This window comes from Cupressus sempervirens, chromosome 7 (assembly GCF_028749045.1).
Source record: "Cupressus sempervirens isolate cs-2001-9-10 chromosome 7, ASM2874904v1, whole genome shotgun sequence".
Classification (NCBI taxonomy): Eukaryota; Viridiplantae; Streptophyta; class Pinopsida; order Cupressales; family Cupressaceae; genus Cupressus; species Cupressus sempervirens.
Genome location: NC_143124.1, coordinates 344,430,926 through 344,496,754, shown reverse-complemented (window position 1 = coordinate 344,496,754; position 65,829 = coordinate 344,430,926). Strand labels below are relative to the sequence as shown.

The window sequence follows — 65,829 nt, the reverse complement described above, 5'->3', positions numbered from 1 at the left end:
TAAGGGGATGGTGGTTTATTTCGATAGCTTCCATTAACTTCCTCTTGAAATAGTTATCTTCCTTGACAAGGATTTGGGTGATCTCCAAACAAATATGGTGTTTGGTGGCAGATGAGTGCTCTATTAGAGCAGATTTTTGGACTCTTTTATATTTGATGTCTGCACTATGCTCCCTGATTCTAGTCTGGAATGAGCGACCTATTTCTCCTATGTAGGCCACACCACAGGAGCAAACAATCTTGTAGACTCCTGAGTCTAGAAGAGCGTCCTTGGGGTCTTTAAGAGGGGGAACATAGTTATGAACCCTGGATAGGGGCTTGAAGGCAACCCTAAGGCCCTTTTTGGACAGGATTTTGGCAATCTTTTGGGATATACCATCAACAAAAGGAATGGTGACACTCAGGGGAGGTGGAGACAAAAGAGGTTTAGGGTTGGTAGAGGTGAGAAAGAAAGACTTGGCTTGGTTAAGCGCCTTATAAATTTGCTTATGCGAGTATCCATTAAGCTTGAAGACTTGGCGAAGATGGGTCAACTCATGGTTTAAGTTGTCATCATTGCAAATTCTAAGGGCTCTAAGGGTGAGGGTCTTGAGGATGCAAACCTTTTGGCTAGGGTGATGGTGAGAAGAAGAGTGGAGGTATAACTCAGTGTGGGTGGTCTTGCGATACACACCTCGGCCGAGGGTTCCATCTGCCTTCTTGATGAGAAGAACATCGAGGAAAGGTAAATGGTTGTTAGACTCAAGTTCCATCGTGAAGAAGATGTTGGCAGATAAGTTGTTGATGTGCTGGTGGAACTCCACAAGTTTGTCCTGACCATGTGGCTAGCACACACTTGTGTCATCCACATATCGCTTCCACCATCTAGGTTTAAGAGGAAAAGAGTGGAGGGCCAATTCCTCAAAGCGCTCCATATAAAGGTTGGCAATGACCAGAGAGAGGGGAGAACCCATAGCCACCCCGTCTACCTATTCATAGAAGACACCTTGGAAGGAAAAGAAAGTGGACCTCAAACATAAATCCACTAAGGAGGCAATTTCTTCACCCATCTTCCTCTTAATGATGTCAATGGAGTCAGGAATAGGCACATTGGTGAAGAGAGAAACCACATCGAAACTCACCAAGATGTCATTTTTCTCCAACCTAACATCTTTGGTGAATTGGACAAAGTGGCCAGAATCTTTGATAAAAGTGTCAGAATTTCCCACCAATGGGGAGATAAGCTTGGCAAGATGAGAAGCCAACCAATAGGTTGGTGACCCAATGGTGTCAACAATAGGTCGAAGCGGGATGCCATCTTTATGAATTTTTGGAACCCCATAGATGTGAGGCATTACTTCTTTAGATGGCAGCAATTTTTTCTTAGTGGCCTCATCAAAGGAGGAATTGGTTATAGCAGTCTTGAGAAGCTTGAGAATCTTTGAACAAGGGTTACGAGGAAGGGTCCTGTAGCTATTTGAATCAGTGAGCAAAACCCGCATTTTGGCGACATAATCATGTCCGTTCAAGAAAACAGTGGCATTACCTTTGCTAGCCTTGGTGATGATAATATAATTGTTGGCAACTAAATTTTTTAAGGCATGCAACTCAGCTATGGGGAAGTTGAGTTTGGGTGGCTTGGCACATCTGAGGGCAACTGCACAGTCCTGTCTAACCTCTTCCACCAAATCAGAGGAGAGGGAGCGGATAGCTTGCTCGATCTCAACAAGAAATTTAATGTTAAGAATAGATCGGGGAGCACAAGCAAAGTTAAGACCAAATTTCAAAAAATTAAAAGGACGGTCAATAATGGCATGAGATAAGTTGACCACAAGTTTATCCTCCCAATCGTGCACATTGTGGTAAGAAAGAGAAGGGTGAGGCAGGAGACTAGCACGATCACTAATAGAGTTGGCAATAAGGTTCATGGGATGAACCATACGGTTGATGGCAGGAGGGAATGCATCAGAACTGATAGGAAGATGGAGAGGCTCCAACTTAGACACCACCAAAGTGGGGGATGAAGAAGCAGGAACCACATTATCCAAGTGAGGGGCCTGCACATTGGATGACAATTCACTAGCTTGCAGGGTGACAAGACTCACATTAAAAGAGAGAGGGGCACGATGGGATGCATCCATAGGAGATTTAAAATGCAAAAAACCATCTAGCTGACAAGAACCACTGGATGAAGGAGCAAAAATAAAGTTTTTCGAGTTAGGGGCCTGCACGCTAGACAAGGGCTCACACTTATTCAAGGTGACAAGACTGGTATTAAAAGAGTTGGGGTCTCGGTGAGATGCACCAGCAGAAGAGTAATAATGAGAAAAGCCATCAAATTTACAATGAACGCCATGAGATTCAAAGTGGTTGGTGGACGTACCTGAACCATCCATGAAGAAGCCACTGGGTGAAGATGACTGTTGGGCAAAGTCACTAATGACGTAGGATGCAGATCGAACCTGGAGCTCCAGCGCAGGCAACACATCATGGGCTCAAGACACTGATGAACAGCATGCCCGCGGACTGTGACTACTTGCTCCTTCCACTATGAGTTGGTCCACAGGAGGTGAAAATGGAGTGACTACCGAGGCCTGGTGCGAGTTGGATAGCGTAGGAATAGGAGAAGAAGGCACGACTGCAGGAGCCAGGTTCGAGTTGGATAGCAGTGGAATAGGTAGAGTTTCCACTACAGGGATACTACCTGATAAGACTCTGCTGGCATAGGGTGCTAATCTTGGATGAGATATGGATAGCTGCTAACGCACGTTGAAAGATTGAGAAGAAGAACTCCAACGCTCACCATGGGATTGCCTAAGAAGAGAATAGAACTTTAACTTCTGTCTTTGGATGCAAACCGCTTGACGCCCCATGGCACGATTGTAAGAGGAGGTGTCCAAACGTACCCATAGGATAGGGTGTAGTAGGGAGGCCAACTCTAGATGGAGTGGCATCAACCTTGCATTGAGATAGTCGATGGCTCTCCTAGTGGACTGGATGACCGATCTGAGGAGGGAGAAGCTAGCTCGCAGGAATATCTATTTAGTATGCATGCTGCACAAGTGGTGGCTGATTTTTACAAAACAAGGAATCAACTAAGAGTCTCTACAATGTTTAAGGAAGGCCAGATCTGCAATTTTCTTCATAAGTTTGATTCTTAGCATCTCCAGTTGCTTGGATTTATAGCATAGTTCCCTCCCATGAAGGGTATCAATCAATCTTATTAGATTTCCACAATCCATTACAATATAATTTTTGCTTCTAGATTTGATTGTGTCAGTTTTTTTAGCATCAACGTTTCGGACCACACTCTGTGATCCATCATCAGGATGAGAGAATGCAACAATGAAAAAGTGAGCAAATCAAGCCAGTTCAGGGGTTATTAAAGAGAAAAAGAAGAGGAGTGCAAAAAGCGAGGTGGATTGAGGAGAAAAAGAATTTTGAAAAAAATTAAAAATAAAAATAAATAAATAAATAAAAATGTGTGGGGCGGGGGGGTGGGTTGGACCCAAGAAAGAGAAAAGATTGACAATACCCCTAGGAATTAAAGAACCCAAAAGAATAATTAATCAAAGTAAAAAATAATAATAATAAATAAAAACATTAAAAAAAATTAAAAAATATTTAAAAATTAAAAAATTAAAAAATTAATAATATAAAAGAACTAAGCAAGAAGAAATAGGTGGGGGTTGAGACACCCAACCATTAGGAAAAAGGTGAATAAAAAGAAAGAATGAAAAAAAATCAAGGAGAAGCTAATAAAAATAACAATAAAATAAAAAGGAATAAGAACACACAAGAAAATATAAATGTAAAATTTTATATATATATATATATGTGTGTGTGTGTAAGAATACTAATAATAGTACTCTATAAACAATACGCATATATATATATATATATACATATATATATATATGTATATATATATATAATATATATACATATATATATATACATATATATATATACATATATATATATACATATATATATATGTATATATATATAGATATATACATATATATATATAGATATATACATATATATATATATATATATACATATATATATATATGTACATATATATATACATATACATACATATATATACATATGTATATATATACATATATACATATATATATGTATGTATATGTATATATATACATATACATACATATATATGTATGTATATGTATATATATGTATATATATGTATGTATATGTATATATGTATATGTATATATGTATGTATGTATATATTTTTGTGTGTATAAATAATATGCATATATATATACCCCCATATATGTGTGTGTGTGTGTGTGTGTATTAGTACTAAGCTATAAAAATACAACATAAAAACATAATAAAACAAAACAAAAAACGAAGACAACCCAGGGAAGAATCGCAGGGAAACAAGAAAAATAATAATAAATAAATATAAATATAAATAATAAATAATAAATAGTAAAAATTAAAAACTAAAAATGAAAGAACAAGAGCACACAAGAATAAAAACTAAAATAACACACACACACACAAAAATGGAGTAGAGCTAAGCTATAAATTTTTTAATCAAAATAATAGCTAACAAAGAAGAAACAAAAAAAAAAAAGAGCGAGAAAGGAAGAAAAAAAGTCGAGGAAACAAGGAAAGAAAGGACGAGAAGGGCGAGGAAGAGGGGGAGAACAAGAGCTGGGGGAGTCATGACAAAAAAGGAAAGGAGACAAAAGAGGTAGAGGAGTGTGCAAGACCAAGGAAGAAGAGGAGAGAGAGGAAGAAAGGATGGGGAGGGGGATGCTCAAGGATGGTGACGACTCTCCAGAGAACATAATAATGGTTGCCAAGAATGGCTCAAAGACCACCCATCATCTCGATTGAGATTAAGGGGATGGTGGTTTATTTCGATGGCTTCCATTAACTTCCTCTTGAAATAGTTATCTTCCTTGACAAGGATTTGGGTGCTCTCCAAACAGATATGGTGTTTGGTGGCAAATGAGTGCTCTGCTAGAGCAGATTTTTGGACTCTTTCATATTTGATGTCTGCACTATGCTCCCTGATTCTAGTCTGGAATGAGCGACCTGTTTCTCCTATGTAGGCCACACCACAGAAGCAAACAATCTTGTAGACTCCTGAGTCTAGAAGAGCATCCTTGGGGTCTTTAAGAGGGGGAACATAGTCACAAACCTTGGATAGGGGCTTGAAGGCAACCCTAAGGCCCTTTTTGGAAAGGATTTTGGCAATATTTTGGGATATACCATCAACAAAAGGAATGGCGATACTCAAGGGAGGTGGAGACAAAAGAGGTTTAGTGTTGGCAGAAGTGAGAAAGAAAGACTTGGCTTGGTCTAGCACCTTACAAATTTTCTTGTGCGAGTATCCATTAAGATTGAAGACTTGGCAGAGATGGGTCAACTCATGGTTTAAGTTGTCATCATCGCAAATTCTAAGGGTTCTAAGGGCGAGGGTCCTGAACAGACATGATTATGTTGCCAAACTGCGGGTTTTTCTCACTGATTCAAATAGCTACAGGACCCTTCCTCGTAACCCTTGTTCAAAGATTCTCAAGCTTGTTAAGACTACTATAACCAATTCCTCCTTTGATGAGGCCACTAAGAAAAAATTGCTGCCATCTAAAGAAGTAACGCCTCGCATCTATGGGGTTCCAAAAATTCATAAAGATGGCATCTCGCTTCGACCTATTGTTGACACCATTGGGTCACCAACCTGTTGGTTGGCTTCTCATCTTGCAAAGCTTATGTCCCCATTGGTGGGAAATTCTGACACTTTTATCAAAGATTCTAGCCACTTTGTCCAATTCACCAAAGATGTTAGGTTGGAGCAAAATGACATCTTGGTGAGTTTCGATGTGGTTTCTCTCTTCACCAATGTGCTTATTCCTGACTCCATTAACATCATTAAGAGGAAGATGGGTGAAGAAATCACCTCCTTAGTGGATTTATGTTTGAGGTCCACTTTCTTTTCCTTCCAAGGTGTCTTCTATGAACAGGTAGACGGGGTGGCTATGGGTTCTACCCTTTCTCCGATCATTGCCAACCTTTATATGGAGCGCTTTGAGGAATTGGCCCTCCACTCTTTTCCTCTTAAACCCAGATGGTGGAAGCGATATGTGGATGACACAAATGTGTGCCGGCCACATGGTCAGGACAAACTTGTGGAGTTCCACCAGCACATCAACAACTTATCTGCCAACATCTCCTTCACGATGGAACTTGAGTCTAACAACCATTTACCTTTCCTCGATGTTCTTCTCATCAAGAAGGCAGATGGAACCCTCGGCTAAGGTGTGTATTGCAAGACCACCCACACTGAGTTATACCTCCAGTCTTCTTCTCACCATCACCCTAGCCAAAAGGTTGGCATCCTCAAGACCCTCGCCCTTAGAGCCCTTAGAATTTGCGATGATGACAACTTAAACCATGAATTGACCCATCTCTGCCAAGTCTTCAAGCTTAATGGATACTTGCATAAGCAAATTTCTAAGGCGCTTAACCAAGCCAAGTCTTTCTTTCTCACCTCTGCCAACCCTAAACCTCTTTTGTCTCCACCTAACCTGAGTGTCGCCATTCCTTTTGTTGATGGTATATCCCAAAATATTGCCAAAATCCTTTCCAAAAAGGGCCTTAGGGTTGCCTTCAAGCCCCTATCTAGGGTTTGTAACTATGTTCCCCCTCTTAAAGACCCCAAGGACGCTCTTCTAGACTCAGGAGCCTACAAGATTGTTTGCTCCTGTGGTGTGGCCTACATAGGAGAAACGGATCGCTCATTCCAGACTAGAATCAGGGAGCATAGTGCAGACATCTAATATGAAAGTCCAAAAATCTGCTCTAGCAGAGCACTCATCTACCACCAAACACCATATCTGTTTGGAGAGCACCCAAATCCTTGTCAAGGAAGATAACTATTTCAAGAGGAAGTTAATGGAAGCCATCAAAATAAACCACCATCCCCTTAATCTCAATCGAGATGATGGGTGGTCCTTGAGCTAGTCTTGGCAACCATTATTATGTTCTTTGGAGAGTCATCACCGTCCTTGAGCATCCCTCTCCTTGTCCTTTCTTCCTCTCTCTCCTCTTCTTCCTTGGTCTTGCACGCTCCTCTGCCTCTTTTGTCTCCTTTCCCTTTTTTTCATGACTCCCCCAGCTCTTGTTCTCCCCCTCTTCCTTGCCCTTCTCGTCCTTTCTTTTCTTGGTTCCTCGGCTTTTTTTCTTCCTTTCTTGCTCTTTTTTTTTTTTTTTTCTTCTTTGTTAGCTATTATTTTGATTAAAAAATTTATAGCTTAGCTCTACTCCGTTTGTGTGTGTGTGTGTGTGTTATTTTAGTTTTTATTCTTGTGTGCTCTTGTTCTTTCATTTTTAGTTTTTAATTTTTACTATTTATTATTTATTATTTTTATTTTTATTTATTTATTATTATTTTTCTTGTTTTCCTGCAATTCTTCCCTAGGTTGTCTTCGTTTTTTGTTTTGTTTTATTATGTTTTTATGTTGTATTTTTATAGCTTAGTATATATATATATATATATATTTGTTTATTTATTTATTTATTTATTTATTTATGTATGTACACACATAGATATATACATATATATATGGGGGTATATATATATATATATATGCATATTGTTTATAGAGTACTATTATTAGTATTCTTACACACACAGATATATATATATATATATATATATATATATATAATTTTACATTTATTTTTTCTTTTGTGTTCTTATTCTTTTTTATTTTTATTTTTATTTTTATTAGCTTCTCCTTGATGTTTTTTCATTCTTTCTTTTTATTCACCTTTTTCCTAATGGTTGGGGTGTCTCGATCCCCACCTATTTCTTCTTGCTTAGTTCTTTTATATTATTAATTTTTTAATATTTTTAAATATTTTTTTATGTTTTTATTTTCTATTATTATTTTTTACTTTGATTTCTTTTGGGTTCTTTAATTCCTAGGGGTATTGTCAATCTTTTCTCTTTCTTGGGTCCAACCCACCCCACCCCCCCCCCCCCCCCCCCCCCCCCACATTTTTATTTATTTATTTATTTATTATTTTTAAATTTTTATTTTTTGTAATTCTTCTTCTCCTCAATCCACCTCGCTTTTTGCACCCCTCCTCTTTTTCCCTTTAATAACCCCTAAACTGGCTTGATCTGCTCACTTTTTCATTCTTGCATTCTCTCGTCCTGATGATGGATCACAAAGTGTGATCCGAAACATTGATGCTAAAAAAACTAACACAATCAAATCCAGAAGCAAAAATTATATTGTAATGGATTGTGGAAATCTAATAAGATTGAATTATTTTGTAAACAAAATAATTCCTTTCCTTTAATTATGTTATCCTTTTTCACTAATAAAACACAAATATCTCTTTTTTGTATAGTTTGTACTAAATTTTGAGGTTATACACATCATCATCAACATGTATACTATCTTCATCTTACTTCATGATTCATAATATGATGTCAATAACATGTTACAGACAAAACAATATACTGTTGTATACCAAATTCCATACTTAGACAATTTATGAGTACCAAAAGCTAAGTATCTTTATTTCAGAGGTTTCCTATGAGCATGTACATCATGTGTTTCCATAAATAAAATAAAATTACATATCTTCATTAGCCAATTATCAACAATCTCCTCCTTTGGCATTGATGGCAACAAAATAGGGAAAATTGGCTAGGTATCAAAAACTTAAAATAAACAACACATTACATCTATTACAATTTGTCCATCTTACATATGCTCCCCCTTACAATATGCTTTATGATATTATTTTCTCCTCTTTACCTGATTTACAATTTTCTTATGTACTTCTCCCCCTTTGACATCAATGAGAAAGGTTAAGATGTCAAAAAATGTCCAAAAACTGTCCATCTGTTGTCAAAATCTCTGTAAACATCTGCCATAAATGGATAGTATCTTCATGCAATCATCAAAATTTTCTTTTAGACTATCCATACCTTTCATCCACATATCTTTGGTTGATTTAGTAGAGGTGAGAATTACACATAAGGCATATGATGAAATCTCAACTACATTTAGGTTGGAGTACAAAAAGTTAGAATAATTGTCCTTGGCCTTGACAAATTCCTCCAACAATTTCTCAACAAAAGATATATTTAGAGAAATAGACTCTCTGAAATCCAATACTCTCTTCAAAATATATTCCTTCCAAAGTTCTAGTTTCCTAATATTATTATGAATACTAGCCACTTGTCCTCCAATATCATCAATCTTACTAATTGGATGTTGTATCTGGCTAGATAGAGCCTCTAGCTCACTCATCTTTCCTCCAATATGGCTATCAATATCCTTAGTCATATTGTGAGATAGGGTACACTTAATGTACAATATCTTTCCATCTTGTTGACACTTCTAAAGTTTCTTGATACAAATATCAAGACTTATCAAAACATTCTTAATATTTTGACAAATGGTGCTAATCAAGTTAGTGTCATGTGAGATTTGTGCCTTGGTTTCTGCAACATTCAAAAAAATTATGAATTCTTCATCAAAATACTTTAGTACTACCTATGCCCTCTATTCTAGACCTACTTTTGTGTGGTGCACTGCCAGAGTGCTATGTAATCTATCAGTAACCTCCATCAAGGTTCTCTATAGGCTCTTTACTTTCTTGTTCTTCTAAATAAGCTTTGATAAAGATGAGATCAAGTTAGTTTAATCATCATCATTAGTTTCTAGGCTACCAAAAAAAATTAGAGTAGATGAAATAGAAGGTTTAGTGTCATCCTCCCTTTGCTTCTTTACAATTTCCTCTTTGATTCTTCTTTTTTCTTCCTCTTTCTTTTCTTTTTCCTTTCTTTCTTTTTCTTTCTTCTCTTCCTCTTCTAATATCTTCTTTTTGTCTTCCTCTATTTTCTTTTTCATTTCTTCTTTGGATACTCTTTTCTTTTCTTCCTCTACTTTCATTTTCATCTCATCCTCAGACAATTTCTATGTTGCCTCTTCTATTTACCTTTTCTCTTCTTCTAGTAGCCTTTTCTTCTCTTCAATTTGTCTTAATTTATCTTCAATATCCTCGATATGAGGTTCATTCAGTTTGGTACCTTCAAATGGATTTGTATCATCAATGCTAATGGTAATATTGGTCTAATCTATATACATTTTATCACCGCTTACTGACACTTCTGAGGTTTTGGGTGCTAGTGAAGATGTTACCTTAGACTTTGTCATCATCTGACTTATAGCTATTGCAATTTCACTTCTTATCTTATCTTTCTCACCCACCATAAATAGAAATGGTCTTACCTTGTTTCTTAAGTAAGGTGCTAGATTGTTCAATAATCTCTTAATTTATTCTTCATCATTAGTCTTGCATATTGTTCTTAACATAGACTTCTAAAGTTCTATATCCTCTTCTCTAGCTAGTGCCTTCTTTTCAATAAGTCTAGATCATAGACTTTTTGGTTTATTGTGACTTCAATATCCTTCAATTTTAGATTGTTGGCTATAATGTATCTCGCAATAGAGATATCAATCTAATATTTCTCAAAGTTGTTATACAAATCATATAATTTTTTCATCTAAACAAAGTTTCCTTCATTAGCAATAATTGAGTTTATCTTTTCCATCTTCAAGTTCCAGGGTTGTCGAGCCTTTCCTATTGATTTCTTTGACTTTGTCTATTTGACTTCTTCTTCTTCTTCTTCACTAGTCTCAACAATTCTCAACAATGTCTTTGGTCTCTTTCCTAGTCCAGTGGCTTGTTGTTTGACCCTTTTAGTCTTTGTGGCCATAGCTTCCACTAATCTTTGATATTTTATTTTTGGCTCACTTATCTGAACATCTGACATGGTTGCATAAGTAATGCTCTATTCCAAAGATGTCTCTACAAGAAATACTAACAAAGGTTGCATATTTAATACACCTTGCTTCATAGTTTTCCTGACTACCTATGACTCACTCTCATTCATATCGGCCTCTTATAAAGCTTTCTCCATTATATTTTCTATCTTCTTGTGAGATTCCTTCTCCAAGGATGCCTAATGAGCTGACTAGGTAATCTCATTATAAGTTCCAAATCTATATTTAACTTGGTCCTTCTCTAATTTCAACAATAAGTCAATATATCCAACTGCTATATCATCATTCAATTTATAACATAAGGGATCAAGAAATGATTTTTGTGGTTCTACTACTTGAATAAAAGTAAAAATTGTATCAACCATAACTTAAATATTTTCATAATTATAGGTGCAATTCTAAACATCTGTCTCATTTCATTCCAAAATTTCTTCATTATCAGGTTTCCACTATCGAGTATCTTATCAACTAGATGTCTTCTACATACTTGTTTGATCTTCTCCATTGTACACCTTTCATTTTGCATAATCTCTGTGACTGCTAAATATGGAAATCTTTTAAGCACATGAAGGAATATGTGATTAATCAATGACTGAAATCTAAACACACCATTCTTAGTCCTCTTAATCTTCTCTAGGTTCTCAAGAAGTTGCATTCTTATAATTTCACTAATATTAACCTATTCCTTCTGAACACATATCTTGTATGTTGCATAGATGAATCTAACTAATGATTCATCAATCTTTGGACTTGCACATATAGAGTAAGAAATTATTCTACTCAGTAATCTTACATCATCTTGTTTAATGGTGTTGATCACCATGGCCTTTCCATTATATATTTCCTTGGTGTAGCTCTCAACTTTATTCTTAACCATTTTCTCACCAATAGGTACACTGCCTTGTTTACTAAGACCAATTACCTCATGAATAACGTCGACTGAAATATCAACTACACTATCTTCCATCCATAGTTTTCCATCATCTATTCTATTTAGTATGATTTTTGTCCACTCATTTATGTCCAATTCTTGGTAAAAATGATATTTGAATAGGTCTAGTTCCTTCAAATGTTCAAATCTAGGTTTTATAGTCATATCATGATTAAAGACTAATTCCATATCCTTGTTCATATATTCACTCCCAATAGATTCAAACTTACTGGTAAGATAACTTCCTACATCTTCCAAATACACTACATTATTCAGAGTAATGGATAATGTTGAGTTAGGGTTTCCTTCTATGGGTTTCACAAAAACAACCTGCATTCGTGAATATGTAGCCTCTACTAACACGCACACTTCAACATGGTCTTTATTTGCATATTCATCCCGAAATGAACATTGGATTGTTCATCCAAAAATCAGTCGGCAAGGCAACCTGTTGCCTTCTATCTAAAGGGAATCACTTATTAGATATCCTCAGATTTGAGGTCTTAAGCAACCAGACCCTCTAAGAATGAAGGATTTAAGAAATGAAATTAATCTATATGATTATGTAGATTAATCTAGAATGAGAAATGCATTCTACTCTAAGAACAAGTAAAGGAAACTAGATTAATCATATGCATATTATACTAAATGAAACTAAGCTAAGGATGTAAATGTATGTAAAATATGAGCAAATGTGAGTATGAATTCCAGTAGTAATTTGATGCAAATTCCAAATTCATCCTCTCCCAAAATGAAGAGATGAGGGTCTCTTAAATAGACTTTCCTAGAATCCATCAACGGTTGAGATCGATTTCAATCAACGGTCAGGATTAAAGGTGAAGTTCAGTCATAAAGGAAGATTCCTAAATTAAAGGGAGTTAACTAATTTAATTTGAGTAAAATAAGGAGTTAACTGATTTAATTTGAGTAGAATAAGGAGTTAACTGATTTAATTCCTTTTTGATCAATAATGAACTAGAAATTTCCCTTTTTGAACTAAAGAGAGATTTTGGTGAGATATTTAATTTAATAAAATGAGATATACTCTCATAATTACCTTTTCTATTTAATTAAATAATCCTTTGATTAATTAGAGACACTTTTCTTATTTAATTAAATAACTTCATTTAATTAATTAGGAATGGCTTCCCATTTAATTAAATAACTTTGTTTAATTAATTAGAAGTAAGTACTTGATTTAATTAAATAATTTCATTTAATTAATTAAAATAGGAACATTTATTAAATTAAATAAATTTAATTCCATAGTACATTAGCCTTAAGATATAATTTAATTTAATAAGTATAAATACTTAGTAATTAAATTAAATATTAATCAATAGGTTTAATGTGACTAATATGAGTAAACACTATAGGAATTAAATAATAAGCATGATGAATGCAGATTAGGGTTTTTTTGCATCTGACAATTAAGTCAAGTAGCGAGTAGCCAAATAAGAATTTGCCTAATGGAATAGGACTTTAGGATTGACCAGAAATAGACCAAAATTGGTTGAGATGGCAATGAGCCAATTTTGGGGTATTACACAACCTTTAATTTTGGTCTGTCCTCATTCTCAACATTGTGAAGTACTGACATATCCATGATTCTAACAAATAATATGAACTTTTATCGAATAAATTATGTAGAAAAATGATAAAATACTTCTTTCTAAAAATAGGGTTTTCTTCTAAATCGCCTTGACAAGTTGCTTCTGAGTGCTCTTTGCTTCTAGTGTGATCACAATGAAGTGAAAATCAAGTTTGTACTCCATTTATTCCATTGACTAAAATTTGCATTAATTGCATACTTTACAAACACTAAAAAGTTATCAATTACATTTCAAATCAAATATCTAGTCAAGATCTTCTATCTGATATTTAGATGCTATCAGAGGTTTTCTATAGCTTCCTTTCATCATGAAAAAGCTCCACAAAATTCTCAGCAAACACATAGTTTTCATCTTTTGTTACAAAATTAACCTTTCTCTGTAATAACAATAACTCTTAATTCCTTCATAACTGGTTTAGATAAGCTCCAAATTACAAGTGAGCTTGGGTACCATCTAAACTTATCTCGATACACCTTTTTCCAACTTTACTACCTCTAATTTGATTGTTGGATGAAGTTTTCAAATTCTAGTGCTATGAACAAGCTTAATTCAACTTAATTGGATCAAACTCAATAACTAACTTCGATCTTCCTATCTCATCATCTTCTATCATTTCTTTTGAGATGTCTAATCCTTTTACAAATGTCTCATTGAGTTCTTCTCAAAGTTTTCTAACTACATTTCTTTGTTCCTCGTTTTCTTTCTTAGTTTTGGAGTTCCTTCTTTCATTTTTGATGTTTCTTCCATAATTCCTTATGTTTCCAAAGATTCTTCCATTGTTCCTTCTATCTCTGAAGTTTTTGTCCATTCTACAATACTTTGTTGTATGTCCAAATTTTTTTCATAACTAACATACTGGTGTTCTACTTCTAGGATACTACTAATCATCAGGTGCATGACAATTCCAAGCAATATGTCCAAAGTTGTTACACTTATAACACACGATCTATCTTTTGTCTTCATAAGGTCTTCCTTCTCCCGATGTCCTTTCATTATATCTTCTTCTATCGATAGGGTTAGTATTTCTAGACATTCTACTATTCCTTCTATCATTATCATATTTAGGTTTACTACAATCAATTTCTTTATGACCCATACCATGACAATTATGACAATAAAAGTCCTTAACATGATTAAATGACTTATTTGTACAATCTCTTTTCATATGACCTATTTCATTAAATGAAAAACACTTACCTGTTAAAGGATTTAATCACCTCTTCAAAGGATCTACAAAATAGTTGTTAAGCTAACCTATCAACATAGGGTTTCTTTTCTAATACAATGGCTAGAGAGTATTAGGTAAAATAAACCTGATAGCTTACAATCCTTTGATTGTTGAATTCAGGCACTTGATCTACTTTCTCTGATTTTGATTCTATGAAATCTAATAAATGTTGGTAATCCTTGCTTAGTTCTGATCAACTGAATATCTATTTGTTGCTCTTTTCCTCTAAGTCTTTTATTCTTTGCTCAGAACTCCACTAGAGTTTTCATTCACTCTTTCATCCATCTCCCATTCAATGAGATTTTGTCTTCCTTATAAAGACATTTGAATACTTAGGGTTAGATGTGGATCTACGATCCATATTGAATCTCATTTCCCGTTCATTCCTTGCACTTTTATTATGGGTTGCATGCCTTCTCCATTTTTCTTATTGGCTGCATGTAGATTGCATAGGAAACACAAAAGATTCGATCTTATCTGTTTAATCCTTCAAGATTGATCATATGTTGGCCATAAAAATGGATTACATATGAATTTGTGTCTTTTCAAACTTATATACGCATTCTTTGTTACTCAGCACTTACTAATTTCTAATGCTCGGCACATGTAGCAAAACTATCTCACTCAGGTCCTGTTTTTGTTTTGCTCGGCATTGTTTGTGACTCAGCACTCAAATATTACTCGGCACTTGTATCATGCTCAGCACCTAAAGTCACTCGGCACTTGATCTTCACTCGGCACCTGAAGGCTGCTCGGCATCTAAAGATCACTCGGCACCTGTTGGATTTTCTGACTCAGCTCATGCTGTGGCTCCAAAGTGGTTAAGTGTGTTGGCACTCAAATGTCAAAACTACTAACAGTACAAGTAAATATTATAGCATAACATCAAAAAAGGAACCACTTAAAATCACTCCAAAACCATATCTTATTTCTTACTTCTCATTTGAAGTTGGTTAGCATAACTCTATTTTAGGTTTGACCCTAACATTGTGAACCTTATTAGTTGTACATCTAAATTATTTCATACATTTTATATCACTATTCTCTTTATCATCATTTATAATGTGTGCAAGAGTATTTTTCATCAAATTCAATGTCAAACTTGTAGAGGAAATCAATATATTAAAAAAAGGAAAATAACTTAAAAAATCAGAAAGAGGTATTGGAAGAGATAAGATGCATTTTCTCAAAGTTATGAAAACATGGAGTTAGATAATAATAATAAATATTGTCTTGAGGATTTTCTTGTTTATCATAAAGAAAATATAGATTCATCTACATGGAGGATACAATGATATTGTTTTTGGCCATGTAACACATAGAGTAAATTAGAATAAGAACAACATAATAGTTAGAAAAAATGAAAAAATAGAGAAGGGATTAAGTTAAATAAAGGGAAAGAATGAAGAAATTTAAATTTAAATTTAAAGAAGAAGAAAATATCTAGAGTAACAACCTAAAATCAATTAGGTCAAGATAAAAGACCAAAATTTGTATGGAAGAATACTTTTTTTCAGTGCCATTTGAGTGTCGTAGTTAGATAAAACCACTCAATTTGTAAGAATAATAAACTCAATAGCTTATTTGAGTGTTTTATTTAGAAGAAACCAATGAATGTGGAAGAATGCAATGATTCAAACTCATTTGATTGATCTAGTTATTAGAAACCAATGAGTGTGGAAGAATGAAATACTCAATTCCTCTTTGAGTACTATAATTATAATAAATGAATGACTATGGAAGAATACAACAATTCAATATATTTAGAATGTTTTAGTTAGAAGAAGAAAATGAGTATGGAAGAATAGTGTTTTCATTAAAATAAACTAATTATTTTAGAAAAAATACAATAGATCGATGCTAATTGACTGGTGTTGTTATAAGAAACCAATGAGTGTGGAATAATACAAAAATTAAATAAAATTGGAGTGTTTTAGTTAGAAGAAATTGATGAGGGTAGAAGAAACTAAGAGTTTGATAGTACCCTTTGATTATTGTAGTTGGAAGAAACCAATGTGTGTGGAAGAATTAAAAAAATCAATTTGGTTTGAGTGTTTTAATTAAAAGAAACCAATGAGTTACAGAAGACACAAAGGAATTTCTATATTAATATCAATTGAGCCTAAGTAGTCTAGATCATTTATTACCTTTACATCATTAAAAATAAATGACTGTAATTTTGAAGAAATAAAATAAATTTATTTTGGAATTGTTAATTTTGTTGATGCTTTATTTATGTTTTAAGTTTCCAAATTCTCAAGATGTGATAAGAATTTGAGAATCTTGATTTTCATCATGTATCATGCTACATAAAAAAAAAATTAGTATAACTCTTTCTATAGTATTTTTTTACATTTTGATTCATGGTGATACTATTGGAATCATTTGTCATTTTACCAAAAGCTCAAACTATCAATGCCTGATACAAATACTAGATTTAATTTGATCTATGGGAAGTGATTAAGACATGTCACAAATCTCCTAGGAGGTGTTGACCAACAAGTCAACAATATACCCCTCAACATTGAATGAGACTTCAACGCCCATTGAAGGGGAACTCAAAACCATAATCCAAGGCTCTTGTAATACTTGTTGGAATCATTTTTTGTTGTGCCAAATGATTGAACTACCAATGACCAATACAAATGTGAAAATTAACCTGATCCAAGGGAGGCAATTAAGCAATATCACAAATCTTTAAGGAAGTATTGACCACCAAGTCAACATATAGTAATATTTAAATCTTATTTTAATAGACTACAATGTGCAACATTAAATAGGTCATGATAGTTATATAAATTATTTGAGTTGAGTAGAAGATACATATAGAATTCATGTAAAGTAATATTTAATAATGCATAGGTAATGTTTTTAAAACCCATTATAGTCTTTAAGGAGAAATGATTGAAATATTACAGTATCAAGTAGTGTTAAGGTTCAAATCTTAGTGTTTTTTTATAATATAAAATTGAAGAATACTAGTGCATAGAAAAATGAGTAAATTATACTCTAAAAATTTATTGAGGGTAACTATTTAGAAGAAAAAAAGGAAAGCAATGTGATTGATAATGGTGATTAAATTGTTAGAAATCTTCAGTTTGAACATTGTCCTAAAAACAAATAATGGAAATTTTTGGAAGACGTTAAATTTATTCCTTTAGCACAAAAGATAGAAAAAGTATAAGTCTTTCCTCTATTCTCACCCATCTTTAAAATATGAAGTCTATTGTTCAAAGAAAATCATAATTAAAAAAGTTATTTGTAATTCAAAGGTTTAAAAAATGTTTAAACTTTGTTACAATAAAGACTCAAAAGGGAAGGAGAGTGATTTTACTCATTCTAACACATATCCTTAGTCTTTAAGAAAAAATATTGTATAAATTTAGATGATAGAATCTTATTAGTCTTATTTTATAATTAGTGTTTCTCTAGTTCATAATCTTATATGACTTTGATAACTTAGGCTCTCCCTACTTCTTCTAAGTGAGATTGTAGAAATGATTTTGAGGCTTTGAATCTTATTTATTTTTTAATTTCAAAATTATTAGGGGTAAAGCTTAAAATTGACTCCATACTTTATTTAGAAAGCAAAAGAAAAATATGAATAAAAAGCATGGAATCTAACTAACATAAGAAGTTACTAGGTTATATCAATTTTATTGAAACCTATGTAGTTATTTATATTAAATTAAGTTTAGGACAAGTGGTGATATTTTTGTAGCCTAATATCATTTAAATAAATGAAAGGAAGTTTATGAAATAGAATTTTTTCATCAAAAACATTATGAATTGATGTGAATTATACAAGAAATTTATATGACAGCTTTAATTTTGTAAAATAACTATTTCAAAAATAAAGATAAGTTTTATTCATTTTTTATATATTTTCAAATTTGTAACCTTGATGAAGGTACGAGAATCCATTACATAATATTTTTACCCTCATAAATATATGACATAATTCTCAAGTTACAATGGTACTGATTCAATCATAATTTTGCTGATAAGATCTTTTGTCTCAATGTTAGAGACACTAAATCCATCTCTTTCTTTGTATAAGAGTTGGAGACCCTTTGATAAATTGTATGCCTTATCTTTGCTAATAGTTGGAACATTATCTGGTTTTAGATATTCCCAATTTAATTCTTTAAATCTTTCATCAATTAGAGAATTGAGATAGTTCAATGCATCTTCCTCATTGGATCCAGGATGATCTTTCATGTAACATGTTATACATGATACTACTTCTCCACGAGCTGCCTCAGCCTTAACAAAACAAAAGAAAAATTGTAAGATGTCAAATATGGATATACTTCAAATATATATATACAAGAAAACATGAATCTATGATTAAATTTTATTAATTTATGACATACCTTAAAAGTCCTTGTGTCACCTCTTAATCTTAGTGTCAAGCATAATAACTCATCAAACCTTGATGGATAGTCTATTTCTTTGAGAATGTCATCAGAAAGAGGCACATCTAAAGATAGCACAGGTTGCAAGGTCACAACACGAGATCCAGCACTCACTTTTCCATTCTCTAAATATTCCTCTAAAGATGGTATATAACCCATAGCAAGCCACTCTGCTTCTTTCATGTAAGCATCTATATAGACTTCCCACTACATTAAAGAAGAATTTAAATTAATGCAAATATTTCATAATAAAAAAATTAATAAGAACAATGACCAAAATAAATTCCCAAAATAAATTTTAGGATATCTTTAAATTTTTAAAAAGATAATTCAAATGCCTTCAAGATGTCGAGGAAAGATAATATATTACTATTGAGTTGACCATACTAAATATATACAATTTATAATGCTAAATATATATAATTTATAATATCAATTTTATTGGGAAAATTGAAATGGATGTATTAATTAAAATTTTAATGTTTTGCTCATATTAGTATTTCAAATAAAATCAAAATATTAAAGTTTGATTCAAAAGCGGAAACAAGATATAATATTCCTCTACCTTATGCATTAGGCCTCCTATAGATGTAGGAAAAACAATAACCTTAAATTCACTTTTTCTTATGAAATAATAAAATGTCATGTATGATCAAGAAGGATAGTAAAACTATACTCTTTATATTAAACAAAAGAAAAATAGAATAATGCACTTGAAAAGAAAATGGTTTTAATAAAGTTTATTTTATAAGTTATTCCTTTTGTAATTAATTAATATTAAACATGTGATTTATTTCACTTCTCAAAAGGGTTTAAATTTTTTTTTAAATGGTGAAAGGTATAGCTTAGTTAAGTAAAAATTGTTCTAATACAATCAATATTATAGGACCTATAGTATAGTAATTAAAAATTAATTAACATAGATTGAGATTTATAAGTTCATACAGCTTTGCGTGCATAGTCAAGTGTATCTCTGCCTTGAGTTTTCTTGGCCTCTTCAGCCATATCCTTTACAGCTTCATCAAAAGCCTTGAATGCCACATTCATAAATTCAGGAAGTCCTTCTGTAGCTGATAAATCCCACCTTATAGAAAGAACAACAAAATTTGTTACTATATTTTTTAATGTAATTTTATTATACATTAATATCTAGAGAAATGTGTTTGAGTAAGTACATATGAGAATGGAAAATTAAATCCATTTATGTTTTTCTACTATTATGCATACTAATATATCTAAAATATTAATAATAACGTGTAGATGAATAATGAGTTCTTTAAATCCTTCCTTTCTATCATCATAATTATCCAATAACAATGAATATAATACCTTTTGATAGCTTGTGTGAATATTTTGAGCTCATCAAAAGTTCCATATGTATCATAAATATCATCCAAATATGTGACAAGAGCAGACATCTTTGCGAACCCAATTCTAAAAGTAGAATACTTTGGCTCAATACACACTCCAGCTGCCCAAAGGTAATACTCCACATGGCGATGGCGAGAAAAATCTAGTTTAGCCAAACCAGATTGTGTCCACCATCTAAAATGTATACACATCATTAAATAAACTTTTGAATTTGAATATTCAATTGCAAATTAGATGGTAAAGTTGAAACTTCAAATGCTAAAGAATATATTCCATAACATGAATCGCTCACCTTGAGAGAATTTGAAGCTCTTTTTGTTGTATTGACTGAATCATATTAAAGTCCAACTTTGCCAATTCTAGGATTTCTTCATATGAAGTACTATAATAATTCAAATATTACAATGTAGAATTTTCTTTGAAATCATAAAGAAGACTTAGAAAAGTCTAAAAATTAAGATATTCACTTTCCCTTTTATTAAATATGATAAAATATTAAGTTATCATACAAATGTTTAAGCAAAGAATAGTAAGACATTATCCAAGGTATTGTAATTACTCTTTGATAGTCTTGGAAGCCCATGAACTATCCTCTCCATATATGTCAATATATGTCCTTGCTTCCAACCTAGGCACATTGGTGTGCCAACCATATTCTAGATTGAATTTTATCTATTACATCACATGGATTAGAATTTTATTGCTAAAAAAGATTCATAGAATTAGCAAGAAAAGTTATGAGTAGTTATACATGTACCTCTCTTGAAAGATTAAAATTGTTGATCTTTGGTAGAGCTTGTTCTAAAAATGTAATAGAAAAGGATTTTGCATCATCCATAACTTTCTCTCTAGGAAATGCAATGAGTGAAGCACGAAATAAATTTAGAATGCTTTTTATCTCCCCCTCATTTGACCAGCTACTTGAATGTAACAATTGTCCATCTTTAGATATGAATTGTTGCAACACATCTGCATTCATATAAGTTAGAAGTATTTTGATATTTTGTAAATAGATTTTAAAAATAACAAGATTTACTTTATTTAACAGAAATAAAATACATTTTAAAATTCAATAACATAATTCTAAAGATCACCTATATAATTTCTAAAGAATTATTATACCAAACACACATATATATATATAGACACTCTTAGTGCATCAATCATTTTCATTGAAAGTATCTGATTAGTAACTGTAAAAATCACCTGAAGAGATATGGTTAGTAACTGTAAACATCACCTGAAGAGTATCTGATTAGTAACTGTAAACATCACCTGAAGAGATATGGCTAGTAACTGTAAACATCACCTGAAGAGATGCCATATCTATGAAGGCGAAGAATTCGAAAACCCAAAGCTGTGGCGTTCAGATCTGCACGAGTGCTCTCTCTACCACATCCAATGCCCGAGTTGCTCCAATATCTGTTATTCAAATAATTCATTGATATGAGAAGTTTGCTAATAATGCTAAGTTTATTTTGATTTGTTTAAATAATTCATTTTAAATTATACCAATCTTAAAATGACTTGTTACCTAATTTCAATGAAACTACACTCATTCGGAGTTATAGATGAGTTACGCAAACAAATCAAAACTTAATGGTGATATTTAAATCCAATAATGAGCACAATCTATAATATAATCCTCAAACAATGCATCCATATTTCTTAGAATACTACTCGAGCTACAACTTTTCATAAGCATGGTGGAAAGCAAAACATAATAACGTTCACTACTGAAGCTTAAAAACAAGCAAACCTGTAAACATAGTCAAGAGCTGTTTTTATTTCATTTTGAAAATGGCGGTCAATTCCGAGGCGTTCTACACTGTCAACCAGTGAAAGATGTTGAATCAGATCGTCTGCAGATGAAGAGTGTAGAGGAAGGGCATTGAACATGTTCTTCACATCCTTTATCAGCTTCTCAGCACGTTCACCATAAGAGGGAGCCTGTGAGTCATCATACATCCAACGTGGCAAGATAAAAAGAACGATCATTGGGTAATCAATCATTAAAAAACATAGCCTGAACTATTTGTCAAACAAGAAGGTTTATATGAACTTATGTAGGAATACACAGAAGATATCAGATTTCTATTATTTATAGCTTAACATTGATATTGCTAAAAATTTGGTCATTTAGGATTACAGTATGTGATCTATCATTAGAATGTAAATGAATACAAGAAGATGAGTCAAGGAGTGTAATCTGAAAAGTTGACTAAAACATTTAATAGTTTCAAATTCAGAAAATTCTGCATCTTTAGACACTCATTTGTATTCTAATAATAGATCATAAAATGTGGTCTCCAATATCGATAAAAAAACTTAGCGAAATCAAATCCCAACAACGAAAAGAAATCAGAATTCCAAATTTTACAGTAGAAATCTTCGTTTCTCTTCCATCTTTTATTTGTTCATTTAAATGGTGGAAAATATTCATTTAAATGGTGGAAAATATTGATCAACAAGAACACTCACATAATCCAATAATCCAATATAGAACATTCAAATGATCCACTTTCTAAATTCATTTAACATGAAAATAAATTAACAAAGAAGATAATATAGAACAGCTAATGAAGCAACAATAACTTTTATTACTGTTCATTCTGATGATCGAATATGAAGTACAATTCCAAACATTGGAAAACAACAATCACATAGACTAATCAAAAGTAGCAGAACCAACTATTTAGTCATTAAACTGAGCTCAAAATAAAGAGTAAACTAGGAAACCTCATAAGCTTTTGAGAGAGACTGTATGAAATCATCATCCCACAAGTTAGGGTGATGATTGCCAATACGTCGTGTTATGCCTTCATCAGTGGTAATCAGTGCCATGTTGATGGGATTTAGAGCGACTCTAGACCGGGCAGGGATGAATCTGGTGTTGAGGTTATGTGCTCTATTGAAGGGCTTGTGATGAAAAAGACGCTTATGATGATGATGAATAAGGGGCTTCCGTAACCTGGGTGATGCAACCACAGTGGAAGCCAATGGAGTAATACAACCCAGAGACATTTTGGGTATTCTCTTCTCTTTTCTAATCCGAGGCTTGGAGTCTTCTGCTCTGAGGTCTGAAATTTATACAAGTTGTATGAAACGTACAGAAACACTTTTTCCACTGGATTATTAACGTGGCCAGACCTAATTCAATGCATTATCATGGGAGTTGGGTGAGAGATAACGACAGTTCAAGCTTATAATGTGAACAAACATTTATTTGAATATTAAAATTAAAAATAAAACGTATAGCCCAGATACGCCAAGAAACGAGCATATTTATTACCTTTAGTCCAGACAATATTGATAATATTGGGAAAGGATTAGGTTAATAGAATGGAGGTTGTTGCCAGTTTCTATATATGCTAAAATTTTAGCTCTGGTCATTATTAAATTAAAATTACGCGTTCAATAATTCTTCACCAAATTTTAAGGGAAACAAATGTTCCGTACTTCCTTCGATGAATTTTAAGGGTATATATCTTATTTGCTTAAGAGAAGTTTTTCTGTCATTTAACCTAGTCACGGAAAAACAACTTTTTCAATGTATTGGAGAATATCTGAATTCAGTGTCTATAATAATTAAACTATATATTTTATAATTACTCGTTTATTTTCTTATGTTATTTTCTTAGAAAATTTCATTATTATTATTTTAATATTTTTTATGCTAGATGCAAAATTATTTAACTAAAACTAATTGATTCGATCATTTAGTAATCTATTTAATCCTTTTTAATATATTCTTTTCAAAAAAAAATTAAAAAAATTTTTTTTTCTTTAAAAAAATTGTCAGAGGGATGATCATTAGATATATTTATCTTACAAAATACGATTTAAGAAAAAAATTAATATTAATTATAAAGAGAACAAATTTAAAAGGGGGATTTGATAGGATAAAATAGCATCCAAAAATGATTAACTTTCCATTACAACTTAGTTTAAACATGGGTTATACTTAGTTTAAACATGGGTTATAAAATATGTGTGTACAAAATGTGATACACAACTCTGAGATATTGTTGTCTTTGTCTATGTGAATCATGTTCAATGTTGAATCAAGGGTTTGTCTTGTTGTTTGGGCTCCCCTAATTGGTGAGTGATTTAGTTTCAATTATTCTCCCTAGATTTTACAGGTTAGTGAATGGGAATTTTTCTCATTGTATAGTTTTACCAACTCTAGTAATCTCTACAAGAAAGCTTAGTTCACTTTTTTATTATTTTCTCATTTCTACCCAAATAGGAATTTGTAGCAAGTTATGAAAAATACGACAAAGTAAATGCCTAATTTCCATATCTACACAGCAATCAAATAATACATGTTGAATCATATCATAACACTTTAAAACTATTGTATTTTTCAGGTTCTTTGTGTATCATCATGTTGGAAACAATTGATTAATTGTATATTGTCTTTGATGTTACACAAAATGTCATATCATTGCCAATCAGTGTATGTTGAGCTCACTCAGGCATTGAATATAGTTCCCTGTGTCTATCGAGCATTCTAGAATTTGCTTAGTTTAGAAGACAGTGTCCACCGAGTTCACTCGGGCGACAAAAGAAAGTTTGCAGAAGTTGAGTGTTAACTGAGCTTACTTAATTAATGAAGGAAATGTTGGATGAAACTAATGTTAACCGAACTCACTCGGTTACCAAAGGAACTTTATGAATATGCAGTGTTAACCGAGTTCACTTGGTTAACATAGGAAAATTGTTTTGAGTTTGTGTCTACCAAGTAAGGTTAGCTAACAAAGGATTTTCTTGTTTTGGCATATTGAGTTCAATTGAATTGCCTATTGGTTCTAGCCGATTGAGGAGATGAATATTAAGTATTCTAAGCTGTATTCAAGCCGGCTTGACAATGTGTAAGATATAAATATAAGGTCAAGTTGAGGATTAAAAGTGTGGAACATAATAGAAGATTTAAAGATGTTGAGAGGAAGTGAATTGGAAGGATAAGTAGAATATTCTTGTTGAGCTGCAAAGATACATTTGATTAGGAAGGATCAAGTATACAAGCCAAAATTGAGATTTGTAATTAGCAATTAATTAAATGGAAAAAATAGAGAAGGGATTAAGTGGAATAAAGGGAAATATGAAGAAAATTAAATTTAAATTTAAAGAAGAATAAAATATCTAGAGTAACAACCTAAAATCACTTAGGTCAAGAGAAAATACCAGAATTTGGGTGGAAGAATACTTTTTCTCAATGTCATTTGAGTATTGTAGTTAGATAGAACCACTCAATGTGGAAGAATAATAAACTCAATAGCTTATTTGAGTGTTTTAGTTAGAAGAAACCAATGAATATGGAAGAATGCAATGATTCAAACTCATTTGATTGATCTAGTAATGAGAAACAAATGAGTATGGAAGAATAAAATACTCAATTTGTCTTTAAGTATTATAATTATAATAAATGAATGAGTATGGAAGAATACAACAATTCAATATCATTAGAATGTTTTAGTTGGAAGAAAAAAATGAGTATGGAAGAATAGTGTTTTCGTTAGACTAAACCAATTATTTTGGAAAAAATACAATAGATCAATGCCAATTGACTGGTGCTGTTATAAGAAACCAATGAGTGTGGAATAATACAAAAATTAGATGAAATTGGAGTGTTTCAGTTAGAAGAGATTGATGAGGGTAGAAGAAACTAAGAATTTGATAATACCCTTTGATTATTGTAGTTGGAAGAAATCAATATGTGTGGAACAATAAAAGCTTCAATTTTGTTTGAGTGTTTTACTTAGAAGAAACCAATGGGTTAGAGACGGCAAAATGGAATTTCTTGATTAATATCAATTGAGCCTAAGTAGTCTAGATCATTTATTACCTTTACATCATTAAAAATAAATGACTATAATTTTGAAGAGTTAATAAATTTATTTTGGAATTGTTAATTTTTTTGATCCTTTATCTATGTTTTAAGTTTCCAAATTCTCAAGATATGATAAGAATTTGAGAATCTTTATTTGCATCATGTATCATGCTACATAAAAAATATATTTTAGTATAACTCTTTCTATACTAATTTGTGTACATTTTGATTCATGGTGATAGTGTTGGAATCATTTGTCATTTTACCAAAAGCTCAAACTATCAATGCCTAATACAAATACTAGATTTAACCTGATCTATGGGAGGTGATTAAGAAATGTCAAAAATCTCCTAGGACGTGTTGACCACCAAGTCAACAATATACCCCTCAACATCAAATGAGCCTTCAATTCTCATTGAAGGGAGACTCAAACCCATAACCCAAGGCTCTTGTACTACTTGTTAGAATCATTTGTTGTTGCACCAAAAGATTGAACTACCAATGCCCAATACAAATGCAAAAATTAACTCGATCCATGGGAGGCAGTTAAGAAATATCACAAATCTCCAAGGAAGTGTTGACCACCAAGTTAACAGATATTAATATTTAAATTTTATTTTAATAGACTATAATGTGGAACATTATGTAGGTTACAAAAGTTATATAAATCATTTGAGTTGAGTAGAAGATACATATAAGATTCATGTAAAGTACTACTTAATAATGCACATGTAATGTTTTTAAAACTCATTATATTCTCTAAGTAAAAATTATTGAGATATTAGTGTATCAAACAGCACTAAGGCTCAATTCTTAGTGATTTTTTATAATATAAAATTTAAGAATAGTAGTACATAGAAAAATGAGTAACTAAATAGGAGAAAAAAGGAAAGCAATGTGATTGATAATGGTGATTAAATTGCTATAAATATTTAGCTTGAACATTGTCCTAAAAACAAATTATGGAAATTTTTGGACAAGGTTAAAGCTATTCCTTTAGCAAAAAAGATAGAAAAAGTATAAATTTTTTCTCTATTCTCACCCATCTTTCAAATATGAAGTCCATTGTTCAAAGAAAATCATAATTAAAAAAGTTATTTTTAATTCAAAGGTTTAAAAAATGTTTAAACTTTGTTACAATAAAGACTCAAAAGGGAAGGAGAGTGATTTTACTCATTCTAATGTATATATCCTTAGTCTTTAAGAAAAAATATTGTATAAATTTAGATGATAGAATCTTATTAATCTTATTTTATAATTAGTGTTTCTCTAGTTCATAATCTTATATGATTTTGATAACTTAGGCTCTCCCTACTTCTTCAAGTGAGGTTGTAGAAATAATTTTGAGGCTTTAAATCCTATTTGTTTTTTAATTTCAAAAATAATAGGGGAAAGGTTAAAATTGACTCCATACTTTATTTAGAAAGTAAAAGAAAAATATAGATTAAAACCATGGAATCTAATTAACATAAGAACTTACTAGGTTATAACAATTTTATTGAAACCTATGTAGTTATTTATATTAAATTAAGTTTACAACAAGTGGTAATATTTTTGTAGCCTAATATCATTTAGATAAATGAAAGGAAGTTTATGAAATAGAATTTTTTCATCAAGAACTTTATGATTTGATGTAAATTATGGAAGAAATTTATATGATAGCTTTAATTCTATAAAATAACTATTTCAAAAACAAAGATAAGTTTTTTTTTTAATATATTATCAAATTTGTAACCTTGATGAAGGTACAAGACTCCATTACATACTATTTTTACCCTCATAAATATATGACATAATTCTTAAGTTACAATGGTACTGATTCAATCATAATTTTGTGATCTTTTGTCTCAATGTTAGAGACACTAAATCCATCTCTTTCTTTGTATAAGAGTTGGAGACCCTTTGATAAATTGTATGCATAATCTTTGCTAATAGTTGGAACTTTATCTGGTTTTAAATATTCCCAATTTAATTCTTTAAACCTTTCATCAATTAGAGAATTGAGATAGTTCAATGCATCTTCCTCATTGTATCCAGGATGATCTTTTATGTAACATGTTATACATGATACTACTTCTCCACGAGCTGCCTCGGCCTTAAACAAAAAAAAAATTGTAAGATGTCAAATATGGATATACTTTAAATATATGTATACAAGGAAACATGAATCTATGATTAAATTTTCTTAACTTATGACATACCTTAAAAGTCCTTGTGTCACCTCTTAATCTCAATGTCAAGCATAATAACTCGTCAAACCTTGATGGATAGTCTATTTCTTTGAGAATGTCATCAAAAAGAGGCACATCTAAAGATAGCACAGGTTGCAAGGTCACAACATGAGATCCACCACTCACTTTTCCATTCTCTAAGTATTCCTCTAAAGATGGTATATAACCCATAGCAAGCCACTCTGCTTCTTTCATGTAAGAGTCTATATAGACTTCCCACTACATTAAAGAAGGATTTAAATTAATGCAAATATTTCATAATAATAAAATTAATAAGAACATTAACCAAAATAAATTCCCAAATTAGGTATTATAATATCTTTAAATTTTTAAAAAGACAATTCAAATTCTTTCAAGATGTTGAGGAAAGCTAATATATTACTATTGAGTTGACCATTCTAAATATATACAATTTATAATGCTAAATATATATAATTTATAATATCAATTTTTTTGGGAAATTTGAAATGGGTGTATTAATTTTTTTTTTTTTTAAATACTTATATTGATATTTCAAGTAAAATCCCAATATTAAAGTTTGATTCATAAATGGAAACACGATCTAATATTCCTCTACCTTATAATATTCCTCTACAAGATATAAAAGTTCCCCTATAGATGTAGGAAAAACAATAACCTTAAATTCACTTCCTCTTATGAAATAATAAAATGTTATGTATGCTTAAGAAAGATAGTGTAACACCCCACCAAGGAATCCAAGAGAATTAACCTAAAGTTTTACTAAGTTTGCTAAACATTTTTTATTTTATTTTTAAAGTAAGAAAGAATAACATACACATCAAACACCTAGTAGCAGAAGTAATAACATACGATCAACTCAAAGCATACATAACAAGTTACATTCCTTAAGGATCCCATGACGTTGAATCACATTTAAATTTAATCTAATACTAAGTCTAACAACTACCATATCCACATGAAAGAATAATCAGAAAGTCTAATGTCCATAATATATATTTGTTCTAAATGCCTCTTGGCAAATGAAATCCGGAATTCTCAATCATCCACTGTACATGTCATAGGGAATGAAAGTCTTAAAAGAATATAAATATGTAAAAATAAAGATACATCATCCTCCTCAAATCCATGATACAAAGTACAATAAAATAAATGAAACTAATAACATACATGATACATCCATCCATCATAAAGCACAACTATCCATCATAAAACACAACTAAGTGTGTGGTTCCTCCCAGCTGATAATAGCATCATTAAACCATTGTGGGCCCTAGCCATTTCCTACACGTAACATCCCAGGCCACCGAACAGATCGTCGGTACTATAGTAATAGGGACGTCACTCCTAAAACATACTATAATATAAGCATAAGAAAATCTAACATGCTAATCATCAATATAAGGAAATGCATCAGTAAATAACATCATTTAAACATGATAAACAAGCATCCCAAGAAGCTCCAACCATGGTGAATACGGATGGATCTCAATGGTAAGAGTGAAAAAGCACTACCACCCGACTGCATGGAACCTAAATGGCCCACTCCCATCACGCTGAGGAGATAGTCACAACTCCCAAACAAGATATCAAATCACATAAAAAAAAATACTCTCTATGTCCATAAAATCCTAAAAGTAATCAATCTCAAAGATTCTAAGAAAGATCGACATCTAATTCCCAAAGGCACACAAGACACATAGGAAGCCTACTATGTAAGTAGGCAAGTGTCATCACAAATCATATTACGAGTTACCCTTGCAGTTAGCTTAGGAATCCAAGGTCCCTAGTGATCCCTATGTGGCCACTAGTATCCTCTCGTATTGATAAGGCATACTATAGAATGCAAGGTTGTAACCAAGCATTCTCTCTACTTCCATCCTAGTCTTTACTAGCACTCAAGGCATGGGCGAGAACATACAATTATCTTATTAATTTCATTTTAATCTCCATTTTGTGTAATGTTTTTACTTATTAAAATAACTTACAATGAGTTACCCTAGCAGCCACTTAGGGCCCTGACCCTCATTGCAAGCCAGTTCTCGACACTACAAGTAGATAACCTACCCTAGGCTCATAAAAGCACAAATCAAAGAATCATAGTAAAATCACCTCAGCCGTATACAAGCAATTGAAAAGCATCATAGGATAATCCTCAATATTCACATCAGTTCTCCACGAGCAACTGGAAAGCACCAAAAGATAATCATAATAACCATAATAGTTCTCAATGAGCAACTAAAAAGCATCAAAGATAAATCACAAGATCCATTAATTCTCAATGAGCAACTGGAAAGTATCCCAAAATAAATCACAATATCCATCGAAGATTCTAAAATGGTCAAGTCAAAACATGTCACAACATGACACATCAAGAACATAGCAAACACTCTAGTCCCATCAAGGCAACTAAAAATCAACTCAAGTATAACTGATCGAGGACTCAAAAATGGTTAAGTCAAGTATCTCATTAACATGCACCTTAGCTTCACAGAAGAAGACTGGAAACCAATAACAATCAATAATCCACACACATCATAGATCATGCCATCACATTACCATAGTTGGGTTTTCAAAATAAATATCGAAACTAAAACATCATAACATCACAATCACACAACCCTCGAGCCTCTAGTAACAACCTAGGACTAGTGAATGCTAAATCAACCCCCAGCCCAAAACATAAACAAGACATAGAAAACAGAATAGTCACATAATTTAGTTTGGTTTGAAAGCACATAGTTTTGAGTTAAACAATAAGGTTTCAGCTTCCACTGATTGGGTTCAAGTAAATATTCTTATAGTTTACATAGATAAGTTATACTTTAGGGTTTAAGTTCGAGCTTCAAATATGTCCAAGTAATAAGTTCTCACAGTTAACCCTTAAAATTAACCCATTCTTTTATTCCTATAAATTGCACAATTACCTCTAATTGTTTTAAAATCAATTCTTCCAACAATAATCAAAGGTAATTATTTATTTAAATTATTAAATAATACATATCAATTTTCAAGGAATTTACAATCGATATAACTAATTTTTTCTAACAACAATAATAAAATTTATAACTTCATCATTAACTCTCATTATTAATGAATCTTAATTAAATAAAAATTAATTAAAATTAGTTATTAATTAATAAAAATATATATTATATTCATTAATAATTTATTTAATTATTAAATATTAATATAAATTAATAATAAAAATTTTAATAAATAATAATATAAATTTAATATAATTAAAATGTAATATATTTTAATAAAATTAAATTATAATAAAATCTTTTTAAAAAATGCAACTCATATTAATAAAGCGGCAAACTGTAATAAGCAGTCGCGGTCTGCCCTTGGCAGTCGCTAGCAGGCCATGGTTTGTCAAGCTGCAGCCATTGGCCAAGGGGGGTGGGGGAGGTGGTGGCCCCTACCTCCCACTTCAATTTTATAAATATATATGTTTTATATTTTTTTTTTTAATATGAAATGTTACAATAACATTTTTAAATATATTTTTTTAAAAATAATTTTGTTTATTTAATAACAAAACTCTCCCCCCCAATAATAATAAAATTTTAATATATATTTTTTAATAACATTTATAACTTTAGTCTTATAGGAAAAATATATTTAACCAATCAAAATTTCTAATTTAAAGATTTTCTTTTTATTTTCAAACCCTTCCTGAGTCAACTCTAATTTCATAATTCCATTTTGATTCAAACCGAAAACACGATGTTCAACATTCGATTATGAAAGGGGTTCTCATATCTATTTGACTTTTTAATCAACCTTATTCAAATAAAATATAATTCTCCATAATGTATTCAGTGAAGTTTTCTAATTGATCATTAAACCCCTATACACAGATGAAATTAAACAACAAAAGATTCAGAACGAAGAATTGACAGATTCGTACAATGAAATTTGAGAAAACAAGTTTCTTTACAATCACAAAGTAGAAAGAATATTAAATTGCATAATTCAATCAACGATCAAAACACAAGACCCTACCTATGCCTGATGCTAGTACACAACTTAGAAGATTTGCAAGAGAATCTGCTTCTATCCAAGATCTTTTCTCTAACAATTTCTCCCAAAATTTTCCCTTCCAAAATTTTTTTCCAATTTTGGCTTCCCAAATTTCGCATCCAAAATTTGTCTCCTCCAAAAATGAACCCTCTAATTGTGATAAAGAGTTCTCTCCTTAAATCGGGGCACTAATTGTGCATTCACCCGAGAGGACTCCTTGCTCAAAAGACTTGAACTCCAAATTAACTTTCCTAAATCTTTCTTTATCTTGCATTAATCTTTTTCATGCACGTTTATGAATTATTAAATAACTTTATCCAATTTCCACTCGACTCCGCTTTCAATTAATTTATTGACTTTTAAACTCATGCACACTTTATGAAATTAAAATATCTTTATAAAATTCACATGTTTTATCTTTTTAATTAATTTCTCATATTTCCAACTCATGCATAAATCATGTGATCTTAAAACTTTTAATGATTAATACCTTTTTCCACTTTTAATTTATTTTCAAACATTTAATTCGATAAATATTTATTAACTTAAATAACAATAATATTTAGCATTTATTTAAAAATGAACTCTAAAAATATATTTTTATTAAATTAAATAAATATTATCACGTTCTAAATTTATTCTTATAATTTTTACCTCCAAATTTAATTCTTTTTATTTAATTAATTTCTCAATTAATTAAATACAATTAAATATTAAAGTGTCATAATAATTTTCCATTAAATTAAATCATTAATTTAATCTTTTAATTTGACTTAATTAATAGAAAATACACCCAAGACTCATAAAGAAACATGCAAAAATCCATCAAAGAAAAAAAAACACATACAAAATCAAACAAAAGGGTTATAATCATGAATCAACGTCATCTGACGCATTCAGAGGGTACTCGACTTAGATAATTAGGACAAATGGCTTAAGGGTTTAGGTTTTGGGCTCAAGAATTTATCTCCTCTCTCTTACCATTGAGATGAGGCAATAGGGTACGCTCATCCTGGAAATTCAAAGAAGTCGATAGCTATTACCTGGAACCTGCATAAAATCCATGCATGTACAAACACAATATTCTAAGCTAAACAGGCAATGGTAGGAAGTGGTGCATCGTGTAGATCCCGACTAGCAGGTGACTATGACTCCCTTCCTTATCAACATCAAAAATGCCATACATAGAGAAAACAAACACACACACCATACACATGCAAGTATGGGGTAAGTATTCATAAGAAAACACATGTGATAATAAACCATCTAACTAATCATCATCAATAACTGTAAGCACTGTAATAATCATCATGCATACATAAAATATAGCATACCAAATAATCTCAACATATAATCAACTGAATCTAAAAAAATAACTAATAATCTCTAAACAATACTACTAGAAATCAAGAATAAAACTAGCCTAAAAGAGTTCAACAATGATAATAGAAATGTGAACTAGGGGAAGACACTACAGATAGTAAAACTATACTCTTTATATTAAATGAAAGAAAAATAGAATAATGGACTTGAAAAGAAAATAGTTTTAATATAGTTTATTTTATAAGTTATTCCTTTTGTAATTAATTAATATTAAACATGTGATTTATTTCACTTCTCAAAAGGGTTTAATTTTTTTTGAAAATGGTGAAAGGTATAGCTTAGTTAAGTAAAAATTGTTCTAATACACTCTATATTATAGGACATCTATTATAGTAATTAAAAATTAATTAACATAGATTGAGATTTATAAGTTCATACAACTTTGCGTGCATAGTCAAGTGTATCTCTGCCTTGAATTTTCTTGGCCTCTTCAGCCATATCCTTTACAGCTTCATCAAAAGCCTTGAATGTCACTTTCATAAATTTAGGAAGTCCTTCTATAGCTAATAAATTCCACCTTAAAGAACAACAAAATTTGTTACTATATTTTTAATGTAATTTTATTATACATTAATATCTAGAGAAATGTGTTTGAGTAAGTACATATGAAAATGGAAAATTAAATCCATTTATGTTTTCCTGCTATTATGCATACTAATATATCTAAAACGTTAATAATAACATTTGTAGATGAAGAACGAGTTGTTTAAATCCTTCCTTTCTATCATCATAATTATCCAATAACAATAAATATAATACATTTTGATAGCTTTTGTGAATTTTTTGAGCTCATCAAAAGTTCCATATGTATCATAAATATCATCCAAATATGTGACAAGTGCGCAAAACTTTGCAAACCCAATTCTAAAAGTAGAATACTTTGGCTCAATACACCCTCCAGCTGCCCAAAGGTAATACTCCACATGGCGATGATGACAAAATTCTAGTTTAACCAAACCAGATTGTGTCTACCATCTAAAATACACATCATTAAATAAACTTTTGATTCTGAATATTCAATTGCAAATTAGATGGTAAATTTGAAACTTCAAATGCTAAAGAATATATTCCATAACATGAATCGCTCACCTTGAGAGAATTTGAAGCTCTTTTTGTTGTATTGATTGAATCATATTAAAGTCCAACTTTGCCAATTCTAGGATTTCTTCATATGAAGTACTACAATAATTCAAACATTACAATGTAGAATTTTCTTTGAAATCATAAAGAAGACTTAGAAATGTCTAAAAATTAAGATATTCACTTTCCCTTTAATTAAATATGATAAAATATTAAATTATCATACAATTTTTTAAGCAAAGAATAGTAAGACATTATCCAAGGTATTGTAATTACTCTTTGATAGTCTTGGAAGCCCATGACCTATCTTCTCCATATATGTTGATATATGTCCTTGCTTCCAACCTAGGCACATTGGTGTGGCAACCATATTCTAGATTGAATTTTATCTATTACATCAAATTGATTAGAATTTCATTGCTCAAAAAGATTCATAGAATTAGCAAGAAAAGTTATGAATAGTTATACATGTACCTCTCTTGAAAGATTAAAATTGTTGATCTTTGGTAGAGTTTGTTGTAAATATGTAATAGAAAAGGATTTTGCATCATCCATAACTTTCTCTCCAGGAAATGCAATGAGTGAAGAATGAAATAAATTTAGAATGCTTTTTATCTCCTCCTCATTTGACCAGCTACTTGAATGTAACAATTGTCCATCTTTAGATATGTTGTAACACATCTGCGTTCATATAAATTAGAAGTATTTTGATATTTTGTAAATAGATTTTAAAAATAACAAGATTTACATTATTTAACAGAAATAAAACACATTTTAAAATTCAATAACATAATTCTAAAGATCACCTATATAATTTCTAAAGAATTATTATACCAAACACACACACACACACACACACACATATGTATATATGGACACTCTTAGTGCATCAACCATTTTCATAGAAAGTATCTGATTAGTAACTGTAAAGATCACCTGAAGAGATGCCATATCTATCAAGGCGAAGAATTCGAAAACCCAAAGCTGTGACGTTCAGATCTGCACAAGTGCTCTCTCTACCACATCTAATGCCCGAGTTGCTCCAATATCTGTTATTCAAATAATTCATAGATATGAGAATTTTGGTAATAATGCTAAGTTTGTTTTGGTTTGTTTAAATAATTCATTTTAAGTTATACCAATCTTAAAATGACTTGTTAGCTAATTTCAATGAAACAACACTCGTTCAGAGTTATAGATGAGTTACACAAACAAATCAAAACTTAAAGGTGATATTTAAATCCTATAATGAGCACAATCTATAATATAATCCACAAAATGCATCCATAGTTCTTAGAATACTACTCGAGCTACAACTTTTCATAAGCATGGTGGAAAAGCAAAACATAATAACATTCACTACTGAAGCTTAAAAATAAGCAAACATTAAACATAGTCAAGGTCGGTCAATTCCGAGGCGTTCTACACTGTCAACTAGTGAAAGATGTTGAATCAGATCGTCTGCAGATGAAGAGTGTAGAGGAAGGGCATTGAACATGTTCTTCACATCCTTTATCAGCTTCTCAGCACGTTCAACATAAAAGGGAGCCTGTGAGTCATCATACATCCAACATGGCAAAATAAAAAGAACGATCATTGGGTAATCAATCATAAAAAAACATAGCCTGAACTATTTGTCAAACAAGAAGGTTTATATGAACTTATGTAGAAATACACAGAAGATATCAGATTTCTCTTATTTATAGCTTAACATTGATATTGCTAAAAATTTGATCGTTTAGGATTACATATGTGATGTATCATTAGAATGTAAATGAATACAAGAAGATGAGTCAAGGAGTGTAATCTGAAACATTAAATAGTTTCAAATTCAAAAAATTCTCCATCTTTAAACACTCATTTGTATTCTAATAATAGATCATAAAATGTGATCTCCAATATAGATGAAAAACTTAGCAAAATCAAATCCCAACAACAAAAAGAAATCAGAATTCATTTCTCTTCTATTCATTTAAATTTTAGAAAATATTGATCAACAAGAACACTCACATGATCCAATAATCCAATTTAGAACATTCAAATGATCCACTTTCTAAATTTATATAAAATAACAGCTAATGAAGCAACAATAACTTTTATGACCCTTTGTTCATTCTGATGATTGAATATGAAGTACAATCCCAAACATTGGAAAACAACAATCACATAAACTACCAAAAGTAGAAGAACCAACTATTTATCCAATAAACTGAGCTCAAAATAAAGAGTAAACTAGGAAACCTCATAAGCTTTTGAGAGAGATTGTATGAAATCATCATCCCACAAGTTAGGGTGATGATTGCCAATACGTCGTGTTATGCCTTCATCAGTGGTAATTGTTGATATTGTGAAGGCCAACAGTCAAGTCATTGTTCCCTCCAATAATCAAGTCTCTTGGTTTCCAAAGACTCTTCATTTGTAATATTATTGGAGCCCTTTTGTGAACAATTTTTTCTTATTAATTCAATACTCTACAGTCTGGACGTAGCCACTATTGTGGTGAACCAGGATAAATCTGGTGCTGTGTATTTCTTCTTATTGCGACATTTTATTTCTTTGTTTAATCCTTTCAATTGGTATCAGAGCACGAGGTGTGCAGATTGGAAAATCAGTGTTGAATTTTCTAGAAAGATGGAGGATTTGAAAATAGAGAAATTTACAGGCAAGAATTACAGCCTGTGGAAAGTCCAGATGCGTTCCTTACTGGTTAAGCAAGACTTGGCTCTCGCAATCGAAGGAAAGTCTAAGAAACCGTCTACAAAGACTGATGAAGATTGGCAAAAGATGGATGACAAGGTGATGGCATCCATTTTCTCTCACTAGCGAAAAATGTCTTGTTCAATGTCTCAAATGAGACGTCAACGAAAGAGGTTTGGGACAAACTTCAAAATATGTATCAAACGACGTCAGCTGCAAACAAAATCTTCATTATGAAGAAACTCTACAAACTAAAAATGAAAGAAGGGATTGCAATGTCAAATCATATAAATAATTTGAACACCCTATTATGTCAAGAAAGCTCGGTTGGTATGACTCAAGATGACGAATCCAAAGCAATCATCTTGTTATGTTCTTTACCTAATAGTTGGGATCCCGTAGTTACAACTGTAAGTACTTCAAGCTCTATGAAGTCAAAGTTGGCCTACGATGAAGTTGTTGCCACTTTATTAAGTGAAGACATGAGAAGGAGTAACAAAGACTCCTCATCCGGTGATGCTCTCACTATGGTCAGCATTGAGAGAAGAGGAAGAAGCCACCATAGAGGAAATAATAATTACTATCAGCAAAGATCAAAGTCACCCAATCGTTCAAGGTCAAGAGGTAGGAATGGAGAATGTTGGTTTTGTGGTAAGTTTGGCCACACAAAGATAAATTGTCGGTCTTACAAGAAAGCACAAGAAAATGTGAGAAACATGGAAGCAAATATAGCCTATGAGAAAGATGAAAGTGCTTTAGTTCTTTCTACAAGTGACACAAAATCATATTCTTGGGCAATAGATTCCGGAGCTTCTTTCCATGCTACTTCATGTACAGATTGTTTCACAAACTACCATGGTGGTCAATTTGGAGAGGTATTTCTTGGAGACAACAAATCCTACGAAATAGTTGGCAAAGGTGACATTTTGTTATCGCTGGAAGATGGAGGGAAATGGTTGTTAAAAGATGTTTGCCATGTTCCCAAATTAAAGCGAAATCTGATTTCAGTTAGTCAGCTCTTTGTCCAAGGATATTATCCATTCTTATATCTGGATACTTGGAAAGTTACCAAGGGTTCAAGAATAATTGCCAAGGGAAACAAAATTGGCAATCTTTATCTCCTTGAGAAGCCTATTGAAATAGGGGCTTCTATGACAATCATGGGCAGCGATGCAGCACTTTGGCATCTAAGATTAGGCCACATGAGCAAAAAGGGCTTTGAGATAATGCTCAAAAGGGATCAACTACCGGGTCTCCAATCAGCAAATTTGGAATTTTGTGAACATTGCCTTTACAGGAAACAAAAGTGGGTCAGCTTCTTGAAAGCTAGACATGATCTCAAGGAGAAACCATTGGAACTTGTACACTCAGATGTCTTTGGTCCAGTTGAGGTAAGCTCTTTAGGAGGTTCAAATTTTTTTGTTACATTCCTTGATGACTGTACTAGGAAAGTATGGATATATATGATGGAAAATAAATCTGAAGTCTTTTCTAAGTTTAAAGTTTTCAAAGCTCTTGTTGAAAACCAAAGGGGCCATAAGATCAAATGTTTAAAAATGGATAATGGAGGTGAGTTTTGTTCACTGGAGTTTGACAATTATTGTGTAGATAATGGTATTCGTAGGGTGAAAGTTGTGCCCTACACCCCTCAAGAAAATGGGGCAGTGAAAAGACTCAATAGGACAATAATGTAGAAAGCTAGGTGTATGCTTTCAAATGTAGGATTGGGCAAAGAATTCTGGGCTGAGGCATGTAATATAGCCGTATATCTCATTAATCAGAGTCCTTCTTCAAGGTTGAACTTCGGAATTCCAAAAGAGGAATGGCAAGGTAGAAGAGTTTCTTACTCTCATCTTAAAGTTTTTGGTTGTCAAGCTTTTGTACATGTACCCAGAGAAAAGAGAAGCAAACTGGATCCTAAATCCAAGCCTTGCATATTCGTTGGCTATGGAGAGGATCAGTTTGGCTTCAGGCTTTGGAGCTTAACTGATAAGAAGATTATTAGAAGCAGAGACGTTGTCTTCAATGAGAAAACATTTCTAGCATTAAATTCTCAGGAAATGTCTAAAAAAGAATTTGTGCCAATCGCTGCACAAAGGAATGTTGGATTGAATCCACAAAAAATTTCTAACACTATTTCATATAGTCCCACCTCTGTACTATTTCCAAATTTATCATCTTCTTCCACTCCTGGGAACACAGGACATGATGATGTTCTACACAAGATTTTTTTGATATCTCTTCTAATGACAGGAATTTGTCTCTCCATCACGATCAAGCTTGTGAAAGTTTTTCAAACCAAAGTACAAGGGATCCTCTTACTACAATGGACTATCAGTCAAAGGACTATAATGCTCATCCACAGATGCAGGGTGGGCAAATAGAACCGCAGGACATCAATCTGGAGGATGAGAGTAATTTGCAGGTTGTGCCAATTGATATCCATGGAAATCCCGTCTATATACAGAGTACTCACAGTAAACGTATGTCACTATATCCATTTGAGCATGGTGGAAACTCAAGCCACAATCTTGGCAATAAACGTGGGCAATTTCAGAGTGTAGGTCCAACTAATCTGCAGCCTGCACATAATCTGCAAGAGGCAAATGAAAACCAAGTTCAAACGCATGTAACAGAGGTGAATGTGCAGGGTGCAGAACTCCATCCACAATGTGTTAGAGCTGTTTCACAGGGTCTGCAAATTGATTTGCAAGACGTTAATGTGCAGGTTAATCATGGTGGGAGCACAGACCAGCATCTTGGTAATTCACGGGAACAGCTTCAAGCAGAGGAGACAGTTTTACGGTAGTTTCATGGCAGTCAAAGTCCCTTTCACCATGTAGGTAATATGGCAGGTAGAGGTAACATTTCTCCAAATCAACATAGTTTACATACCGGTTTTGAGGCACTCAATACAAATATATTACAAGGACATTTAGCATTGCAGGGAGAAGGCGCACTTCAAAATAATCTTCAAGTGTTTGATCAAACATACCCTCATGATATTGGAAACAAATCTCACAGTTCCAATACACAACAAAGACGATACATTGTCTCAAAAGGAAGCCCTCATGAGTTATGTGATATGACCATTTCAGAATCTAATAAAAATCAAAGTGATGTCTATCCTAAAAGGACTGCTATTAAAAATAGAGGAGAACAAGAAAATCCTCAAGGCTTGAGAAAGTCTACTAGAGAAAGGAAAATACCAGCTAAATTCTCTAATTATGAATTGTTGTATGCTGAAGAAGCAGAGCCTTCAATTCTAGTTTCAGAATTTTCAAAACCATCTACATTCAAAGCAGCTCTCAATGATGTCAATAGTGATAAATGGCAAACAGCGATGCGTGAAGAAATGGATTCTTTACTCAAGAATCGAACCTGGGATTTGGTCTCTCTTCCACCTAATCGAAGACCACTTAGGAACAAGTGGATATATCGTGTGAAAGATGAAGCAGAAGGCAATAAACGCTTCAAAGCCAGATTGGTGGTAAAGGGATTTGATCAAAAACAAGGGATAGATTTGAATGAAATCTTTTCACCAGTTGTCAAAATGACAACTATCCGAACTATTCTGGGATTAGCAGCAGCATGGGATCTTGAATTAGAACAACTTGATGTGAAAACCGCTTTCCTACATGGTGATGTAGAAGAAGAACTGTACATGGAGCAACCACAAGGGTTCGTAAAGAAGGGACATGAACACCTTTATTGCAGATTAAATCGGAGCTTGTATGGCCTGAAACAAGCCCCAAGACAGTGGTATGTAAAATTTGATCGATTCATGGTTGAACATAATTTCACAATATGTGAATCAAACCCATGTGTCTACTTTAAGAAACTTCCAAGTGGTGAGTTTGTCATCCTTCTTCTTTATGTCGATGACATGTTAGTAGCTGGCACAAACAAACGAATCGTTAATGAGTTGAAGCAAAAATTGGCAAGCAAATTTGCAATGAAAGACTTAGGGGCGGCCAAAAAGATTCTTGGCATGACAATCACAAGGGATAGGAAAAAGAGGGAAATCACTTTGTCTCAAAAACAATACATTGACAAAGTTGTTGAAAGATTTGGCATGGCTGAATCCAAAGTAACTCCTATTCCTCTTGCTGGTCACTTTCGATTAAGTTCTGAATTATGTCCTCAAACACAGGAAGAAAAAGAATTTATGGAGAAAATTCCATACAAATCAACCATTGGTAGCATTATGTATGTTATGGTTTCTACTCGCCCCGACATTGCTCATGCAGTGGGAGTTGTGAGCAAGTTCATGAGCAATCCTGGAAAAGCTCATTGGGAAGCCATCAAATGGATACTAAGGTATCTAAAAGGCACTTCAGATTATGTTTTATGTTTTGGCAGAAACAAAGTTTAGCTACAAGGTTACACTGATTCTGATCTTGCTGGAGACTTGGATAAATGAAGGTCTACCACTAGTTACAGCTTCACATTTGCTGGAGCTGCAATCAGCTGGGCTTCACGGTTGCAACATTCCATTGCTCTTTCTTCAGATGAAGCTGAATACTTAGCTCTTTCCAAAGGTGCAAGGGAAATGATTTGGCTTCAGCGGTTACTTGGTGACTTGAAAGTTCATCAAAATGAATATAATCTATTTTGTGACAGCCGTAGTGCGATCTTCATGGCACATAATCAGTCATCCCAACATCGCTCCAAGCATGTTGATGCACATGCTCACTTTGTTCGTCATGCAGTCGAAGAGGGCAAGCTGAATGTTGTCAAGATTGACACCAAGATCAATCCGGCTGATATATTCACGAAGGTTGTTGCCAAAGAGAAGTTCAAATGTGCTAGAACTTCTCTTGGGCTTGTGAAGAAAAGATAGATCATTCTTTGAGCAGGGTATTGGGTGATCAGTTGCAGCATTGGTTGTCCTTCAGGGGGGAGTTTGTTGATATTGTGAAGGCCAACAGTCAAGTCATTGTTCCCTCCAATAATCGAGTCTCTTGGTTTCCAAAGACTCTTCATTTGTAATATTATTGGAGCCCTTTTATATGCTGCTCCTGCTCATTTTGTAAACAACTTTTTCTTATTAATTCAATACTCTGCAGTCTGGACGTAACCACTATTGTGATGAACCAGGATAAATCCGGTGTTGTGTATTTCTTCTTATTGCGACATTTTATTTCTTTGTTTAATCCTTTCAGTAATCAGTGCCATATTGATGGGATTTAGAGCGACTCTAGACCGGGCAGGGATGAATTTGGTGTTAAGGTTATGTGCTGTATTGAAGGGCTTGTGATGAAAAAGAGGCTTCTGTAACTTGGGTGATGCAACCACAGTGGAAGCCAACGGTGCAATACAACCCAGAGACATTTTGGGTATTCTCTTCTCTTTTCTAATCCGAGGCGACTACTCTGAGGTTTGTGCTCCACTACAATTTATACTTTTTCCACTGAATGATTAACGTGGCCAGACCTAATTCAATGCATTATCATGGGAGTTAGGTGAGAACTTTCGGATCAAGAGATAACGACAGTTAAAACGTGTAATGTGAACAAAAAGTTTATTTGAATATTATAATTAAAAACAAAACGTCTAGCCCAGATACGCCAAGATACGAGCGTATTACCTTTAGTCTTTTCTAATCCGAGGCCTGGAGTCTTCTGCTCTGAGGTCTGAAATTTATACAAGTTGTATGAAACGTGCAGAAACACTTTTTCCACTGAATGATTAACGTGGCCAGACCTAATTCAATGCATTATCATGGGAGTTAGGTGAGAGATAATGACAGTTCAAGCTTATAATGTGAACAAACATTTATTTGAATATTAAAATTAAAAATAAAACGTATATAGCCCAGATACGCCAAGAAACGAGCATATTTATTACCTTTAGTCCAGACAATATTGAGAATATTGGGAAAGGATTAGGTTAATAGAATGGAGGTTGTTTCCATTTTATATATATGCTAAAATTTACAATGTGGTTTAAGAATACGCGTTCAGTAATTCTTCACCAAATCTTTCCTTCGCCGAAATTTAAAGGTATATCTTATTTGCTTAAGTATAAGAGTAGTTTTTCTGTCATTTAATCTCGTCATGGAAAAACAACTTTTTCAATGTATCTTCAGTGTATGTAATCAATGAAACTATATTATTTATAATTACTTATATATTTTCTTTTGTTATTTTCTTATAAAATTTAACTATTATTATTTTTTAATTTATTTTTTTAAATGTTCGATACAAAATTATTTAACTAAACTAATTGATTCATCATTTAGCAATCTATTTAATCTTTTTTTAATATATTCTTTTTAAATTTTTTTATTTTTATTTTTTCTTTTAAAAAATTATAAGACGGGTACATAATTAGATATATTTATCTTACAGGAAAAAATTTAATATTAATTATAAAGAGAAAACAAACTTATAAAGGGATTTTGATGAGATTAAATAGAACCAAAAAATAATTAACTTGGCATTACTACTTAGTTTAAACATAGGTTATAAAATATGTGTGTACAAAATGTGATACATAACTGTTAGATATTGTTGGCTTTGCTTATGTGAATCATGTTCAATGTTGAATCAAGGGTTTGTCTTGTTTTTTGTGTTACCCTAATTGGTGAGTGATTTAGTTTTGGTTATTCTCCCTAGATTTTGCAGGTTACTACCTTCATGGGAGTTCTTCTCATCATATTGTTTTACTAGCTCTTGTAATCTCTATAAGAAAGCTTGGTTCACTTTTTTATTATTTGTCCATTTCTACCCAAATAGGAATTTATAGCAACTTATGAAAAACATGACAAAGTAAATGCATAATTTCCATATCTACATAGCAATCAAATAATACATGTTTAATCATATCATAACACTTTAAAACTATTGTATATTTTAGGTTCTTTGTGTATCATCATACATGGAAACCTCTGTAAATGAAGTTGTCATCTTAATGTAGCTTTCTTAGGTTTTATATTACTACTCACATGTCATTGATATTAATCCACAAACATTATTAGATAAGTTGATATTCCTACATTTATTCAAATGGTTGCAAATAGAATCACTATTAGGTAAAAATTTGTTGAAACAATTAACAATATCTATATTGTTAGATAAATTACAACCTCGATAATGAATGAGAGCACAAATTTCACCTTCCATAGATTGGAGAATCAAAGGAGAAAAAGAGTACAAATAGGAAGAATGATTGGCTTGAATCAAAAGTTGAACCCAATACTCAATGAGTGGTGGTAAGTTTCCTTCTAAAGACATAGGATGAGGTGTCAAAATGGACTCAAAACATCTTTATGCATTCCCAAATGATAACAACTTGTGTCAACACTTGTCGAAAACATATGGATGACTATGTAGGCTTATTAAGACTAAGTGTGATATATTAAATACACTAACACCCCACACCCCTTAGGCATAACTTAGGAGGATCATATAAAAATAGATCTTACCTACTAGCCATGCTAGGTGGCCCAGTACAATGCAAATAACTCAGAAGTAAGGAGAAATGAGGAAAATCTAGTAGGAAGGAAACCTCTCACAAAAAGGGGATAAAATGCAAATGTACAGGTGAAGAAGAAGAAGAGTGATGGATAGAGGACACATGATAACCCCCAAGAACTATTTCTGCCACAACATACAATATATTCTTCCCATAGGAAACAAAGTAGAGAAGATCATATGACCCCTAGAAGATATGAAATAATGAACTCCATGTAGAGTTGGTAGATGATTGAAACTAGATGCTAAAGATGATCCATGAAAGTTGAATAATATTCTTTCCCTTTGGAAGAAACGACGGCATAAATTTGTGCAAGATTACTTCCCATTTTGGATATGAATATGTAGGAAGGAAGATGAATGTCTTTGAACGCTGCACATAACCCAAAGATTGGAAAGATGCCACTGATGATATGAAATGATGCTCAAAGATATCCAAGTTAATTTTGATGAGTGATATATATCCTGATGTACATGAACCAATGTGAATTTGATACTAACATAGATGAATACAAATGAGTTGGATATCACAACTCATGAATTTGTGTAAAACATGTCACAGTAGGATTTGATGTAGGTGAGGTAATATAAATGTGGGCACGGATGGTAATGATGATGCAACTTCATGAAAGTCATCACCAAATAGAAGAGAGATGTCTTCAATAATATCACAAAAATTTGTAACATGAGATCCTTAAGAAAAATATGCTAAGTCTAATAGATATGCATCCCAATATGGTTGACTTGGTATGGCTAACAAATACCAAATGAAAATAATATGTGAAACTCATGGATGAGTGAACAATAGATTTACATGTAAGTACAAGTGATGGTGTCCTACCAGATAGCCAAGTGATACTAGATGGTATTTCTATATGATTTGAAGAATCTAGTTAGGCAATACCATGGTTGAGAAGAGTATAATGCATTTCTTCAATTTGATGAAACTAACATTCTTCTTTGATATATCCTCATGTGACCTTCCATTTACTAGGAGAATACTACAAAATACTCAAATAGAAGGGATTATTTGTGAGAGTCATAATCTTGTGAACCTATAAAATCAAAAATATAAAATGCACTAAGAAATTTCTTATAGATTATTTGATTCTTCGTATAATTTGAGTCTTGATGAGTGCATGTGAAGTATACAAAAGAGACCTAAACAATCACTTATAAGTTGAGTTCCAAAAAGAATTAAACTTTGAAATCTTTTATTCTTTGCAAAATTTGACCATCGTCAACTCTTTTTTTTTCATTATTAGAAAGCTAACTTGAGTGCCAAAATTTAGAATAAGAGGAAATAAATCAATAAAAGAACTATTAGTTTTAGGCAGCTTGGATAGTTGTTCATCCACATGTGATTAATTGACAAATAATTGTTAAGATCTATGATAATTATTTGTTAATTAATTGACTCCTTCTAGAAGCCAGTAGTAACATATTGGTTAGGTTGTTTTAATCAAGAAGCCACTAGAAACTTCTTGGTTAGGAAACAACTAGAAACTTCTTGGTTGAGTTGTCTTTATCAAGAAACAACTAGAAACCTCTTGGTTAAGTAGTATAAAAGGGGGTCAAGGGAGGCATTTGGAGAATAGAATAGAATAGAGAACAATGAGAGTTGTAGAAGCATTTGCAGTGTTAGCAAATGAGTTTGCAGTGATAGAAAGCAGTCTTCAAGTGTTAGCAAGGGTGCAGTGATAGCGTTGGGGTTAGTAGTGGAGAATATCAGTAGGAGAAATTAGGAGGTTGTTTGAATTTTGCCAGTGAGAGGCAAGGAATTTTGTATCTCTTGCTTTGTTGAAGTTAATATATTTTCCATCTGCATAACTAGTTTTCCCTTAGGGGTTTTTCCAAGGATGATTATGCAAAAATATTGTGTTCTTTGTGTTCTGAATTTCTTTCTATATTTTATTGGTGAAGTTGCAGTTGTTTTATTTTCAATATTAGCTTTGAATTTATTTCCAACGGTTTAATAATTATTTACATTAGGAGATCAATAATCAATGACTGCAATAGTGTTAATTTTCACATGGTATTAGAGTATTGTTGAGGGTAGAAAAGTTTTGCCCTAGGAAAGAAATTGTGATCTCTTTAAAATTATTATTTCTCTAATCCCTTCAGATGGCTTTAGCTAGTTTGAGAGATCAAGACGGATTGGATGGTGCCTTGAATTTTGGTGTCTAGAAGGCCAGAATTTCTTTATTGTTAGAATGGTATCAAGGATTATGCTACCAGTGTTGTACCTATACCAACAAATGTGACACAGCTTGAAACATATAAGAAGGACAATGCCAAGGCAAGGAGGATTATCTTTGATGGTGTCAAGGATCATATTGTTCCACATATCACGGAGCTAGATATAGCAAAGGAGATGTGGAACACCATTCTAAATCTATACTAGAATGCTATGACCAATAGGAAGATGATTCTCAAAAAGAAGCTAAAGAATACTCGGATGAACCAAGGAGAAGATGTTACAAGTTACCTCACTAGGATTAGACTTTTCAAGCACCAGTTAGTAGTTGTTGGAGATAGTCTCAGTGATGATGAGCTAGTGAGAATAGCCCTAAATATCTTTTCTAAATAGTGGAGTGTCTTTTTTCAAGTTGTCAGTGGATGAGATACCTTAGCAAGTTGGGATCGACTATGGACTAATTTCACTCAGGAGGATTTTAGACTAACTCTTGTCAATGGGGCCAGCAAGAGTCAGAAAAGTGAGGTGGAATAGGAGAACATTGCCCTAGCAAGGAAAGGGAAAGCAAAGAAGGGATCTACCAAAGGATCAAACTCACAAAGTGAGAAGAAGAAGAAGGGCCTTTCTAAGGTCAAGTGCTTTGGATTTCATGAGTGTGGTCACTATGTCAGTGATTATCTAGAAAGGAAGAAGGCAAAGAAGCAGGCACCAACTTCAGCAAGTGTAGAAGAACTCTCCAGTAGAATGGAAGATCAATTTGCACTTATAGCTTGTATGGTGAGCTCAACTTCATGGACTATCTGGTATATAGATAGTGGGGTGTCATTTCATATGATAGGAGGTAGAGAGCACTTCTCTAGTTACATGGAGGAGAACACCAATATCCATATTTCTATGGGAAACTTGTCCAAACTCAACCCGGTTGGGAAAGGGATTATTCTTTTCCAGGGGGAGAATGGAAAGATAATTATAGTTCATGATGTATTGCATGTGCCAGGATTAGGTATGAATTTTTTTTCAGTATCTATTCTTCATGATAGGGGGTACAATGTAATCTATAGAGGGACACATGTGTTGATTAAGCACAAGAAATTGAAATCACCCATAACTATTGGAGTTAGGAGTGGTCACCTTTATAGGTTGAAGTTTGATACTCTAAAGGCACTCATGAGCATCACTAATCCTAGAGATCATGGAGAGCTATGGCATAGGAGGATGGGCCATATTCATCATGGAGCACTCAAATTGCTTCATGAGATGATGACAGGTGTTCTAGAGATGATCACAGAGCATGATGATGTATGTAAGGGATGTGTGTTGGGGAACTTTTTGAAAGCATCTTTTCCAAGGAGTGACACCAGATCTAAAGGTGTTCTTGATCTAGTACATTCAGATGTATGTGGACTGATGTCAACAAAGTCTCTCAGAGGATATGAGTACTATGTTACTTTTATCGATGATTTATCCAGGAAGACTTGGATATAGTTCTTGAAGACCAAGGACGAGGTTTTTAGTTGATACCAAGAGTTCAAGGCTCTAGAGGAGAACTCGATGGGAAAGAAGATAAAGGTTCTTTGGTCAGACAATGGAGGCAAGTACAAAGGAAATAACTTCTAGGAGTTCTATACTAGGGAAGGAATTGAGAGATAGTGGATTGTTCCTTACAATCCACAATAGAATGGAGCTATTAAGAGGAAGAACCATTCTATATCAGAGGTGGCAAGAGCCATGCTACATGACCAGGAGATGCCCCACTACTTATGGGCAGAAGCGTGTAGTACAATAGTCTACATTTAGAATAGGGTTCCACACAAGGTGTTAGGGAGGATGACACTAGAGGAAGCTTTCATAGGTAAGAAGCCTAATGTTAGCCATTTTAGAATTTGGGAGTTTGGCATATTGTCATATTCTAGGTGATACACGTATCAAGTTAGATTAGATTGTAGAGAGGGGGTACTTTGTTGGGTATAGTGAAACCTCAAAGGCATATAGGATTTTTATCCTTTTGACTAGAAGAATTATTGTCAAATGTGATGTTAAGTTCATGAAAGACAAGGCATTTAGAAGGTCTGGAGATATGCCAGCAGATGATCAGAGTGAGTGGCTAGTAGAAGCTCCAAGACCTAGTCAAGGGCAACTAAGCACAAGTACAATTCCTAGTACAAGTGTAGGCTCAGGTGGTGAAGATTCATAGAACATGGAGCAACAGGTGCAAAAGGAAATGCATCTAGAAGACTTAGAGGTTGATATCACATCCTCTACAGTTGGAAATAGGAATTTTGAGGTTCAAGAGACTCAAAAGGGATACTCAAGAGTTTGTGGGAGCTCTTAGGAAGAGTACTAGACAGTGGAGACAACCAGCCAAGTTCAATGACTATGTGGCATTAGTTAGTCAGTTGGTAGATAGTGAGCCTTCCAACTATCAAGAGGTTGTAGAGCATCAGGTATGGTGAGATTCTATGGTTGAGGAGTATTCCTTAATAATGTAGAATGATGTGTGGGAGGTAGTTCGTAGACCAACAAATAGGGCAATAGTTGGATCACACTGAATTTATAAGATAAAGCATGGTGTAGATGGTAGCATCAATAAATACAAGGCAAGGTTCATGGCCAAGGTTATGTCAAAAGGAGGGAATAGACTACGAGGAGACAATTTCTCTAGCGGCTAGGTATACTTCTATACAAGCTATAATCTCATTTGTAGCATAGATGGGATGGCAGATCCATCAAATGGATGTCAAGACAATGTTCCTTAATGGTGAGTTAAAGGAGGAGGTATACATAGAGCAACTAGAAGGCTTTGTAGCACATAGCAAAGAGACCCATGTGTGCATATTGATCAGATATGTTCGAGGTGAAGGTATCAGGTTGATGGGCTATACTGATGCAGATTGGGCAAGAAGTACAATGGACAAAAGGAGCACTTTAGGGTGTTGTTTTAGTTTGGGATCAGGAGTTGTATGTTGGTTCAGTAGGAAGTAGAAATTCATGGCTCTAAGTTTAGCAGAAGCAGAATACATAGCAGCTAGCATGGTAACATGTGAAGCTATATGGCTTTGGAAGTTGTTAGTAGCCTTGTTTGGTCAAAAGGTTGAGACTATTGTAATACACTGTGACAATCAAAGTTGCATCAAGTTGTTTGAGAATCTAGTATTTCATGATAGGTCTAAACATATAGAGATCATATATTACTTCATTAGAGATTGTGTACAATGGGGGGCTATTTAGCTAGAGTGCATACCTATAGAGGAGCAGGTAGCATACATTTTGACAAAGGCACTGGGGAAGGCAAAAATTCATCTTCTTCAGAGATAAGATGGGTGTCATGCAGAATAGCTTCCTCGCTTAGAGGAAGAGTTAGTTTTAGGTAGCTTGGACAACTATTCATCCACATGTGATTAATTGGCAAATAATTGTTAAGAGTTGCAATAATTATTTGTTAATTAATTAACTCCTTCTAGAAGCCACTAGTAACCTATTGGTTAGGTTGTTTTAATCGAGAAGCCATTAGAAATTTCTTGGTTAGGAAACAACTAGAAACTTCTTGGTTGAGCTGTCTTTACCAAGAAGCAACTAGAAACCTCTTGGTTAAGTAGTATAAAAGGAGTTAAGGGAGGCATTTGGAGAAGAGAATAGAACAAAGAACAACAAGAGTTGTAGAAGCATTTGCAGTGTTAGCAAATAAGTTTGTAGTGATAGCAAACAATCTTGCAATGTTAGCAAGGGTGCAGTGATAGCATTGGGGATAGCAGTGGAGAATATTAGGAGGAAAAATTAGGAGGTTGTCTGAATTCTGCCAATAAGAGGCAAGGAATTTTGTATATCTTGATTTTCTAAAGGTAATATATTTTCCATCTGCAGAACTAGTTTTCCCTTAGGATTTTTTCTAGGGACAATTTGTCTGAAAATATTGTGTTCTTTGTGCTCTAAATTTCTTTGTATATTTTATTTTTGAAGTTGCAATTGTGTTATTTTCAATCATTAGCTTTGAATTTGTTTCTAGTAGTTTAATAATCATTTGTTAGAGTAATTAGTTGTTTTCATTTATTAATTAAATCACTTTGATTTAATTAATTAAGTTTCCTATTACTCTAGTTTGCTTAAACTATCTTGTAGGTACATATAATTAATATTTTATTAATTATATGTGCAACCCTAACTTTTTTAGGCTTTTTTGAGTTTCAATCTCATTTTATAAGGATTGATCTCTTTGTATTTTTTATTATGAAGATCTGTTGAATAATATTTTCTTTGTCTGAGTTTTTCAGATCAAACCCTTACCTCTTCTTGTCTTTTTCTTCTCCATGATAGGTTTTCTGCATGCAAGTTTTCTTGGGCTTCATTGATTTTTTATGCACTTTTGCTCAAATCCTACATGGTATCAAAGCCAAATCTGTTGTAGTTTGTTTGGTGTTTCAAGAAAAAGGGAGAACAAAGGTTTGGCAGATCAGATCTGGTGTTTTTTTGAGTTTTTTCTGAGAAAATAGGGGGGTCACCAATTTTTGGAGCAGTTTGAGGCCAAACGAACATCATGGATCGATTCAAAAGGCATCAAAACCCTTGTTTTAATATAAAATTTGTCTGATTTGGACAACATTGATCTAGGAGGCAATTTTTTTTCCCCGATAGGCCTGTACAGCCCGTGGCACGTAGATCGAGGCACAAAATTGCTAAAAATCACAAAAAAATATTTTAAATGGCATTTTTTTTGCTGCAACGATTTAAACTACTTGCGGTCACCACAAGCACTAGTAGTTAGTGGTAACCGCCTATGGTAAACTGCCAGCTGTTCGCTGACCGTAGCAACTCTGGTGTCCGCCACCGCTCAGCGGCCTCACAGCCAGTGGCACCTCCCACCCACCACCATGGCCACCGAAAGCTTTGCCCCTATGCTGCTCAACTGCCACTCATCACGGTGGCACATTTTTTCGAAGATTTTTTTTTTTTAAATTATTTTTTTATTTTTTCATGCATTTTTAGAGAGCCTCTCGATTTTTCTTCCATAACTTGAGCATACGGATGTATTTTTTCAATCCAAAAAATGTGCCAGAAAGCTAGTTTTGAGACAGAGATATTTGTGTAGGTTTTTTTTTAGTTTTGATGTATTTTGGTTACCTATTTTGGCAGTCATAGCTAAATGTTTTGTTTTGCACTCTAGGAGGCGTATCTTGAGCATCTAATCTCTGATTTTGAACTTCTTTATATCACTAGAAAGCTCTTAGTGTGCTCTTTTCAATGATGCTAGTTGTTGTTCTAGATTCTACTCTAGGCACATTTTATACAGCCTTATGTGTTTTTGCATGCTAGTGGATATCTTGGCTGTTTCAGGTTCGAGGATTGATTTTGTTGCTTCAGATGCTTCATTTTGGCTTGTACTTTTTGTTGTACCAGCCTTATGCTTTTTTTTATTATTCTTTATATTCATTGTAAGCATCTTTATGCAATGCACTGAGATAAAGTGGCACTCTTGCATTTTAGGATCCTTTTCATCATTGTGATTTATTGTACTCGCACTAGTTTATAAAGTGTCATGGGGGGATAGTTGATTTCCATTTAGGCCCTCTTCCTTTGTCAAGTGAGTGTCTCTTCCATGACATTAGCCCCATGATGTGTCGATGACATGTGCCTTTATAGGTGTTTGTACCTCACTCTTGATGTGTTTGGTTCCTGTGTGGTAGGAGATTTTTGGCCCATCTTTTCAGTTGTCTGTCACCTCACCCCATTTGCATAAGGGGGGGTTATATTGTTGGTTCTAATGCTTCTTTGGTGCAATGGTTCATTAGTGTGAACTATGTATTTAGTACCTAATCCTACATACTAGGCGGTTGCAGTGGCTCGCTACCTATGCATTTTGGTGAGATGGATCATCTACCATATAGACATGCTCGATTCATGCCTTCTATTTCCATGGCGGTTCTACAGATCAGCATCTTCGATAGAGTTTTGCAGCTTTTCATGCTTCAGTGGTTCTCTTCATGATCTCTCTTTGTTCCTATCTTTTGGAACATTCTTTTCTATCTCTTTTTGGAGTAGGGTTTTTCCCATGTGGTTTTCTCTATTTCTCTAGTTTATAGAGATTTCCTTGTATTGCGTACCTGATTAGGCCTTGTTGCCAGGACCCACTTTTCTACTTTCATAGCTGTGCTAGGTTAGCTTACCTCCTGAGCTTCACTTGAGGGGGAGCGTTAGAGTAATTAGTTGTTTTCACTTATTAATTAAATCACTTTGATTTAATTAATTAAGTTTCCTATTGCTCTAGTTTGCTTAAGTTATCTTGTAGGTACATATAATTAATATTTTATTAATTATAATGTGCAACCCTATCTTTTTTAGGCTTTAGGTTACCCTTTTCGAGTTTCGATCTCCTTTAATAAGGATTGATCTCTTTGTATTTTTATTATGAAGATCCGTTGAATAATATTTTCTTTTTCTGAGTTTTTCAGATCAAACCTTTGCCTCTTTTTGTCTTTTTCTTCTCCGTGACAGGTTTTATGCATGCAAGTTTTCTTGGGCTTCCTAGATTTGTTATGCACTTTTGCTCAAATCCTACATCATTTACAATAAAAGATCAATAATCCGTGACTACAACAGTGTTAATTTTCACAAGAATCACCCTCACACCACTCAAAAAATTAATTAATAGTGCAATCCAACTTCAAAATGTACATCTATTAGTTATGGGTTGCCAAGGGTTTGGATGTGTGCTCGAGAGCTTTATCTCCACGCTCATAGTGAGGGTTATACAAGGGTTAACATGCACATGCCCATAGCTGACTGAATTGCAGATGGTTGTAAAAGACTCTAGGTGGATTTTTATTTTACAAAAATGTGTGTGATAAACTTACATTAACAAAACTTATAAATGTTCTTTGGAGAAATATTGATTGTCTGTCTTCCATCTAGCCAATTTTGCTATGCTAATTATAAAAACTCTTAGTGCATCAATCCTTTTCATAGAAACTATAAGCTTTTGAGAGAGACTATATGAAATCATCATCCAACAAGTTAGGGTGGTGATTACCAATATGTCATGTTATGCCTTCATCTGTGGTAATCAATGCCATGTTAATGGGATTTAGAGAAACTCTAGATCGGGTAGGGATGAATTTAGTGTGACTGTTCTGTGCTCTATTGAAGGGCTTGTGATGAAAAAGAGGCTTATGATGATGATGAGTAAATGGCTTCTGTAACTTGGGTGATACAACCATAGTGGAAGCCAATAGTGTAATCTAACTCAAAGACATTTTTGCTAATCTCTTCTCTTCTGCTCTAAGGTTTGTGCTCCACTACAACTATACAAGTTGTATGAAATGTGGAGAAGCACTTTTTCCATTGAATGATTAACATGGCTAGACCTAATTCAATGCATTATCATGTGAGTTAGGTGAGAACTTTCAAATCAAAGAGATAACGATAGTTAAAATGTGTAATGTGAACAAACCTTTATTTGAATATTAAAATAAAAAACAAAATGTATAACCCAGATATGCCAAGTAATGAGCATATTACCTTTAGTCCAGACAATATTGATAATATTGGGAAAGGATTAGGTTAATATATATGCTAAAATTTTAGCTCTAATCATTATTAAATTAAGATTACAATGTAGTTTAAGAATACGCGTTCAGTAATTCTTCACCAAATTTTTCCTTCTCCAAATTTTAAGGGTATATCTTATGTGCTTAAGTATGAGAGTAGTTTTTATGTCATTTAATCTAGTCATGGAAAATAAACTTTTTCAATGTATTGGAGAATATTTGAATTCAGTGTCTATAATCAATTAAACTATATATTTTATATAATTATTTGTCTATTTTATTATGTTATTTTCTTAAAAAACTTCATTATTATTATTTGAAATTTTTTTTAATGCTAGATACAAAATTATTTAACTAAACTAATTGATTCAATCATTTAGTAATCTATTTAATCATTTTTAATATATTCTTTTCAATTTTTTATTTTTTATTTTTTTTTAAATTGTAAGAGGGGTGAACATTAGATATATTTATCTTACAAAATATGATTTAAGAAAAAATACTAATTATAAAGAGAGAACAAATTTATAAGGGGGTTTGATAAGATTAAATAGCACCAAAAAATAATTAACTTTGCATTACAACTTAGTTTAAACACAAGATATAAAATGTGTGTGTACAAAATGTGATACATAAGTGTGAGATATTGTTGGCTTTGTCTATGTGAATCATGTTCAATGCTGAATCAAAGGGTTTGTCTTCTTGTTTCCATAATTGGTGGGTGATTTAGTTTTGGTTAATATCCCTAGATTTTATAAGTTACTACCTTCATTGGAGTTATTCTCATCGTATTTTTTTTACTAGCTGTAATAATCTCTCCAAGAAAGCTTGGTTCACTTTTTTATTATTTGCCCATTTCTACCCAAATAGGAATTTATAGTAAGTTATGAAAAGCACAACAAAGTAAATGCATAATTTCCATATCTACAAAGCAATCAAATAATACATGTTTAATCATATCATAACACTTTAAAACTATTGTATAATTAAAGTTCTTTGTGTATCATCATATATGGAAACCTTTGTAAATGAAGTTGTCATCTTAATGTAGCTTTCTTAGGTTTTATATTACTACTCACATGTCATTGATATTAATCCACCAAACATTATTAGATAATTTGATATTTCTACATTTATTCAAATTATTGCAAAGACAATCACTATTAGGTGAAAAAATAATTGTTGAAACAATTAACAATATCTATATTGTTAGATAAATCACAAGCTCGATAATGAATGAGAGCACAAACTTGACCTTCCAAAGATTGGAGAATCAAAGGAGAAAAATAGTACAAATAGGAAGAATGATTGGCTTTAATAAGAAGTTGAACCCAATACTCAATGAGTGGTGGTGAGTTTCTTCTAAAGACATAGAATGAGGTGTCAAACTGGACTCAAAACCTCTTTATACAATTCCCAAATGATGATAATTTGTGTCAACACTTGTCAGAAATATATGGATGACTAACTAGGCTTATTAAGACTAAGTGTGATATACTAAATACACTAACACCCCACACCCCTTAGGCATAACTTAGGAGGATCATATAAAAATAGGTTTTAGCTACTAGCCATGCAGGTAGCCAAGTACAATGCAAATAACTCAGAAGTAAGGATAAATGAGGAAAATCTAGTAGGAAGAAAACCTCTCTCAAAAAGGGGATAAAAAGAAAATGTACAAGTAAATAAGAAGAAGAGTGATGGATAGAGGATGTGTGATAACCCCCAAGAACTATTTCTACCACAACATAAAATATATTCTCCCTGTAGGAAAGAAAGTAGAGAAGATCATATAACCCCTAGAAGATATGAAGTACTAAACTCCATGTAGAGTTGGTAGATGATTGACACTAGATGCTAAAGATGATCCATGAAAGTTGAATAACATTCTTTCCCTTTGGAAGAAATCATTCCATAAATTTGTGCAAGATTACTTCCCATTTTATATATGAATATGTAGGAAGGAAGATGAATGTCTTTGAATGTTACACATAACCCAAAGATTGGAAAGATGCCACTAATGATATGAAATGGTGCTCAAAGATATCCAAGATAATTTTGATGTGTGAAAGATCATGTACTATGAAATATTTTGGAACAAGGACCGTGGATATATCCCAGTGTGAATGTGATACTAACAAAGATGAAGACAAATGAGTTGGATATCACAACTCATGAATTTTTTTAGAACATGTCACAATAGGAGTTGATGTAGGCGAGATAAGATAAATGTGGACATGGATGTTAATAATGATGCAACTTCATGAAATTTATCACCAAATAGAAGATAGATATCTTCAATGCTATCATCCAAATTTGTAAGATGAGATCCTTAAAAAAAATATGCTAAGTCTAATAGATATGCATCCCAATACGACTGACTTGGTATGGCTAATAAATATCTATGAAAAGAATCTATGAAACTCATGGATGAGCGCACAATAGATTTAGATCCAAGTACAAGTGATGGTCTCCTATCAGATGGCCAAGTGATACTAGATGGTATTTTTATATGATTTGGAGAATCTAGTTAGGCAATACCATGGTTGACAAGAGTATAATGCATTTCTTCAATTTGATGAAACTAACATTCTTCTTTGATATGCCTATACTTTACACAATATCCTCGTGTTATTTTACATTTATTAGGTGAATGTTACAAAATACTCAAATAGAAGGGATTATTTGTGAGAGGCATAATCTTGTGAACCAATAAAATGAAAAATAAAAAATGCACTAAGATTTCTTATAGATTATTTGATTCTTCACACAATTTGACTCTTGATGAGTGCATGTCAAGTACACAAAAGAGACCTAAACAATCACTTATAAGTTGAGTGCCAAAAAACAAAAAACAAAAACTTTGAAATCTTTTATCTTTTTCAAAATTTGACCAACGTCAAAAAAAAATCATTATTAGAAAACTAATTTGAGTGCTAAATTTAGAGTAAGAGGGAATAAATTAATAAATCAATAAAAGAACCACCCTCATGCCACTCAAAAAATTAATCAATGGTACACTCCAATTCAAAAATGTACATTTATTGGTTATGGGTTGTCAAGGGTTTGGATGTATGTTGAAGAGCTTTCTCTCCATGCTTGTAGTGAGGGTTATCTAAGGGTTAACATGCACATGCCTGTAGTTGACTAAATTGTAGATGGTTGCAAAAAACTCTAGGTGGATTTTTATTTTACCAAAATGTGTGTGATAAACTAAACACATTAACAAAAATTATAAATGTTCTTTGGATAAATGCTAACCATCTTTGTTCCATCTAGCCAACAAATATTTCTATGCTAATTATGCTCAAAATGAGAAATGATTAGGAGGGAATCAAGAGAAGAAAGAAGATATTTTATGATGGAGAAGGTGCACCATTCGGTTTAGGGATATTGACTCTTCACTAACCTAATAGACTAAAATTTGAAGCAACCATCAACCATGATGTCACTACTACATAAAAGGTTAACTAAAGACATTTTTTAAAGATAAAATTAATATTTTATCTTAAACATTTAAATTATTACTTTAGTCATTTTAAATTCAAAACTAAAACCATTTTAATTATCTCAAATTAGAAATAAAGACAAAAGAAGAAAAAGTTTTACGACATCATTCCAATCCACTGATGAAAGAAAATATTGTGCCAAACATCTTGGAAGAATCAAAAAATACAGTGAAGTGCAATGGAGGCAAAGGAAATAAAAATGTGGCTTTGTATGATAGGGATCAGTTTGTAAACTAATTGGTTTGAGAAAATGCTCATTCTGGGCATTTCAATTGATAGGAAAATTTATTTCCAGATTTGTCAGCTATTGATGGATTTAGGGATTTTCACCTTACAAGTTCTCTTCTATAAATATAGAAAACAATACTATGGTAAAAGAACAAACCTATGTCACCCTTTTTTAAAGGAAAAGGCTAACAAAAGTATAATTGTCCACCTTCAATGATATAAAATTAGTATTATTATTTAGAATCTGGAAATGAAGTAAACTAATGAAATGTGTAGAAATGGATGAAGTTTAGGATTATAATTTTTAATAATTGTTTGGAATAAGAATTGACATATTTTCCTAATTTTTATTCATGATTTTTAGTTGTTGAAAAATGCTAAAAATTAGGGGTTTAGTTCCCACCACAAAACTATATGGAAATAAACTTATTTCCATTTGAGCTTAGACTATGTTATATATAACATATATAACTAGAACAATCAAATATAAAAATTGAATTTAGACCTACATTTTCTCTTTTATAATGATTCAAATTTCAATTCACCTAAAATTGATAGTTTTCATCTCCCACCACATTTTTGAAAACAAATTTATTCTAACCAAAAGAAAAATTATACATTCTTGAAGAGGACTCTCTCCTCTAGAATGTCACATAATTTTTAATTTTTTTTAATATGATTTAATATTTTATTCTTTCTCAAAATTGACACCTTTTCGAGTGTTAAACTACATGATTGTAGAACTTTTTAATTATAATATACAATATCTAATTTGGACACTATAAACTCTATATGATAATATTCTTGACTTTGAGCTCTATATAATGGTGTTTATATGTTACTAAAAAAATATCATTAAAAATAGTAAGAGTTATTGAAATGTCAATTTTCTAAAATAATTTTATTTCTTTAGTAATTGGATACAAACTAGTATAAAACATATATTTAGTAAACATTTCTAATTGGAAAAGTGTTACACCATATATAACTTAGCTAAAATGAATTTATCTAGACCATATGTTTGAACAAATTTGATTTTTGGATAGAAATACTCAAATTCAGTCATTTTGATAAGTCAGCCTAAAAGGTGACACAACTTTGTACTTTTACCCACCATCAAAGAGATTAATAGTGATCTAAAATCTCCTTACTATTATTTAAAATTTCTTTCGGTAGGGTATAAAAGTAAAAATATTCATAGTAGGGGTAAATCATGTGAGGTCATGGAAATTAGGGAATTAGGGTAATGGGTTTTTTTCTTATCTAATCCTAAATAGGAATTACACTCTACACACTACCACTCTAGACTATGTGTCATTGGGTGCCCTCAAGCCATATGCATAGATGGCCTTGGAGAGAGGTATTTTGGATGGCATTTGTCAAGACCCAACTAGGACTTTGGAAGTGGTTGTTAAGGAGGCAGAGAAGCTAGCAGCCAAGAGTTGGAAGATGGAGGTCTATTGTAGCATTTCTTAGGGTAGTGTATGTGCTCAATCCTCATGCCAATCCCTATTGCTTCTACCCCATTGATTCCAAGGTTCGATGCTCATTTTCCTTACCATGTTTATGTAACTTCTATTTTAACTAAAATGTATGTTTTGAGATCTGGATCACTATATTAAATAGTTTGTGGTAGAGAATATGTTTGTTATAAATAGGAATTGGGCTAAATTAAATTTGTATAGACTATAAAATACTTATAGTTGTAAGAGGATTAACACATTTTTTTTAAGTTCAATAGTATGTGTTGTTGCGCTCTTAGCTCTCTTCTATTGCTCTATGTGCACCTTTAAACTACTCCTTTAATCTTCTGTTATTTTTAAATTTGGAGGAAGACCTGATATAGAGCTAGAACTTGGGTAACAACATAGGTATTTTTATTTCTATGAATATATTGATTTCCCTGATCCAAGCCTTTACCGAGGCCTTGATTTTGGGGGCTTTGATTCCCCCCACCCCCAGCAACCCCCCCACCCCCACCCCCCCCAACCCCCACCATATAAATTGAAATATAGAGGTCAAAATAGTAAATACCAAAATTTTTGGGTTTTGATTTTATGTATTACTAAACAATATGTTGCTATTAAAAATTGTGTATTACTAATCAAGATGTAGCTATTGAGAATTTTTATGTATTACAGATCAATAGCTGAGAACGTTGTTGTTCATCAAGCTTAAATGTTCAAATATTAATCTCACATCTTTCTCCTCTTCAATATGTTCTTAGGTTTGATTTTTCATTCTTGAAGTTTATCCGGTGAGGTTGAAGGCTACAAGTCAAGAAAGGTACACCCTTAACAGAGTACAAGTCAAGAAAGGTACAAATGCTACACGTTTTGAACTATGGTATGGTTATGCTCCTAATGTGAAATATTTCAAAATATTTGGAAGTAAGTGCCACATATTTAAAGATAAAAGGAATGGAAAACTTGATGGAAATAGTGATGAAGGTATATTCCTAGGATATTCTACCAAGAGTAAGAAAGAAGCTAAAGATTATAGTACATTCATATATGTGGATGATGCTACTCCCAACACTCCTAATGAACAAGAAAAAAAAGATATAGTTTCATGGTAGACAGGGAATGTTGAGGTGCAACAATAGTTTTTTGAGCAACAAGAAAAAGATGTTGAGTCACACACAAACAATGTTGACCATCAAACGTACAATGTCAAGCATGTAGAATTAGAACCAAAACCTAAACACGAAAGAGATAATGATCTTGAGATTATTTTTTCAATATGAACCTATTGAAGAATAGAGAAGGAAACCACATGTGCTAGCCAAGTATGTAAGATAGCATCATAAACTTGAACAAATTAATGGAGATGCAAAATATGTTGTTATGACAAGGAAGGGACTCAAAAATGAGACATATTTACTATGTAAATTTGAGCCCAAATCAATGAAATGTGCTCTAGATAATGAAGATTGGATCCAAGCAATGAATGAAGAAATTGAATAGATTGATAAGAACAACACTTAGACCCTACTACCTAATCCAAAGGACAAAAATTTTATTTGAACAAAGTGGGTTTTCAGGAATAAGATAAATGAAAAAGGTGAAGTTACAAGGAATAAAGCTATATTGGTATACAAAGGATATGCTCAAGAAGGAGTTGACTATGGAGAAAAAATTTCTCTTGTAGCAAAACTGGAAGGAATTAGAAAGTTCTATACTTGCATATTCAACCTACAAGAACTTTGAGGTATATCGGATGGATGTCAAATCTACATTTCTAAATGGTATACTTGAGGAAGAAGCATACATAGAACAACCTAAAGGATTTGTGGACCTAGATAAGAATAATATGCTATGTAAACTACACCAAGCTCTATATGGATTGAAACAAGCTCCAAGAGAATGGTATGAAAGATTACACAATTACTTGGTAAAGATTGGTTTTAAAAGGACAAATGATGATGGTAATCTATACTTGAAGCATGGTAAGAACAATGAGGTACTTGTCTCTGAAATCTTTGTTGATGAAATTATATTTGGAGGAAAAGAAGAATTATGCAAATCATTTGCTAATGAAATGAAGAAGGAATTTGAAATGTAAATGTTTGGTGAAATATAAAAAATTGTTGGTTTACAAGTATATCAAATAAAATCTACTATTTTCATTACTCAATCTAAATATGTCAAGGAAATACTAAAAACTTTTAGTATGGAAGAATAAAGACTAGTAAGAACACCTATATCTATAGGACATAAGTTGCCTAAAAATGATGAATGAACTTATGTGAACTAAACACTATATAGATCAATGATAGGGAAATTGTAATATGTTGTTCATAGAAGACCTGATATTGCATTATCTATTGGGATAGTTGCTAGTATTTCAAAAAATCATAAGGAGAGCCATATGGTGGCAGTGAAAAGGATATTGAGATATCTAAAAGGTATAGAATACTATGGATTGTATTACAAAAGGAGTGATAGATTTGAACTAGAGGTATTCACTGACTCTAATTCAGCAAGAAATATTGATGATAGGAAAAGTACTAGTGGAGGATCATTCTTTCTAGGAAAGAGATTGGTGTCATGGACAAGCAAGAAATAGAACTATATATCCCAATCAACAACTAAAATCGATTATGTGGCAGCTGGAATGAATTGTTCAAACATTACGTGGATCAAGAAATTGTTCAAAGGAATGAAGGAAGAAATTATAGATCTAGTGATTATCTATTGTGATAACGTAAGTGTTATCAACATATCAAAGAATCCTATAATGCACACTAAAACAAAACACATTGCTATCAAGTGTCACTACTTGAGAGAACTAGCTCAAGAAAAGAAATAAAGTTAGAATATGTACATACCAAAGAACAAATTGTTGACATATTGACTAAAGCCTTACCTAGATATGCTCATGAATATCTTATAGGTAAAATAGGGGAGATTCTCCTAAGCAAAGATACTTAAGCTATAAAGAGGCATTGCATCAAAAGTGCTAATTAGAATATCTTACACATTGATGAAGATAGTTCTACTTTAGGAGGTGCCTACAGTAGTCAAGTGAAGTAAAGAAGAAGACCAACATAACATATCAGTCTCATATAGATGAAAAACTCAATCCTGACATGTGAATGTCTATATAATCAAGTTGTATGAAAATGAAGCCAAGAAAGATAGTACCTTTTGAATTGTTGTCAAAGAGGGAGAGTACTTAAGAAGGAACTAAATAGGGATATTATGCAAGGTAGAGTATGTACAAACAAGATGAAAGAGGGATAAATTAATCAAGCAGATCCGCATAAATATATGTGATAGAGGAAGTTTGAACTTGGATCTTAGAGGGGGTTTTTGTAATTGCATGGATGAGAATCAAAATGAAACTAAGTATATTGGTTACTCATGTACGTGAACTCTTCTAGATTGGATGGTAACAAAGAGGTAGATTGTATTCATACTATAATATATTTTAGGTGTTTTCATTAATGCCAAAGCGGGATATTTTTGGAAACTACAATTGAAACAATTGGTGTGTTGTCATTGATATCAAATCTACTGATGAGACATGTTTCTTTTTTATCTCAAATATCATATCTATTTGATTGATGAAGAGGATTTGAGAATTTTCTCATAACAAAAGAACTAGAGGAAAGGTTGAGCTATAAACTGAAAATGGGCATTTGATTGTTTACTTAATCTTGATTGAGACATATAGTAGAAGATTAAGGAACTTGAAGTTCATGCCAAGTGATTCTAGTGTCAAGGAGGTCACAATAAGTGTCGAGAAAGTTCAAAATTGACCAAGCATCAGTATCAACTGAGTAACAATGTTGATGCCAAGCTAGAAGTTATATAGTGGCCAAGAAAATCAATGATGACTGAGTGATAGTAGTTTTAATGCATATTAGAAATCATGATTTACAAATGACTCGATTGATTTCTTGGTATATGGAAAGCATGTTGAAGATAAAGATTGACATGTTGGATCATTTAATTCAAGGAGAGGATTAGATAAGATACCTAATGAATGAATTTGATGAGAATTTTCTAGAAAATAAGGATGATGAATAGATACAATGAATATTTTGGATTATATTGCAAACCCTATGATCTATGGTGATTGTGTAAAATGGAAAAAGAATAGAATTACCTATTTAAGGAGACACAGAGGTGAAATTTTAAAGAAAAGAGGTGTGGAAGAGAAGGAAGTAGAGAAGTTGTGAGTGTTTGAAATAATTCCAAGAGATGGGACAAATTTATTGAGGTGGATAAGAAAATCTAAGTAGAAGGCTTAAGTTAGTTGTAGAGAGAAGGGTGATTACTTGAAGGGTTGCCAAGAAAATCAAGGAAAAGGGTAACAAGAAAGGTTTATCAAGGATTCAATACATGGATTGAACAAAGATCTAAAATTTCAAAGTGATTTATAATCATACAGATCAAACCCTACTACTTTCTTTCTAATCATTGTAAACAATTTGTATTGAAATCCTTTTAATCAAAGGTTGACCTAACAGTCATTCAAAGACTTAATAGTCTATGTCAATCCTTTAACTAAGTGACATTCTAATGGGATGTTCTAAATTCATCTAACAAGGTCACTCCTAATAGGCCAATTAAATCTTTTATCTATGTCACATTTAACAGTTTGTATTGCAACCTTTAACAAGGTTGGCTCCTCATGTGACTCACTTCAAAAGAGTGAAAAAGTGGTGACATGTTGTTGATTGTTATTCCCAAATTGGATTTTCATGTCAAATCTGAGTGTCAAACTTGTGAATGTTTTATGGTGTTTTACATTTCAAATTTTTATATTCAACAAGTCTCTTATATTAGGACAGAGAGCTACTAGTTAATATTGTTATTCAGATTATAGTAGAGACTGAGCAGCAAGATAATGTTGGACAAAAAATGTTTAAGTATTTTGTTTCTTCAATTCTTACTGGACCTTGAGTAACTAATTCACAACCCCCCCCCCCACCCCCCACCCCACCCCCACCCCCTTCTTAGTTATTCTAAACATTCTAACAATTGGTATCAGAGCCCAGTTCTTACAGTGCTTATAATGAGGAGTTTGAAGGTACTTAAAGCTAAAGATCATGACTCACAAAAGGGAGGTACCAAAGCTTAACAAGGAAAATTTTCTTGCATGGAAAGTGTTGATGAGGCTACATATGTCCAGTATTAGTGATGTTGTAATTAACTTTGTGGATAATGAATATGTGAAGATAACAATTGTTCCTCTAACTACACAGTTGACAACTAAAAGAAAAGCTAGAACACAATCAGGCAATGGTGGAGATTGCTTCATCCCTAAGCTATGTTGATTTTGATGACATAAAAGGTTTTGATAGTGCAAAAAAAATGTGGGACAAATTGAAGACCATATGTGGAGGAGATAACAATGTCTTAAGAGCTAAATCAGAGAACCTAAGAGGTAAATTTGATAAAATGAAAATGATAGAAGGTGAGAACATAGTGCAGTATTCTATGTAAGAATCAAGGAGGTTGAAAATTTTATTTGAGGTGAAAATAGAAACATTTAAGATGAAACATTGATAAATACACTATTAAGAACTCTACTTCCTAAATATACCATTAGAGTTTTTGCAATACAAGATTTGAGATGCACTAGAGGTAATAATTTGACTTTGAAAGGTGTAATTGGTAGACATACTACTTTTGAGATGTCTAATTTGATAATTACACACCTTCTACCATTGAATATGCTTTTAAGTCACAAGTGGTTCTTAGCAAAAGAAAAGGAAAACATGTGAAGAGTAACA

General features: G+C 32.6%; 2 protein-coding genes and 1 pseudogene across 3 annotated transcripts; 1 reads left to right on the top strand and 2 right to left on the bottom strand.

The window, feature by feature from the left end:
* Positions 1-5,254: 5,254 nt before the first annotated feature.
* LOC149546839 (uncharacterized) lies at positions 5,255-6,286 on the top strand. The gene has a single exon (XM_089794061.1). The coding sequence runs from the start codon at positions 5,255-5,257 to the stop codon at positions 6,284-6,286; it is 1,032 nt and encodes a 343-aa protein (XP_089650187.1).
* A 12,171-nt stretch (positions 6,287-18,457) lies between these two features.
* LOC149546838 (alpha pinene synthase, chloroplastic-like) lies at positions 18,458-23,461 on the bottom strand. Its single transcript, XM_089791380.1, has 10 exons — positions 23,141-23,461; positions 22,161-22,351; positions 21,711-21,823; positions 21,159-21,370; positions 20,961-21,073; positions 20,694-20,783; positions 20,360-20,575; positions 19,976-20,114; positions 18,989-19,237; positions 18,458-18,878 (listed from the first exon to the last, which is right to left on the bottom strand). The coding sequence occupies exons 1-10, from the start codon at positions 23,423-23,425 to the stop codon at positions 18,582-18,584; spliced, it is 1,905 nt and encodes a 634-aa protein (XP_089647506.1). The 5' UTR covers positions 23,426-23,461; the 3' UTR covers positions 18,458-18,581.
* Positions 23,462-27,992: 4,531 nt separating this feature from the next.
* On the bottom strand, positions 27,993-54,552 carry LOC149546837 (alpha pinene synthase, chloroplastic-like; annotated as a pseudogene). The gene is made up of 11 exons (XR_016353783.1): positions 54,348-54,552; positions 37,178-37,257; positions 36,335-36,485; positions 35,873-36,028; positions 35,411-35,617; positions 35,213-35,325; positions 34,946-35,035; positions 34,616-34,831; positions 34,235-34,373; positions 28,436-28,684; positions 27,993-28,329 (listed from the first exon to the last, which is right to left on the bottom strand). The product of XR_016353783.1 is annotated as an alpha pinene synthase, chloroplastic-like (transcript).
* Positions 54,553-65,829: the final 11,277 nt, after the last annotated feature.

Excerpts from the sequence above, each read along its gene's own strand:
- LOC149546838 (XM_089791380.1), bottom strand. The coding sequence starts at position 23,425 with ATGTCTCTGGGTTGTATTACTCCATTGGCTTCCACTGTGGTTGCATCA. Across the intron at positions 19,238-19,975 it reads TTGACTATGCACGCAAAGCT|TGGGAAGTCTATATAGATGC; the intron begins GTATGAACTTAT and ends TCTTTAATGTAG. Across the intron at positions 18,879-18,988 it reads GTGACACAAGGACTTTTAAG|GCTGAGGCAGCTCGTGGAGA; the intron begins GTATGTCATAAA and ends TGTTTTGTTAAG.
- LOC149546839 (XM_089794061.1), top strand. The coding sequence starts at position 5,255 with ATGGCGATACTCAAGGGAGGTGGAGACAAAAGAGGTTTAGTGTTGGCA.